Source organism: Salmo salar, chromosome ssa03 (assembly GCF_905237065.1).
Source record: "Salmo salar chromosome ssa03, Ssal_v3.1, whole genome shotgun sequence".
Classification (NCBI taxonomy): Eukaryota; Metazoa; Chordata; class Actinopteri; order Salmoniformes; family Salmonidae; genus Salmo; species Salmo salar.
In genome coordinates, this window is record NC_059444.1 from 4600170 (window position 1) to 4662745 (window position 62576).

General features: G+C 44.9%; 2 protein-coding genes across 4 annotated transcripts; one reads left to right on the forward strand and one right to left on the reverse strand.

Annotated features, from left to right (window-relative positions):
- The first annotated feature begins 5597 nt into the window (after window positions 1–5597).
- On the forward strand, window positions 5598–56346 carry ankrd12 (ankyrin repeat domain 12). 3 transcript variants are annotated; one of them, XM_045714422.1, is made up of 14 exons: window positions 5598–5770; window positions 33035–33171; window positions 34823–34979; window positions 43132–43215; window positions 45739–45885; window positions 46210–46413; window positions 46845–46987; window positions 47385–47532; window positions 47808–52372; window positions 53078–53329; window positions 53798–53896; window positions 54163–54306; window positions 55503–55601; window positions 55945–56346. In XM_045714422.1, the coding sequence occupies exons 2-14, from the start codon at window positions 33094–33096 to the stop codon at window positions 56128–56130; spliced, it is 6306 nt and encodes a 2101-aa protein (XP_045570378.1). In that variant the 5' UTR covers window positions 5598–5770; window positions 33035–33093; the 3' UTR covers window positions 56131–56346. The 3 variants fall into 3 exon arrangements, with proteins under 3 accessions (XP_045570378.1, XP_045570377.1, XP_045570379.1); XM_045714421.1 differs by having other exon boundaries at window positions 54163–54339; window positions 55945–56345; XM_045714423.1 differs by lacking the exon at window positions 43132–43215 and having other exon boundaries at window positions 54163–54339; window positions 55945–56345.
- On the reverse strand, window positions 56250–60257 carry LOC123741581 (putative uncharacterized protein ENSP00000383309). Its single transcript, XM_045714339.1, has 2 exons — window positions 60192–60257; window positions 56250–57776 (listed from the first exon to the last, which is right to left on the reverse strand). Exons 1-2 carry the CDS (start codon window positions 60255–60257, stop codon window positions 56250–56252), a joined length of 1593 nt encoding a protein of 530 aa, XP_045570295.1.
- Between the last annotated feature and the right edge of the window lie 2319 nt (window positions 60258–62576).

The window sequence follows — 62576 nt, forward strand, 5'->3', positions numbered from 1 at the left end:
ATTTGAGAAGGAGAGTGATGGAGTGCTGCATCAGATGACCTGGCCTCCACAATCACCCGACCTCAACCCAATTGAGAATGAAGGAAATGCAGCCAGCAAGTGCTCAGCATATGTGGGAACTCATTCAAGACTGTTGGAAAAGCATTCCAGGTGAAGTTGGTTGAGAGAATGCCAAGAGTGTGCGAAGCTGTCATTTTGACAAAGGATGGCTACTTTGAAGAATCTCAAATTTAAAATATATTTTGATTTGTTTAACACTATTTTTGGTTAGTACCTGATTCCTTATGTGTTATTTCATAGTTTTGATGTCTTCACTACTATTTCTACAATGTAGAAAAGAGTAAAAATAAAGAAAAATCCTTGAATGAGTAGGTGTGTCCAAACTTTTGACTGGTACTGTAGGTAAACAAATACTCCCTGCAATGAGCTGCAGAAACAGTGAATGATCCTTTGCTTCTGAAGCATAGATAGATATGATGCAATGCCCTCATGTTCAATACTATCGCAACCCCCACAAAAGGCCCTTATCTTACAACTGCTTCTGCCATTCAAGCCTTGATGGCTTGTCGCAGTGTCTAGCCACTGCCCCCCCCCCCACTCCAATTTTCCTCTTGTGATTTTAAGCTTGTTCTCTTCTCTTCTTCTGTCAGAGAGGAAGAGGCGAAGCAAGAGGTTTTATTCCGCCCAAAATAAGCCCATGATATGTTGAATTTTTGTATGGAAGCCAATGTGTGTCGATATTTGGTCAACAACAAAGAAATGTATTGCTAATTTGCTACGTGAGGCTTATTCGATCTAATAGAAATGTCATAATGGTTAGGTTGTTACGAATGCACTGATATAAGTGGATGCACGTTTGCCTGGCTACCCAGACTCCTTGCTCTGGCCAACGCTATGCCACACCTGGAAGAATTTGGTCTGAAGTCCGATTTTTTTAATATATTTTTTTATGTATTTTTGTATTTTATTTTGGAGGGGGGTTGCAAAATTTGACCTTTTCATTCAAGACAGGGTAAATATTGTTTCAGGTGATAAAACATGTTTTGTTACTTTTTCCTCAACTTGCTTCTAACTTTATAGCAAGTTAAGCTAGCTTGCACTGCAGAGCAGCTAGCGAGCTAAAAGCTAGGCTAGTTTGAAGATACCACTGTAGCTAGCGACCTCAATCTAATAATTATAATATAACGCCCCACTAAGCAGACTAGACAAATCACATTCACTCTGTCATGCTGCGTCACACAGTTGCTAAACTAACCGTCATTCAATCCCTTCTCAAAATCAGGTTGAGTCGAGAAACCTTTCCTATTTCCCTCAAGTATGTAATGTCACGATTCCAAAGATATAGGATATTACAGAGAACAAGTTAATTATGTCACATCTCAAAAAAAAAAAATTGTAAAGTTGTATTTCTTGTTCACGAATTTCATGCTAATGCTGTGTTTTTGAGCCAGCGTCCAATTGACTCCCATTCACTCCTTGAAGGAGTCCTCTCTTTGTCCTAGAATCGCCCTGAATGCACTGCGCTACCCATTACGACAAATGGGCAACGTACACAATGGGCGTTGATACGATTCCAATGGAGTTTCCTCATCTCCTCAAAAGTATCTCTGACAGACTCTGGCTGGACTGAGGACGACTCAAAGTCCCCATTGAAATGCATGACATCCGTAGTAACGGGGTAGTCGTGGGTAATGTGAACGAGGCTTTACCCACATGCACTCTGTTACGTTATGTCGGATGTCATGCATTTCAATGGGGATGTCCACAATGGAGTGGAATCGCAACGGCACCTTGAGATTGAAGACTCCGTCGCGAGACAGACACTGCATACTTAGAAATGTTACACACTTTGCATTGTCTTCCGTCCAGCCAGAGTCCGTCGAAGAGCAGGAAGTTGTCAAACCACAGAAGACGATGAAAATATGTGGTTTTCGGTGATTGCTTTATGGGATAGCAACCAACATGTAAACAATTACCCATTCCGAGTAATTGTGTGTAGTATTTTACTAGTAATGTTAAATAATACATTGGCAGCTAAGCCAATTATATTATGACTTGCCTCCCGTTTAAGTTAATCTTGATGGTAATGACGTTTGTTTTTATTAGGTTATTAGGTTGAGGTCGCTAGCTACAGTGGTATCTTCAACCTAGCCTAGCTTTTAGCTAGCTAGCTGCTCTGCAGTGCAAGCTAACTTGACTTGCTATAAAAAAAAGTTAGAGAAACAAGTTGAGGAAAAAAGTAACTAAACCAAACATGTTTTATCACTTGAAACAATATATTTATCCTGTCTTGAATGAAAAAGTCATATTTTGCACTTCGAGCGTTCCTGAATGTGGGCATTCCTGCATCACCAACTACTTCTCTGATAGAGTTCAGTGTGTCAAATCGGAGGGCCTCTTGTCTGGACCTCTGGCAGTCTCTATGGGGGTGCCACAGGGTTCAATTCTTGGGCCAACTCTTTTCTCTGTATACATCAATGATGTCGCTCTTGCTGCTGGTGAGTCTCTGATCCACCTCTACGCAGACGACACCATTCTGTATACTTCTGGCCCTTCTTTGGACACTGTATTAACTACCATCCAGACGAGCTTCAATGCCATACAACACTCCTTCCGTGGCCTCCAACTGCTCTTAAATACAAGTAAAACTAAATGCATGCTCTTCAACCGATCGCTGCCTGCACCTGCCCGCCTGTCCAGCATCACTACTCTGGACGGTTCTGACTTAGAATATGTGGACAATTACAAATACCTAGGTGTCTGGTTAGACTGTAAACTCTCCTTCCAGACTCACATCAAACATCTCCAATCCAAAGTGAAATCTCGAATTGGCTTCCTATTTCGCAGCAAAGCATCCTTCACTCATGCTGCCAAACATACCCTCGTAAAACTGACCATCCTACCGATCCTCGACTTCGGCGATGTCATTTACAAAATAGCCTCCAATACCCTACTCAACAAACTGGATGCAGTCTATCACAGTGCCATCCGTTTTGTCACCAAAGCCCCATATACTACCCACCACTGCGACCTGTACACTCTCGTTGGCTGGCCCTCGCTTCATACTCGTCGCCAAACCCACTGGCTCCAGGTCATCTACAAGACCCTGCTAGGTAAAGTCCCCCCTTATCTCCGCTCACTGGTCACCATAGCAGCACCCACCTGTAGCACGCGCTCCAGCAGGAATATCTCTCTGGTCACCCCCAAAGCCAATTCCTCCTTTGGCCGTCTCTCCTTCCAGTTCTCTGCTGCCAATGACTGGAACGAACTACAAAAATCTCTGAAACTGGAAACACTTATGTCCCTCACTAGCTTTAAGCACCAGCTGTCAGAGCAGCTCACAGATCACTGCACCTGTACATAGCCCATCTATAATTTAGCCCAAACAACTACCTCTTCCCCTACTGTATTTATTTATTTTGCTCCTTTGCACCCCATTATTTCTATTTCTATTTTGCACTTTCTTCTACTACAAATCTACCATTCCAGTGTTTTACTTGCTATATTGTATTTACTTTGCCACCATGGCCTTTTTGCCTTTACCTCCCCTATCTCACCTCATTTGCTCACATTGTATATAGACTTATTTTTCTACTGTATTATTGACTGTATGTTTGTTTTACTCCATGTGTAACTCTGTGTTGTTGTATGTTGTCGAACTGCTTTGCTTTATCTTGGCCAGGTCGCAATTGTAAATGAGAACTTGTTCTCAACTTGCCTACCTGGTTAAATAAAGGTGAAATAAATAAATAAAAAATAAATCTGCAGGAAACCCTCTTTATGCTTCTATTGGTCCATTTTTAAGCTAGGACTCCGGTACACAGGCGGGAGCAGTACAGTAGGTGGCGGTAATGCACCACTGGATGCCAACCGCCGATAAACCCACAGAAGAAGATGCAGACTGTCCTTCGCCCTCGCCTGTCGGGCACTGTTTTCCCGCAGTTCTGTAAACAAGGGCAGTTGTTCGGCAGGCATTAAGGACACTGGGTGCTAGCTAGCTAGTTAGCATGCTAGGACTCCGGGAACACTGCAAGCAGGTGGCGGGATAGGTAGCTAGCTAGCACACCGGTAGACAGTGTCCTTCGCCCTCGCCTGTCGGGCACTGTTTTCCCGCAGTTCTGTAAACAAGGGCAGTTGTTCGCCAGGCATTTAGGACACTGGCTGCTAGCTAGCTAGCTATGACTCCGGTACACTGCAAGCAAGTGGCGGGATAGGTAGCTAGCTACGACTCTGGTACATAGCAGGCAAAATAGGTAACTAACTAGAGATAGCTAGGACACAGGTGTCCTTTGCCCCCGCCTGTTGGGCTGTTTTCCCGCAGTTCTGTAACGACAGCGAGGCCACGTGTTTGGCAAGCGGGAGCGAAGGACACTGTGTGCTAGCTGGTTAGCCAGCTAAAGTACACTGTCTACTAGCTAGGACACTGGTAGCCAGTGTACTTTGCCCTTGCCTGCTAGGAGGACTTCGGTACACAGCAGGCGGGAGGCTGGGGCGACACCAGTAGAAAGTTCACTTGTCTGTTCAGTAGCGCAGCAAGACTCTGTGAAGATGACATAAGACGTCACAGTGTACCGTGAGTCTTCAGGCTAGACGCATGTGGCATTTTGGCAAGTTTGGGGAAAAACGACTTTATATCAGAGTTGTCTGTTGTCATAGAGATAGAAGCTTTTAGTATGGACATTGCAATTGAGGCCTTCCACAATTTTAAATGTGTCAAATGGATGGGGATACATATGAGTATAGAATTATCAGCCAATGAAGAAGAAAATGGAGATAGCTTTCAATGCAACAGCGTCACAGCCGCTATAATGACACAGATACAAAGATGAGTCCTATATCTATCTCTATGGCCTGTACACACGCGTATCTACCCTCTCATTGGCTAGAATGGTCCCCCCTCCCTCATGCCTTCCATCTTTGAGGACATGTATTTCCATTGTTAGAGCGGGCACTCGAATCTCTTGTCAATATAATAGACAATCTTTCATAATGTTCTCCCATCGCGCATGCGCTTTAATACCCACATAATGCAAATATCACTGCGCCACAACAATTCGACGTAGATAGAGCGACGAGAATGATGCAACACATTGACGGAACTAGAATACAGTGTCTATGCGTTCAGATAAATGACAATTGAATGCACCTAGTCAGATTACCTCTCTGTTATGTCTTCATCCGACATGTTCGAAAAATATTCCCAATCCGCAGAGTGAAGCGGAAAAAGATGACGTCAAGTCCCCAGCGTCACCCACCCACCCACCCTCTCTCTCTCTCTCTCTCTCTCTCTCTCTCCTAAATGCAGCCCAAAAGTTGACTTACAAAATACTCACTTTTTCGGTATCTATACACGCAATTAAAACACGACTTTAAATCTACATACTACCCTAACGAAGATTATTTTTATTCCGGGAAATGTTTAAAATGTGGTAAATAGCTTGACATACCTATTATCCAGCATACAGTAGACTCTCTTTTTATTTATATATATATATATATAGATTTAAAGATAGACAGGATTTATGTGATCACATGACTTTTCTCGGCCAATGGGATCGACGTGGGGGGGAGGTTCTTCTTCTTCTTCTTCTTGAAGACGAAGGATGTTTTCAAACCCAACGATAAAACTGGAACGGGACGTCATACAGCCGTAGGCATAGCTACTGTTAATGTTCAATATTATATTTTTTTGGTGGGGAAATTTACTGTTTTACAGATACGTAGATCTGAAAAACGAATGAACAGGCAGAACCTGAACGCTATTGATAAGGTAAGCAGAAAGTTATTGTTTATATTTATTTATTTAGATTTGATTGCCTATGATCATAGGTAAAAAAATAAAATAAAAAACTCAGTCTTCTGGCTAGTTGGAGAGCTAGCTAGCATGCTAACCAACTTTGACGTAGCTGTTTTCGGGAAATTTAATATTAGCTATTCCACAACGTGTTTTTGGAGTTGTATGTCACGTACTTTTTATATACGCATTTGGTAACAGGTGTTTTACTTATGTTGGTAAAGTTGCTTTTACGTCAAGAATATGAAGAATTGTAGCGTGCGTGGCTATGTGTCGAGGGCAAAAGCTGGTTGACAACTGGCTAACTAGTTAGCTTCAGCTAGCCTGTTCGTTGCAAGCTTGCTAGCACAGGGGAGGGGGGGAAACGGTGATAGGGCATTCGCCTCAGCGGGCTTTTGTCTACACGGGATGGTTTTGTTTTCCATGTAACTACACATTGAACGATACAAAATAATATCTAACTCCTTTTCGCAACAGACCATGTTGCACAGTAAAATGACCAGACGTTCGCCATGTAGCAAACTCGCCACATTGTGCAACGTAGCTGGTTCGCCACCTCAGAAGGAATAGCTAACGTTAGCTAACTACTGTAGCCCTCATTACAAGGATTTCAGCGCTGAACGTAACGTAAGCATGCTATTCTCTGAAAACTATCTACGTTAACCCTAGCTAGCTAGCAAGCTAACTGTATTCGCGTCATTTATGTCCATATACATTTAAAACGTCCAATATTTGCCACATTGGATGTGTAAAACGCACATAATAATAATAATAATAACAATGATAATTATTTGCTATTTGTAAATCTGACAACAGTACAGCCCAAGGTACCAAGCCAAGCATTTGGGGGTGTGTTGGTTGAACCGCTGTCTGTCTGTCTGGTGTGACCGTGGAAACCTTTTGTCTAAAGGACGTATCAAAACATATGTACTCCCTCAGATCCTATACAAAACCAAGCCACCCGTGCAGATGTATAGCTGAATATTACTTAACATCTCTCGTTCATGACAATGACAGAATAAATACATTGTACATTGTTACAGCCACAATGGTTGCAGAATGAACTGGCTCCATGAAGTGTGATGAAATATCAAATCAAGGGTGATGTCATTTTTACCCTCGCATGCTGTTGCAGTATTTTTTTATAGCCTAATATCAGTGCAATACAGGTTGAAATTGATATCCCGCTATTGTCTTCAGTGAGCAATGATGATGACACTGAATCTAGGAATTTAGTTGCAAGTAGGGCTCCGTTTATCTAAATAGCTTCACCTTTTTCCTACTACAAAATATAGCTATACGCCTTCAACCCTAAATAATCAAAGCATAGTAATGTGTGTGTAATAAAGAAGTTAATTACAGAATGCATAGTGACTAACCCTAGGGTTTGTCTTAAACACCTAACATGTTGAAAACAACCCCCCCCTAAAATACTAGTCCTATATATTTCCCTATATACTTTAAAAATGGGCCTTTGATACCACCCTCAATTGTTATTTAGCTCGATGACAGAATTCTGGTTTGAATGTCTGTCTAACTTGGTGGTCATCACTACATTTAAATTGTATTTTGTAGTCACATTATGTTCCTCATTTGTGTTACTGTAGTACCAAGTACTTAAAACTCACTATCACAAGTACATTATCACGAGTACATTTTACATATTGAACTTATTATGGCAGTTTATGCAATAGTCATGTAAACACCGTACTCTGCTTATCTTAAATCGGCGTAAAGTCATAATCGGAAGTAAGCATATGCCGATTTAAAAAACACCTGGTTTTCTGAGCAATCTTTCAAATTATTAGGACATGTAAATACCTTAATCGGCCATTCCAGCGGTGCGTTTGATTTGCCCATGCACCAGCCAAGCAAGCTTCCCTCTTTGCAAGTGAGTTGTACTTGGAACAGCTGAATATATGCTTCTTTTAAAAGTAGTTTTCACATGTACTTTATATGTCCAAACTCAGAATCAAATATGCTTCCCAAAAATAACATGTTTTGATTTGCTAGAATGTTTGTTTTGATTGGTGATTTTCTGCATTTATCGGTGCTGTCAGGTAGCCTGATCTCAAATATGTCCATGAAAACAGGATTATTAGGGAAATCTGTCTTCTTCCAAAGCATGTCAAAGTTTTAATCAAACTTATTTTATTTTTTAAATGTAATCTTTATTTAACTAGGCAAGTCAGTTAAGCACACATTCTTATTTACAATGACAGCCTAGGAACAGTGGGTTAACTGCCTTGTTCAGGGGCAGAACGACAGATTTTGACCTTGTCAGCTCGGTATTTCGATCTAGCAACCATTCGGTTACTGGCCAAAAGCTCTAACCACTAGGCTTCCTGCCGCTCCTAATCTCACTATCCACAATAATCACATTTTTGTATGCATGACACTCACACAAAATCCACACACATTTAGGGCTGGTATGATACCAGTATCGCAATATTCCCCCCCCCCCCAAAATGATAACACGAGGCAGATTGCACTCTGTTCCTGTATGTAAAATATTGTGTGCATGGGAAATGAATCCATGTGACTCTGGATGACATCATAATGACATTTGTTTCCAACATGAGTGCTGTTTTCCTTAAGAAGTTAAATCCCCTTTATTGTTTTTGTTTCCCTGTCACGATACAAACAAATAGTGCGATACTGGTATCGTCCCGGCCCTAATTCACATACACACTCATACCGACACAACACGCCCGCACGCTCTCGTATGCGGTTGCTACTCTGTTCTCTTATGATTATCTATCCTGATGCCTAGTCACTTTACCCTGCCGTTATGTACATATCTAGTAGGGATGTGCATCTTTCCCTTTCAAGACGATTCGATGCGTATCAAGATACAGGAATGATAACGTTTTTTTTTGTTTGAAACAATTCGGTTTGATTAGAGGAACGACTCGATGCGTTAACATTTGTGGCAGTAACACATTCATTATCCATTCTAAATTAAAATCTGCTTATGGGCTGGGCCTCTCTGATCTGGATCTGTCTGAGCTGACCTTTCTCTGTGTGTTTTTGTTTGTAAATGATGTCTTTTGTAGGCACCTGAGCTGAGCCAGAAGGGAAACTAGGCTTCTACCACCTACTATCGATAAGGGGGGGGGGGGCAGTGTTTTCCTTTTTCTCCCCTCACTTTTTATCTGAAATCATCATCACCCACTAATTCATTTGTTGTTCAGCATTCAAAACTACTTGTTGATTTTAATGACTGTCAACACAGTGTGTTCTGAAAGTATTCAGACCCCTTGACTTTTTCCACATTTTGTTACGTTACAGCCTTATTCTAAAATGGATGAAATTGTTTTTTTCCCCCTCAATCTACACACGATACCCCATAATGACAAAGCAAAAACATTTTTTTTAAAGAAATTGTTGTCAGGTCGTTGTCCTGTTGGAAGGTGAACCTTTACCCCAGTCTGATGTCCTAACCTGTTCCAGAACGCTTTTCATCAAGGATCTCTCTGTACTTTGCTCAGTTCATCTTTCCCTCGATCCTGACTAGTCTCCCAGTCCCTGCCGCTGAAAAACATCCTTACAGCATGATGCTGCCACTGCCATGCTTCGCTGTAGGGATTCATTCAGGCCAAAGAGTTCAATCTTGGTTTCATCAGACCAGAGAATCTTGTTTCTCATAGTCTGAGAGTCCTGCAGGTGCCTTTTACTGAAGTGGCTTCCAGCTGGCCACTCTACCATAAAGGCCTGATTGGTGGAGTGCTGCAGAGATGGTTGTCCTTCTGGAAGGTTCTCCCATCTCCACAGAGGAACTCTGGAGCTCTGACAGAGTGACCATTGGGTTCTTAGTCACCTCCCTGACCATGGCCCTTCTCCCCCGATTGCTCAGTGTGCCAGAGCGGCCAGTTCTAAGAGTCTCTTGGTTGGTTCCAAACTTCTTCCATTTTTAAGAATGATGGAGGCCACTGTGTTCTTGGGGATCTTCAATGCTGCAGAAATGTTTTAGTACCCTTCCCAGATCTGTGCTTCGACACAATCCTTTCTCGGAGCTCTATCGACAATTGCTTCTACCTCATGGTTTGTGTGTTTGTGTGTTTGTGTGTTTGTGTGTTTGTGTGTTTGTGTGTGTGTGTGTGTGTGTGTGTGTGTGTGTGTGTGTGTGTGTGTGTGTGTGTGTGTGTGTGTGTGTGTGTGTGTGTCTTTCCAAGTCATGTCCAATCAATTGAATTTACCACAGGTGGACTCCAATCAAGTTGTAGAAACATCTGAAGGATGATCAATCGAAACAGGATGCACCTGAGCTCAATTTCAAAAATAATATATTTCTGTTTTTTAATTTTTGACGAATTGTTGTGTGTAGATTGAGGATTTCCCCCCCCCATCAATTTTAGAATAAGGCCGTAACGTAACAAATTGTGGAAAAAGTCAAGTGGTCTGAATACTTTCCGAATGCACTGTATACTTCTTTTTTTATTTACCGGGGACCTGCAGACGAGTCTTGTAAGGCTTGTGGGTGTCCTAGAGCAAAACAACCTACATATACAGTACCAGTCAAATGTTTGGATACCTACTCATCCAAGTTTTTATTTTTATTTTTATTTTTTATACTACACTGCTCAAAAAAATAAAGGGAACACTTAAACAACACAATGAAACTCCAAGTCAATCACACTTCTGTGAAATCAAACTGTCCACTTAGGAAGCAACACTGATTGACAATACATTTCACATGCTGTTGTGCAAATGGAATAGACAGCAGGTGGAAATTATAGGCAATTAGCAAGACACCCCCAATAAAGGAGTGGTTCTGCAGGTGGTGACCACAGACCACTTCTCAGTTCCTATGCTTCCTGGCTGATGTTTTGGTCACTTTTGAATGCTGGCGGTGCTTTCACTCTAGTGGTAGCATGAGACGGAGTCTACAACCCACACAAGTGGCTCAGGTAGTGCAGCTCATCCAGGATGGCACATCCTTCTTGCCACAGCTCGCATTGTTTGCTATGTCTGTCAGCGTAGTGTCCAGAGCATGGAGGCGCTACCAGGAGACAGGCCAGTACATCAGGAGACGTGGAGGAGGCCGTAGGAGAGCAACAACCCAGCAGCAGGACCGCTACCTCCGCCTTTGTGTTTGGAGGAGCAGGAGGAGCACTGCCAGAGCCCTGCAAAATGACCTCCAGCAGGCCACAAATGTGCATGTGTCTGCTCAAACGGTCAGAAACAGACTCCATGTGGGTGGTATGAGGGCCCGATGTCCACAGGTGTGCTTACAGCCCAACCGTGCAGGGCATTTGGCATTTGCCAGAGAACACCAAGATTGGCAAATTCGCCACTGGCGCCCTGTGCTCTTCACAGATGAAAGCAGGTTCACACTGAGCACACGTGACAGAGTCTGGAGACGCCGTGGAGAACGTTCTGCTGCCTGCAACATCCTCCAGCATAACCGGTTTGGCGGTGGGTCAGTCATGGTGTGGGGTGGCATTTCTTTGGGGGGCCGCACAGCCCTCCATGTGCTCACCAGAGGTAGCCTGACTGCCATTAGGTACCGAGATGAGATCCTCAGACCCCTTGTGAGACCATATGCTGGTGCGGTTGGCCCTGGGTTCCTCCTAATGCAAGACAATGCTAGACCTCATGTGGCTGGAGTGTGTCAGCAGTTCCTGCAAGAGGAAGGCATTGATGCTATGGACTGGCCCGCCCGTTCCCCAGACCTGAATCCAATTGAGCACATCTGGGACATCATGTCTCGCTCCATCCATCAACGCCACGTTGCACCACAGACTGTCCAGGAGTTGGCGGATGCTTTAGTCTAGGTCTGGGAGGAGATCCCTCAAGAGACCATCCGCCACCTCATCAGGAGCATGCCCAGGCATTGTATGGAGGTCATACAGGCACGTGGAGGCCACACACACTACTGAGCCTCCTTTTGACTTGTTTTAAGGACATTACATCAAAGTTGGATCAGCCTGTATTGTGGTTTTCCACTTTAATTTTGAGTGTGACTCCAAATCCAGACCTCCATGGGTTGATAAATTGGATTTCCATTGATTTATTTTTGTGTGATTTTTGTTGTCAGCACATTCAACTATGTAAAGAAAAAAGTATTTAATAAGATTATTTCATTCATTCAGATCTAGGATGTGTTATTTTAGTGTTCCCTTTATTTTTTTGAGCAGTATATTTTCTACATTGTAGAATAACATTGAAGACATCAACTATTAAATAAAACAGGAAATCCTGTACTAACCAAAAAAGGAAAAGCAGCCAACAAGTGCTCAGCATATGTGGGAACTCCTTCAAGACTGTTGGAAAATGATTTCTCATGAAGCTGGTTGAGAGAATGCTGAGTGTGCAAAGCTGTCATCAAGGCAAAGGGTGGCTACTTTTGAAGAATCTCAAATAGAAAATGTATATTTTTAAGTACTTTTTTTGGTTACTACATCATTCAATATGTGTTATTTCATAGTTTTGATGTCTTCGCTATTATTCTACAATGTAGAAAATAGTAAAACTAAATTAAAACCCTCGAATGAGTAGGCGTGTCCAAACTTTAGACTGGTACTATATGTGTTTGTGAGACGCTCACTTTTCCACAGATAGGTAATTTTAGCCCGTAGCCTTAACTGTTTGGATGCTACAGACAGAAGTTGGCAGAAGACGCTTCAATGCCTTCAGACAAGTCCTGTGGTGCTTTGTGAGGGTCGTAGAGCAAAACGAAGAACAACATCGTGTTCATGAGAGTCATCTTTTGTAGGCTAAACCATTCGGGTGCTTTGCTCCTTTTCACGAGAAGACCAATTATTTTTTTATTTTATTTTTTTAAAATTGTTTGGTGTCTCATTGTCTGGTAAACGCCACTCAAGCTCAGCCACCTTTCACTGCACATGCAGAACGGTGATATTTTCAGATGTGGTGAATTGAGACGCAGTTCGTGCAACAACAGAAAACTAACTAGAAATAGATTTTTTTTTAAAATCTGTTAATCTAAATTTACGTTGGTTTCAGTAACAACCAATAAGCAATGGCAATTACTTGCAATTCATCTTGGACTCTCACAATGAGTATAATGCCCTGTTTTGCCTTATTTGGATTCATTTCTTAGTAATTTAGTATTAATGCCTCCAATATCAGTAAAACGGATTTTTTTTTTTAAAGGGGCATTTCTAAAATGTTCTACTTCATATTCATCTCAGCACCTCCCCCAACATTAACACATGTGAAATGGCATGTTTTTATGTTAAAAGAAAATGACAGAAGATGAGTGTTTCCAATGACCTCATCAACCAATTAGTAGACAATGCCTACTCATGAATAGTTAAAATCACACGACGCACACTGATGATGTCATTAAACACTTCTCTTCTCTTCTTTTATTTTTTATTTTTTTACTACAGAACATAGAAACGTGTTCACATGTTGGAGGGAGGTCACGAATATTAAGTAGAACGTTATGATTCTACCTGACGTGGGCTCAAGAGTGGCGCAGCATTCTAAAAGGCATCACTACAGACAACCTGGTTCAATTCCAGGCTGTAGCGCAACCGGCTGTGATTGGGAGTCCCATAGGGTGGCGTACTATTGGCTCAGCGTCGTTAGGGTTTGACCCGGGGTAGGCAGTCATTGTAAATAAGAATTTGTTCTTAACCGACTTGCCTAGTTAAATAAAGGTTACATTTAAAATATAATTATATATATAATATATAATATATTTGAATCCACCTGTAGCCCTTCTATTCCCTTCTATTCAAGGCCTTATAAGGAAACGATTCATAGACTAAACTCCTCTGTAGCTTAGTTGGTACAGCATGGTGCTTTGGATAAAAGGAAACATTATTATTTTAAATGGCACATTTTACCTTATACACCAGATTTCAACCCTCACTCAGCTGTGGAAATGGCGACAGGAACAAAGCGATCGTGGTTTTAAGCGTTTCAGTTTCCACTCCGTACGGGGTCTTCCACCATCGTTTTTACACACCATTATCTTCACAACCTTTTTAACTGTTTACATAGACATTAGGGATGTCCCGTCAACAACAACAAAAATCTTAGTTGACAGAGTCGTCTGTTCTTTTGACCAATCAATTGGTCAGAGATAAATATAGCCTAACCAGAAAGAAACTTGTTCCCAACCCTCCCGCTGCCGGCCTTCAGATTCTGCCTTTAAGCTCCGAGTTACACCAGGAACGCACAATCCCTCCGTCAGTGCTCAGACTGTCCGCAATAGGCTGAGAGAGGCTGGACTGAGGCCTTGTAGGCCTGTTGTAAGGCAGGTCCTCACCAGACAACAATGAAGCTTCTGCCACCTTCAGATTCTGCCTTTAAGCTCCTGAAGTTGCCGGTAACTGGCTTCACCGGAGGTCGGAAACCTTTTCCATTTGGAGGGCCAAGTTACACTAACATTTCTACTGATCTGTGTACCACTTATGATTTCCATATGCACATTTTACTGGAACAGTTTCATTTCATTTATAGTAAAGGTCTTCATATCTCAAAATATATATGTTATGTGGTTAATCAACACTATATCTAAAGGAAAATTCTACAAATCTATAAGTAACTTCTATTGCCAACTATGTAAGAAATAGCCTACATAAACAAACAAATAAAAACATTGCAGACTGCAGGTAGAATATATATATATTTATTATTTATTTATATATATATATATAAGATCCTATAAATCACATTTGCTACTCATGGCCTGTCTGCAACTAACTTGCAACATTGTATCAACTTGGTCTAGCCCAAAGCTCATGTTAGCAAACTTGCAACAATGTATTGAATATTCTGGGGCCTCAGAGTTTCCTGATTTACTTCTTATCACTTGCTCAAATAGTCTACAGCTGTGTCTGTCACTGGCTCAGGAAACTCTGAGGCCCCAGAATATTCAATACATTGTTGCAAGTTAGACTCCCCCCCTTTGTGCTCAGTGGTCATCGAAAGGGAGAGAGCTGGGAAGATTTTTTTCCTATAGGCTACGTTGATTAACGATTGTCATTCTCAAAGGATGCAGAAACAGAATTTTGTTTACTTGCTGTTTTGAGGTGAAGGAAATATTACTTTGAGAAGCTCCACATTTTTAATGGTGAGTTTTTAAGACCATCAGAAATGGTATCATATCCCCCAAAGGGACACATTTTATAGGCCTACATTTGCACGCAGGCCAGATAGACTAGGTCTACTTCTGTGTAATCAGGTGTGTGTTTCTTACTCAAAGATTTGACAGGAGCGCTCCAAACAAAATAATGAATAATTTGTCAATAATTTGTCAATTAAAATAAACCCAAACTTTTTGTGTTGTCTAGGTTGTGCGCTCTGCAAACATGTCCACTCTTACAACGACAACGTTAAGACGGTAATATAACTATATTGAATGGATTAACAGAAATACTACTGCTGATACAAGTTTGCCATTCAGACAGGCCTCAGTCAGACTGGTGTCATCGTGTGCCGTACATTCAGACAGGCCTCAGTCAGACTGGTGTCATCGTGTGCCGTACATTCAGACAGGCCTCAGTCAGACTGGTGTCATCGTGTGCCGTACATTCAGACAGGCCTCAGTCAGACTGGTGTCATCGTGTGCCGTACATTCAGACAGGCCTCAGTCAGACTGGTGTCATCGTGTGCCGTACATTCAGACAGGCCTCAGTCAGACTGGTGTCATCGTGCCGTACATTCAGACAGGCCTCAGTCAGACTGGTGTCACGCGTCATTCAGACAGGCCTCAGTCAGACTGGTGTCATCGTGTGCCGTACATTCAGACAGGCCTCAGTCAGACTGGTGTCATCGTGTGCCGTACATTCAGACAGGCCTCAGTCAGACTGGTGTCATCGTGTGCCATACATTTTGTTTTTTAAAATATATATTTGCTTCTGCTCGATTTTAAAAATATCTTTGTCCACCAAGGAATCGACCAGTTGACTAAATGGGGCCAACCCTAATAGGCATACATCCATTGGTAGTTTGATGTTGTCCGTTCCTGTGGGAAAGGAGACATAAACATGATGATCACCTACTCAGGGCCCACCCCCCCCCTTATCTGTTTATGTACGAAGGCATCTATTGGTTGTTTGATCTCAATGTAAAAACCTACCTAATGTAAACACTTGACTAAATTGTTGGTTTTGTCAAGTAAGTGCATACATTGATGGATCACTAGAGTCGTCCACTACCACGAGTCTAACACCACTTAAATGGTAGGGTCCAGTCCACTACAAGTCTAGCACCACTTAAATGGTAGGGTCCAGTCCACTACCACGAGTCTAGCACCACTTAAATGGTAGGGTCCAGTCCACTACCACGAGTCTAGCACCACTTGAATGGTAGGGTCCAGTCCACTACGAGTCTAGCACCACTTAAATGGTAGGGTCCAGTCCACTACCACGAGTCTAGCACCACTTGAATGGTAGGGTCCAGTCCACTACGAGTCTAGCACCACTTGAGTGGTAGGTTTAGTTGTTTGGTACCATGTCTTAGGCCTACCTAAAGCTTTCTGGCGAGGAACAGCAGCGTGTCCACCTTTTCTTTCCCAGAGTAGCAAACTCCTCAGGATAATAGACTAGTAAATGTTGACTGAGATTTGTTGTCTGGCCATCCTTTGCCTTAGTAATCTGTTTCCATATTCTCCAAGTGACTCTACAGGCTCACCTTGATCATTCAGCTTGAAACTGAAGAACTGCCAAACACGGCGACGACGTGCTTTTCTTCCGATTCATGTGAGATGATTTCATGTGAGATGATTTCATGTGAGATGATTCATGTGAGATGATTCATGTGAGATGATTCATGTGAGATGATTCATGTGAGATGATTCATGTGCAGATGGAACTGAGTAAATAGGCATTTTTAACGTCATAGATTTAGCCCGGTGGTAACTTGTGGAATAGACACCGGCTGGAATGCGGTTTTTAACCAATCAGCATCCAGGATTAGACCCACCCGTTGTGTAACTGTTTTTAAAAGCTATATGCTAATATAACTATTTGAGTATTTTTATGGAGAAGAAGTATAGCCCTACCAATTTGAAAATCATTCTGCGACTCGATTTAAAAATAACTAGGCATAGCAATGTGTCCTTTTTGTACTGTGTTCTTCCTGCCAATTGTCCCCTCCCAGCGCAATTCGTCTGAGGCCTTTCCTTCCCGTGGGAGAGATGTTTCTCAGCTTCCCATTTGAACTGGTTTCAGCTATTTTCACCGTCTCTGCTACTGTATTTAAAACCTTATTACGCCCACATCCTACGTTCATGACCCCTCCCCCCCACACTCAGGCTCAAGACTGTAACCATTCAGTCGCATTTTGCAACACTTTGACTTGGCTGTGCGAGTAAATTTCAATTGGGTTTGCATTGTTGTGAGCTGCACATTCTACATGGTCCTATAACATTTTAAAATCCAATTGTTGGCAAAAACCCAGCTATCGTGTTGTGGGGAGGTTCTCAGCTTTCTGTAGGTATAATGTGTATTTTTCAACTGTCAATAGCAGCTATTTTACAACCAAGATATTTGGCCTTCCCTGTGGCTCAGTTGGTAGAGCATGGTGTGTGCAACGCCAGGGTTGTGGGTTCAATTCCCACGGGGGGCCAGTACAAAAAAAAAATGCATGAAATGTATGCATTCACTACTGTAAGTCGCTCTGGATAAGAGCGTCTGCTAAATGACTAAAATGTAATATTTGATATGGCATTGAGATACTTGGCACACAAAATGATTATTCACATTGGCCGTTCCGTTTGCAGAGGTCTCATTGGACAGCAGGCTTACGTTTGACTGTTTTTAATAAATGGCTACTAACAGTGGGTATTATATTTACAGTTGGTGATCTAGCTGTGTTTTGAGTTTCCACTTACTCAGGTATATATTAGCCCCAAATATATTAGCCTAATGATATTAGTGCATATAAAGATGCAGGCAAATTCATCTCTTTTGGGGAGAGAAAAAAAACAACACTAATTCTTGAGCTCTTATTTTAACAGTAAAATATAACAATATCATAATTGTCTACCCATTATGCATGACTGGACTGGATTAGTTTGCACATAAAAAAATATATATATTTCTTCAATTGCATGAAAAGATGAAATGTATTTCTTGAATACCATCTCATTAGTCATTACACTTTAAAAAAAATAAACCGCTGTGAATGACTTTTATATGATTTTTAAAATAAATGTATATTACTTGATGCCACAGAAATAATTTTTGCGACCTAAAATCACTGACTGAATAAATGTTAAGTCTAGATCCCACTCCTCAGTGTCCCATAGCCTGGCTTGTATTTAGTTCAGGTATGTACAGAACACTCCGTACGTACTGTACACCGATGTAAAAGGCCTACCTGGTTGCCTTCGTACCACAGACTTCTCGCTTTTTGAGGAAACCGACGTCTTTTATCATTTTCTAGATCGAGTGGGAGTTCTCTTTTTTTTAAGGCCGAGGGTGACGTTGGTTTTTTACCTCACCGTGAAAGCGTGACTCTAAATGATCTCCGTTACGTATACAGTTGGCTACGAAGAATCGTGTGTGTTCCTCAATATACATCATGTATTTCTATCTGAACCGTCAAGGTTACATCGTGTATTTCTGACTATGCAAGGCTTAGTTGTTTTTCTGAACAAGCCTCCAAACATGCAAGAAGAATCATCTGTTCTACATTATATATTTCTCTGAACCTTCAGAACAATCATCTGTTCTACATGATATATTTCTATGTGAAACTCCCGGGCCAACTTTAAAAAAAAAAAAAAATTATTTTCTTCAGACCACATTCCTGTCATTTGGACTCATTTTATTACTTCATGATGTCATTGTAAGCAGCTCAGAGTAGTATAGTAATGCTGTTTGTCTCACTGTGTTGACAACACACCAAGCAGTCATTTCCTGTGATATGTACTTGTGTTGTTACTACTAGGCACGCAGGACAAGAAACTACTACTCATACTGATTCACAGACAACACAAACCTACATCTTCTTCTTCTTTAAAAAAAAAAAAGTTTTTGAACACCATGTATTTTCTCTTTAGGGGAAAGCCCCCCCCTCCCCCCTATCCGTTTTCTGTTTTTACTGTTTCACCTACACAGGTCAGTTAGCCTAATGCCTATTTTATACCTTTTGACGGCCATGTATGTGTCCTCCATATTCTAATCTAAGCCTTTTTATAAAGACAGCTATTATGCACATTTGTACAACAACAACAACCGTTAGTATGAACTAAGATGCTGAATAGCAGACAGTTTGTATGGCCTACTTCACACACTACTCGGAGCGCCGAACTAGTCGACGAACACGGACGTCTTACTCCAAATGAACTGAGAGACAAAATCACCAACGATTCAACACAACTGAACGAGAGGAATTGTCTGATCTCCAGCAGTTGTTGGGCCGGCCACCTTTTGACACACACACACACACACACACACATTGTTTTACTATCCTTGTGGGCACCAAACAATTCATTCCTATTCAAAATCATATTCCCCCCCCTAACCTTTCATTTTAAACTTAAAATTACTTTTTTTTTCTTGTGGGGAGAAATGTCCTTTCCTTGTTTTACTATCCTTGTGAGGCCTTCAGGTCCACACACACACACACACACACACACACAGAGAGAGAGATGGTGCGCGTGCTTGGCTCAATGCAGCAGGGTGTGAATGAGGTTGTGAAACCGAAAGTGTTAGTACAGACACTTCCTATCTGCCCTGCAGTTGGCTTCAGCTCCCCCATCTGACTAACTGTGAGGCTTCCAATGTGTGTTCAGAGAGCGATGTGGGGGGGGGCTACAGATTACACAGCAGTATGTTAGTCTAGCCAACAGCAGAATATGTTAGTCTTGGTTTTGTTTAACACTCTTATCTCTCATGGCTCTCTCCCTTCATCGCCGTTACTTTTTCTCTCTAGGTCTGTGTTTCTCGCTCTCGCTCTGTTCTCTCTCTCTCTGTGTGTGTGTGTGTGTGTGTGAGCAGTATCAATTCAGACTTTTTTTATTAGTCACCTGCACTGAATACAACAAGTTGAATACCTTACCGTGAAATGCTTACTGACAAGCCCTTAACCAACAGTGCAGTTCAATAAGAGTTACGATAATCTTTTCAGTAAAAGTAACACAATAACGAGGTTATATACAGGGGGGTACTGGTACCGAGTTGATGTGCAGGGAGTACAGGTTAGTGGAGGTAATTTGTACATGTAGGTAGGGTAAAGTGACTATCCATAGATAATAAACAGCGAGAAGCAGCAGTGTAAAAACAAGTCCGGTGGTCATTTGATTAATTGTTCAGCAGTCTTATGGCTTAGGGGTAGAAGCTGTTAAGGAGCCTCTTGGACCTAGACTTGGTGCATCGGTACCGCTTGTCGTGCGGTAGTAGAGAGAACAGTCTATGACTTGGGTGACTGGAGTCTCTGACAATTTTTAGGGCCTTCCTCTGACACCGGATAGTATATAGGTCCTGGATGGCAGGAAGCTTGGCCCCAGTAATGTACTGGGCCGTACGCACTACCCTCTGCCGAGCAATTGCCATACCAGGCGGTGATGCAACCGATCAGGATGCTCTCGATGGTGCAGCTGTAGAGCCTTTTGAGGATCTGAGGACCCGTGCCAAATCTTTTCAGTCTCCTGAGGGGGAAAGGGTGTTGTGCCCTCTTAACGACTGATTGGACCATGTTAGTTTGTTGGCGATGTGGACACCAAGGAACTTGAAACTCTCGACCCGCCCCACTACAGCCCCGTCGATGTTAATGGGGGCCTGTTCGGCCCGCCTTTTCCTGTAGTCCACGATCGGCTCCTTTGTCTTGATCATGTTGAGGGAGAGATTGTTGTTCTGGCACCACACTGCCAGGTCTCTGACCACCTCCCTATAGGCTGTCGCATCGTTGTCGGTGATCAGGCCTACCACTGTTGTGTCGTCAGCAAACTTAATGATGGTGATGGAGTCGTGCCTGGCCATGCAGTCGTGGGTGAACAGGAAGTACAAGCGGGGACTACGCATGCACCCTTGAGGGGCCCCAGTGTTGAGGATCAGCGTGGCAGATGTGTTGTTGCCTACTCTTACCACCTGGGGGCGGCCTGTCAGGAAGTCCAGGATCCAGTTGCAGAAGGATGTGTTTACTCCCAGGGTACTTAACTATGGGCTGTAGTCAATGAACAGCATTCTCACACAGGTGTTCCTTTTTGTCCAGGTGGGAAAGAGCAGTGTGGAGTGCGATTGCGTTGGTCTGTGGATCTGTTGGGGCGGTATGTGTATTGGAGTGGGTGTAGGGTTTCTGGCATGATGGTGTTGATGCGAGCCATGACCAGCCTTTCAAAGCACTTCATCGCTACTGACGTAAGTGCTACGGGGCGGTAATCATTTAGGCAGGTTACCTTAGTGTTCTTGGGCACAGGGACTATGGTGGTCTATTTGTAACATGTAGGTATTAGACTCGGTCAGGGAGAGGTTAAAAATGTCAGTGAAGACGCTTGACAGTTGGTCAGCGCATGCTCGGAGTACACGTCCTGGTAATCCGTCTGGCCCTGTGTGTTTGTGAATGTTGAACTGTTTTTAAGGTCCTGTTCACATCGGCTACAGAGAACATCATCATACAGTCGTCCGGAACAGTTGGTGCTCTCATGCATGCTTCAGTGTTGCTTGCCTCGAAGCGAGCGTATAAGGCATTTAGCTCGTTTGGTAAGCTCTAGTCACCGGGCAGCTCGTGGTTGAGTTTCCCTTTTGTTGTCCGTAATATTTCTCAAGCCCTGCCACATGGGGGCGGCAGGTAGCCTAGTGGTTAGAGCGTTGGGCCAGTAACTGAAAGGTTGCTAGATCGAATCCCCAAGCTGACAAGGTTAAAAATCTGAACCTAATTCTACTTTGACGTTAAGGATTATTGGGCCAGTGACACAAATTCTCAGTTTAAAATCTTTGACACAATCTTTGTGTTCGTCTTAGTTCCGCCGATGCACAGAGAAGCCAGCCAGCTCTATATTATCCGCGTCGTCGCCCAGCCACGTCTCTGTGAAACATTAGATATTACAGATTTCAAAGACCTGTTGGTAGGATAGTCTTAATCGTAGATCGTCCTGTTTGTTTTCCGTTGTCTGCACGTTGGCCAATAATACTGTAATTTACCACCCCCCCCACACTTTTTCCTCCATCTTTTCTTCACGCTGATGACAGGGATTTGGGCCTTGTCTTGACAAAGCAGTATATCCTTTGTGTCGGACTCATTGATTGTAGTCCACCTGTTGCCAATTCAATTGTTTGGACATCATTTAGAAACACGCCTCTGTACATAAGGTCTCCCACTGTTGACCGTGTATGTCAGAGTAGAAACTATACCAGGAAGTTATTGGAACTGTCCGTAGTTCTCAGAGAGATAATTATGTTGAGGTGTGTGTGTGTGTGTGTGTGTGTGTGTGTGGACAACCCTTCAAATGATTGGATTCGGTTATTTAAGCTACACCCGTTGCTGACAAGTGTATAAAATCGAGCACACAGCCATGCAATCTCCTTAGACAAACAAGTAGAATGGCTTTTACTGAAGCGCTCGGTGACTTTCAACGTGGCACCGTCATAGGATGCCACCTTTCCAACAAGTCAGTCAAAATGTCTACCCTCCTAGAGCTACCCCCCCGGTCAACTGTAAGTGCTGTTATTGTGAAATGGAAACATCTAGGAGCAACAGCGGCTAGTCCACACAAGCTCACAGAACAGGATCGCTGAAGCGCGTAGAGAGGAAAAAAAGGTCTGTCCTCGGTTGCAACACTCACTACAGAGTTCCAACCTGCCTCTGGAAGCAACTTCAGCACAAGTACTGTTCTTCAGGAGCTTCGTTAAAAGGGTTTCCACGGTCGAGCAGCCGCACACAAGCCTAAGATCACCATGCGCAATGCCAAGCGTCGGCTGGAGTGGTGTCAGGCTCGCTGCCTTTGGACTCTGGAAACACATTCTCTGGAGTGATGATTCCATTTTCACCATCTGGCAGTCCGATGGACAAATCTGGGTTTGGCAGGTGCCAGGTACCGCTACCTGCCCCCAATGCATAGTGCCAACTGTAAAGTTTGGATAATGGTATGGGACTGTTTTTCATGGTTTGGGTCCCTTAGTTCCAGTTGGGGGAAATCTTAACGCTACAGCATACAATAACATTCTAAATTATTCTGTGATTCCAACTTTGTGGCAACAGATTGAGGAAGGCCCTTTCCTGTCAGCATGACAATGCCCAGGTGCACAAAGCGAGGTCCATACAGAAATGGTTTGTCGAGATCGGTGTGGAAGTACTTGACTGGCCTGCGCAGAGCCCTGACCTCAACCCCATCGAACCCCATTGGTTTAATTAACTTTGTCACATGGTGCGGTATTATGTAGTTGTGGTGATCAGGGTCAGATATACATATGGCATTGCCCTCGGCCTGTCTGTTTGATCCCTGTCTGGCATCGACCCTCGGCCTGTCTGTTTGATCCCTGTCTGGCATCGACCCTCGGCCTGTCTGTTTGATCCCTGTCTGGCATCGGCCCTCGGCCTGTCTGTTTTGATCCCTGTCTGGCATCGGCCCTCGGCCTGTCTGTTTTGATCCCTGTCTGGCATCGGCCCTCGGCCTGTCTGTTTTGATCCCTGTCTGGCATCGGCCCTCGGCCTGTCTGTTTTGATCCCTGTCTGGCATCGGCCCTCGGCCTGTCTGTTTTGATCCCTGTCTGGCATCGGCCCTCGGCCTGTCTGTTTTGATCCCTGTCTGGCATCGACCCTCGGCCTGTCTGTTTGATCCCTGTCTGGCATCGGCCCTCGGCCTGTCTGTTTTGATCCCTGTCTGGCATCGGCCCTCGGCCTGTCTGTTTTGATCCCTGTCTGGCATCGGCCCTCGGCCTGTCTGTTTTGATCCCTGTCTGTCATCGACCCTCGGCCTGTCTAGCCTCGGCCTGTCTGTTTTGATCCCTGTCTGGCATCGGCCCTCGGCCTGTCTGTTTGATCCCTGTTAGGTGTCCCAAATGACAACTTGTTCTATATCCAGTGCACTACTTTTGACCATTGCCCATAGAGCTCTGTAAAGGAAATAGGGCGGCATTTGTGACGTAACTTCTCTCTTCCCTGGTGCTGCCTCTACATGTGTGGATTACTGGCTACATGTTCAAGTAGTGTGTGTGTGTGTGTGTGTGTGTGTGTGTGTGTGTGCACTTGTTTTTTTCTCTCTCTCGCTGTGTTTTTAAGTCCGTGTGAGGCTGCAGCATTCATTGTTGTCCCTCCTCCCTTCCCCACTTTAACCTCCACCCCCCCCACTCGTCTTCTCTCCTCCCTCTTCTCTATCCTCTCAGTAATCAGGCTTTTGCTCTTGCCTCCATCCTACCACTCTACAGGAGGTCTGACGGGGAGTGTTTGTGACAAAGACCTACCCCATTTTACTCTGACAGCCAGCGCAGGATAAAAGAGCTCGCCATGCCCTTCCAGCAGCATACAGATTTTTACCCACGTGACATGCTGTTTAGTCTAATGCAGCGTCTCATTCAGCGTATTAGTGTCACTCCGCTGTGTAGAGGATTAGAACTGAAGAGCTTTGGGGCTATACAATCTAAATGTCTAATTCTGTTGAAATCATAATTCTTGTGGATTGGTCCTCCCTTTTCTGAGGATTTTTGTTTAGAAAATTATCTTGTTTGAAACTTGGAGATTTGGGTCCCGAGGTATTGGCTTTACCTCACTGGGTTTAGTAGTCTTTAGCATGCAGGAGACCCGGGTTCAAATCCTAGTCTGTCACAAGGACCTATGAGCACCAACATGGGAAGTTCATAGGAGTATGTCTAATGAAAGCTGAGTATTATTATTATTATTATTATTATTATTATAAATTAAGACAAAAATGATGCATAAGCAACGGCTTTGATTTCTGGTCTAACATATAGAAAAGGGGTCTTTGGAAAACATCTACCTGAGTGTTTAAATCAGTTATCAAATTTCTAACGGAATTTCCAAATAATCTCTACTGGAATTTCTGCAATTGAATTGGCTACAAGGGGAAGTCGTAGTAGTCACAAAAACCCCAGTCATAACGTCAACAGTGAAGAGGCGACTCCGGGATGCTGACCTTCTAGGCAGAGTTGCAAAGAAAAAGCCATATCTCAGACTGGCCAATAAAAAGGAAAGATTAAGATGGGCAAAAGAACACAGATACTGGACTGAGGAACTCTGCCTAGAAGGCCAGCATCCCGGAGTCGCATCCTCACTGTTGATACTGGACAGAGGAACTCTGCCTAGAAGGGCAGCATCCCGGAGTCGCATCCTCACTGTTGATACTGGACAGAGGAACTCTGCCTAGAAGGCCAGCATCCCGGAGTCGCCTCCTCACTGTTGATACTGGACAGAGGAACTCTGCCTAGAAGGGCAGCATCCTGGAGTCGCCTCTTCACTGTTGATACTGGACAGAGGAACTCTGTCTAGAAGGGCGGCATCCCAGAGTCGCCTCTTCACTGTTGATACTGGACAGAGGAACTCTGCCTAGAAGGCCGGCATCCCGGAGTCGCCTCTTCACTGTTGATACTGGACAGAGGAACTCTGCCTAGAAGGCCGGCATCCCGGAGTCACCTCTTCACTGTTGATACTGGACAGAGGAACTCTGCCTAGAAGGCCGGCATCCCGGAGTCTCCTCCTCACTGTTGATACTGGACAGAGGAACTCTGCCTAGAAGGCCGGCATCCCGGAGTCACCTCTTCACTGTTGATACTGGACAGAGGAACTCTGCCTAGAAGGCCGGCATCCCGGAGTCGCCTCTTCACTGTTGATACTGGACAGAGGAACTCTGCCTAGAAGGGCAGCATCCCGGAGTCGCCTCCTCACTGTTGATACTGGACAGAGGAACTCTGTCTAGAAGGCCAGCATCCCGGAGTCGCCTCCTCACTGTTGATACTGGACAGAGGAACTCTGCCTAGAAGGGCAGCATCCCGGAGTCGCCTCCTCACTGTTGATACTGGACAGAGGAACTCTGCCTAGAAGGGCAGCATCCCGGAGTCACCTCCTCACTGTTGATGTGTAGACTGGTGTTTTGCGGGTGACGCTGCCAGTTGAGGACTTGTGATGTGTCTGTTTCTCAAACTAGACACACTAATGTACTTGTCCTCTTGCTCAGTTGTGCACCGGGGCCTCCCTCTCCTCTTTCTATTCTGGTTAGAGCCAGTTTGCGCTGTTCTGTGAAGGGAGTAGTACACAGCGTTGTTTCTGGCCATTTTGAGCCTGTAATCGGACACACGAATGCTGATGCTCCAGATACTCAACTAGTCTAAAGAAGGACAGTTTTATTGCTTCTTTAATACTCAGAACAACAGTTTTCAGCTGTGCTAACATAATTGCAAAAGGGTTTTCTAATGATCAATTAGCCTTTTTAAAATGATAAACTTGGATTAGCTAACACAACGTGCCATTGGAACACAGGAGTGATGGTTGCTGATAATGGGCCTCTGTACGCCTATGTAGATATTCCATAAAATAATCTGCCGTTTCCAGCTTCAATAGTCATTTACAACATTAACAATGTCTACACTGTATTTCTGATCAATTTGATGTTATTTTCTTTCAAAAATAAGGACATTTCTAAGTGACCCCAAACCTTTGAACGGTCGTGTAACTATAAGAAATCTAAGATGTCAAACTATATTCAGCTATGCATGTGGTTTGCTAATCTGCTAATCTGCTAGCTAAGTGGCTTGATGTCGGCTTTGCATGTGGTTTGCTAACTTGCTAGATGTCAGCTATGCATGTGGTTTGCTAATCTGCTAGCTAGGTGTCGGCTATGCATGTGGTTTGCTAGCTAAGTGGCTAGATGTCGGCTTTGCATGTGGTTTGCCAATCTGCTAGCTAGGTGGCTAGATGTCAGCTATGCATGTGGTTTGCCAATCTGCTAGCTAGGTGGCTAGATGTCAGCTATGCATGTGGTTTGCCAATCTGCTAGCTAGGTGGCTAGATGTCAGCTATGCATGTGGTTTGCTAACCTGCTAGCTAGGTGTCCAGATCAAGCTTCACGGTTACAACAGAGACATTCAATCCCCTCCTGGATCAAGATCCCTGTTGCCTAAATAGTTTTGTGATTTAAAAAAAAAACAAAAAAAATTTAAAAAATTTAATAATAAAAATAATATTTTTTTTATATTAAAAGTATTAGTGCACCTTGTGTGCACATTGGATAATACCATATGCCTCAGTATGATATAAAAACTCTGGATACTGCCCAACCCTACTCATCAGTGTAGCCTAGTGATGGGTTGTTCGTAAATGGACAGCTCTTCTGAACACGTCTTTTAGGTGAACGGAATCGCATTGGTGAAAGGGCCATTCAATTGGCTCCCTAATTTGCATACTGGTTAGGTTACTACTGCTTTTTGGCTGCGATCTGCACATAAATGATGAAAACGATCAATCAAGATGTTGAGAGAGAGAGTCCCATTCTGTTTATAGATGTTGAATCATCACTGCAGGGACAATAGGTAGTGGAGGGAGAGTCCCATTCTGTTGAAGATGTTGAATCATCACTGCAGGGACAATAGGTAGTGGAGAGAGAGCCTCGTTCTGGTCCACATATGACAAAAGAAAACAGATTGAAGAGTATGAAAGCTAATGTCATGATACTTATGTGGTAGTATTAAAGATATTGATATACTGTAGGCCTACTGATGTGTTTTAGTGTCATACGATGGAGTCGCCAACTGCTGCTTTCTGTTTAGCAAAGCCCCTGTTTAACACCTGCTTCATTCATCAATCATACCTGTTGGTCTATTTATGGTCACCTGACTTTGTGCGCACCCACTTTTTATACAGTCTGGGGGGGGGGGGGGGGTCCTCCCCCTGAAAAGTATAGTTTTTTTTTTTTTACCATTTTCCTGCTATTCTATGTTTTGTTTCTCAACAGGGAGTCCATGTTTACTTGCCACAATAAATTAAATTGAAAGAGTAGACTAGTTTGTTTTGTTTTTATTTGAAACAATACCAAAGCTACACATATGCCATGTCTTGAAATATACAGACAGACGAATCAAAAGTAAATTCACATTCTTCTGACAGCCAACTTTCTAACTCCACCCATACCTTTTGAACTTTAACATTCCCTGAAGGCATAGATTGAGTAATTGTTAGTTTTACACTTAAGATATGACTCTGCAGTGGGCTGTAGAATTTTGGAATTGTATCTCCTTGTATAATAAATTCTATACATTAGTTTATACTGGATTAAGCGTAGATTTTCGTTAACTGTAATTTCGTTAGTTATGTTCCAACAGTCCCTCCATCTTGTGCCAATATCATTTTTTTTTTAAAGTCTTGGTTGCAGTAGTTTATATTTATTTCTAAGAGATTGTCAGTTGGATAGTCTCTCTGCAAGGTTTTGTATATCTTACCTATCATATGAACATCATTTTCTGACTCAAATAGGATTCCCTCAAGATGGCTCTGATGTCCAAAAGATATCAAATCAAAATTTCGTAATATTAAACTTAAATTGCATATATTTGAAAATATCTACATTAGTCATTCCAGAATGGCTTTTTAATTCTATCATGGAAGTACATTTATTTCCTGTTACCAAGTAATTTACGGTTTCTATGTCTTTAGTTTTCCATGTGGACCCATATGTATCGGTGAATTCTGAAAAGCTATCCCAAGGATTTTTACTAGGCATGCACGATATATCGGTGAAGATATCGAACGATATTAGTTAAAAATGCCAACATCGGTATCGGCCCGATGTCTAGTTTAACACCCATGTGCAAAACCAATGTCAAAGCTGACGTGCATACCTCTATATAACGCAGGTACATGACGTAATGACGCCACGTAAAATGTTACACTATACATACAACACAGCATTCCTAACCTAGCCCACAATGTCTGCTGTGTGGATCGAGCAGTCAACAAGTCCAGCAGTCATTTGAAAGAGTAACAAAATTTCAGTGAGAGACAACTCAAAGGAGAAACCCATTAATGCAAAGATAATAGAATTCATTGACCTCGATAATCAACCGTTCTCTGTCTGTTGGCTTTCGCCGACTGGTCGAGCACCGGTACGCACTACAAAGTGCGCTATTTTTCAGATGTTGCCCTACCCGGAGTTACACAGTAATATCGTCACAACATACTATGGAACCAGTTTTGGATTTTTGCGTGTCAAAGATGCATGTCAAATAACACAGTTCTATTATAGAATGTTGTTTATTCTGAATTTGCACATGCAAGCCAAGCGCCATCACTACTATCAATAGCACTCTCAAAGCTGTACAAAAAAGTCTGAAAACACCGGCCAGGAACAATCTGTTTACAATACCGTGTTGGTAATAGAGCATTATTTGTTCCACCACAACTTCTGGGGTAGCTAGCTTTAGCTTGGTACCTAGCTAGCACCAATACAACCAGCCTGAAAACAATCACCAGTAGAAACTGCTGTCATTTTCATTATTCTTAGCAATGATTTAGGAATCCTTGTAAGTAATTAGCTAGGTAGACACTTGTTGTTCGCCTATTGAAATTGAACTTCAGTTCAGTTCATGAAAATAAATAGCTAGCTAGCTACTTAACCCTGTTGCCCAAAGCTAACGTGTTAAGCAGTCAGCTAGCTTCATCTGTCTAATGAGGCTCGACCTGACCGGGTTATGTGTTGTGAAGCTAGCCACAACAAGGATTAGGCACAATAGTGGAATTTGAGGTTTGCCTTCAAAATTAAAGTACCAATTTAAAAATGATAATCACCTCCCCAGTTAGCCTATTGTGTGTATTGACATTCATATTGCACTGTACAGCTTTACCTAAGGATTGGGGATCAATGAAAAGGGGTATCAGTCTACTCAATACCCAAGATATTCTTTCCCAACGTCCTTGTCAGTTATCAGACTCCAAAACATCCACACAGTATTGTTTTTCCTTGGGACTGGTGTTCAATACACACAGGTTGACAATAAATGTGGCTCAATTTACAGTTTGAGTCCCACAATAAGAGCTACGATGCTAATGTTCTCTGGGTGTCACTGAGTAGACTGATACCCCATGTCATTGATCCACAATCCATAGGTAAGGCTGTACAGTGCTATAATCCATAGGTAAGGCTGTACAGTGCTATAATCCATAGGTAAGGCTGTACAGTGCTATAATCCATAGGTAAGGCTGTACAGTGCTATAATCCATAGGTAAGGCTGTACAGTGATATAATCCATAGGTAAGGCTGTACAGTGAAATGGATATGCCCCCAATGTAATTCTAAAGTCTAATAAATCCAGTGTGATTTCAACAGATTTGTCAAATTGACTTTTGTTGATTTTATATAACATTCCAACCTCGTTTAGCATGATCTATTCAATTATGGCATAATTCTGCTATTTGTATGCATTTGCAGCTCTGTCAATGCAAGTCCACTACTGTGGCTAATCCTTATTGTGGCTAGCTTCACATAGATGGGTCCGACCACCATTAATCAAATAATAACTATAAATTAGGGTTATTTTAGATGATGACACCTAGCTATATAGTTAGCTAGGTAACTATAACTGGGGTGGCTGGCGTTTTGTAATAGAATAAACATAGATATTAACCCATAAGCGTGTTTGGGGCGGCAGGTAGCCTAGTGGTTAGAGCATTGGGCCAGTAACCGAAAGGTTGCAAGATCAAATCCCCGAGCTGACAAGGTACAAATCTGTTGTTCTGCCCCTGAACAAGGCAGTTAACCCACTGTTCCTAGGCAGTCATTGAACATAAGAATTTGTTCTTAACTGACTTGCCAAGTTAAAGGTTACACACACCTCACACTGACCAAAAAGTAATTTTTTTTTTGTTGCTTTTACGTATTATCCCCATTACCAGTAAAACCTAATCAAAACCTATTTCATTCACTTACTTGCTGTGCTGTTTCATTGTTCAGTCGTTTCATTCTCCACCAGGATTTCCTGGGTCTTTGCGTGTCAAAAACGATATAATTTATCACTAGTTGACGTGTCAAATAACACTATTTGATCTGTCAAATAAGCTTGTTGACCAATCAGGACCTGAATATATGACTGCACGTCACATAATCATTTAACGCTTTCATTAATTTTCTACGTAGTTATTACACATTGATTACACCATCACTCGTATTTCATATGTCACAACGATTCATCGATACGTCTGCTATGATGCTGGTGAAGTTGTCTCGCGCCACTACAGTGCTGGTCATTAACAAAAAGCTAGCTAGCTCATGGATGCAAACAATGTTCTTCTCCAAAAACATAGCAAAACGACATGTCTCAGTAGTTAATTTAAAATTTAATCATTATTTAATTAGGCAAGTCAGTTAAGAACAAATTCTTATTTACAATGACGACCCACCCCCCCCTCCGGCCAAACCCGGACAACGCTGGGCCAATTGTGCGCCGCCCTATGGGACTCCCAATCACGGCCGGATGTGATACACCCTGGATTCGAACCAGGGACTGTAGTGACGCCTCTTGCACCAAGATGCAGTGCCTTAGACTTTTAAGAATGCTTAAAAGGCCGCTAAAATATTTAATATTATTTATCGGTGTCAGTTTTTTTTGGTGGAAAATATCAGATATAGGCCAAAAAATGTGTTAGTGATTATTGGTTCTTGTATAATCTTTAATTTTCTTCCATGTAGTTAGTGTTCAGGTGAAAACTATGATCCCTTATTGATGTCACCTGTTAAATCCACTTCAATCAGTGTAAATGAAGGATTTTTAAGCTTTGAGACATGGATTGTGGTTGTGTCCCATTCAGAGGGTGAACGGGCAAGACAAAAGGTTTTAAGTGCCTTTTTGAACAGGGTATGGTAGTAGGTGCCAGGCGCAGAAGTTTGTGTCAAGGACTGCGACACTGCTGGGTTTTCAGTTTCCCGTGTGTATCAAGAACGGTCCACCAGCCAAAGGACATCCAGCCAACTTGACACAACTAATGGGAAGCATTGGAGTCATCATGGGCCAGCATCCCTGTGGAACACTTTCAATATTAGGGAAGTGTTCTTAATGTTTTGTCGCAAGTAAAAGTCTTGGGTGACGAGTTGTTTGTCTGGAAGCTTAAAACCATTATCCGACTTTATTCCATCAGTTTTATTTATTTATTATAAATTCTTATGACCGAGTATACTTTTTTAAAGAATGTCTTCGGCGGGGTAATTGGTATTATCGAGAATGAAGATAACTTTGGGAGCCATGCCATTCTGAAGAGGTTTATTCTACCTGTAAGATTTATGGGACGATTGTTCCATTTTATTATATCTGCTTTTATTTGTTTGTCACTTATTAACCTCCCTAAGTATTTATGTTTTGTGGTCTACTTAAAGGATTGCTGTAGATCATAAATTATTTCATATTTTTCCATATAAATGTTATATCCTGAGATTTTAGTGTATTCTGGGTGTTCCACGAAAATGTGCATATGAAAATCATAACTGGCACGCAGATGGGTAGAAATGGTAAGATCGGACAAGGTTGCCTGCCCTTGGTGAAGCTAGTTACTGGCAACGTCAGGAGTTTTAAATGCAGAATTTGAAGGTGAGCAGCAGCAGCTGGAGGAGAAGGGGTCAGGAAGAGGTTTATCTCTTCTGGTTAGGTTATATTGATCTCTGGCTCCCTCTTGTGTCATAATTATTTAATCACAGTGCTTAAAGCATCAGACAAGCACGGTAGCATACATATAGTTGATTTTATTAACATAGAGGGTGTCTATATAGGGGGGAAAAAACTATCGATTCGTCAAAAGATCAGACTGCTCTCGGGTGACCAAGATTTTTTTTTTTATGTTGTTGTCAGGGACAACCCTAGTACATGTTTACCTCCATTTCCTGGTGCTCATCCGAACACACACAACAGTACTGTGTGTGTGTGTGTATATATATATATGTGTATCTATATATATATATATGTGTGTGTGTGTGTGTGTGTGTGATATATGTAGATAGATCTATCTATCTCTCAAAGTTATTGTTGTTCTGTGTTATTTGTCCTGTTATGTTTTTCTCTCTGCGTTGTTGGGACCGTGGGAGTTAAAGCTATTAGTCCTGTTTACGAAGCATGTGACAAACTTTAATTCATAACTTTACAATTCAAAATGACTGAAAAAAAATATGTCTTTCTACTCCAATATCACAACTGATTTTTACCGTTCTGGGAGGTGAAGTGGAATTGAATAATTTAGATGTGTATTTTGGATCAGAGGCCTGTCCACAACTCAAGCTCGTTCCAGAAACTCCTTGACTGGCTACTTTTTCTATTTGTCTCGCTACTCTGTACGTACGGAAAACACTGTGTAGTATTATTGACATCCTTACCGTTGTTGTTGTTGTAGGTCCACGATGACTGTGCTGGGCCGTAGCTAGGCACGCGGTGGGAGGGAGGGCGGCCAAGATGGCGGCCGCACCACCAGCACAATGCACCATGGCCAAACCTGGGACAGACCGAGATGGAGCCATGGTCGCGAAGAAGGTATGCTATACAGTTCCTTTTAGAAACTATTCACACCTATCGACTTTTCCCCACATTTTGCTGTGTTACAGCTTGAATTTAAAATGTAGTCAAATGAGAGAGAGAGAAAATTCGCTGGCCTACACGCAATACCCCATAATGTCAAAGTGGAATTATGTATCTCTACATTTTTACAAATTTAATTAAAAATGAAAATGTCTTGAGTCTATTAGTGTTCAACCCCTTTGTTATGGCCTAAATAAGTTCAAGAGTACAAATGTGCTTAACAATAGTAGTGTTTAACATGATGTTTGAATGACTACCTCATCTCTGTACCCCACACATACAACTATCTGTAAGGTCCCTCAGTCGAGCAGGGAATTTTAAACACTGATTCAACCACAAAGACCAGGGAGGTTTTCCAATGCCTCGCAAAGAAGTGCACAGATTGGTGGATGGGTAAAACATTTAAAAAGCAGACATTTGAATATCACTTTGAGCATGGTGAAGTTATAAATTACACTTTGGATGGTGTATCAATACACCCAGTCACTACAAAGATACAGGCGTCCTTCCTGACTCAGTTGCCAGAGAGGAAGGAAACTGCTCAGGGATTTTACCATGATACCAATGGTGACATTAAAACAGCTACAGAGCTTAATGGCTGTGATGGGAGAACACTGAGGATGGATCAACAACATTATAGTTACTCCACAATACTAACATAATTGACAGTATTAAGAAGGAAGCCTGTACAGAATAAAAATATTGTCCTGCTGCAAGGTGAATTAATCTGACTGACCCAGATTTTCCTCTAGGATTTTGCTTGTTTCTTTTTCATCCTGAAAAACTACCCCAGTCCTTAACGATTACAAGCATACCCATAACATGATGCAGCCACCACTATGCTTCAAAATATGGAGAGTGGTACTGTGTTGTATTGGGTTTGCCCCGAACATAACACTTTTGTATTCAGGACAAAAAGTGAATTTGCTTTGCCACATTTTCTTGCAGTATTACTTTAGTGCCTTATTGCAAAGGACGGGGGGGGGAGTTGTTCAGGATAAAAAAAGAAACGAAATGGAGCTAAGCACAGGAAAAATCCTAGAGGAAAACCTGGGTCAGTCTGAGATGATGAATTCACCTTTCAGCAGGACAATAACATAAAAACACAAAACCAAATCTACACTGGAGTTACATACCAAGAAGACGGTGAATGTTCCTGAGTGGCCAAGTTAGTTTTGACTTAAATCTGCTTGAAAATCTATAGCAAGACCTGGAAAAACGGTTGTCTAGCAATGATCAACAACCAATTTGACAGAGATTGAATTAAGTGTTAAAGAACAAATGGGCAAATGTTGCGCAATCCAGGTGTGGAAAACTATTCGAGACTCACCCAGAAAGATTCACAACTGTAATCGCTGCCAAAGGTGGTTCTAACGTGTGAACATGTATACACAGCTCTTCTTCCTTAGGTACTTTTTCACTTCCTGGCCTCTACCACCCTAGGCACTTCTCCTTTTCTCAATGGGTGTAGGATTCTGAATAGGACAAATGTAAATAATTTTTAAGTTCACATTACAATGGAATAATACAATAAGTCAAAACGTTTTTTATTGGCCTAATTTGGACTTAACTCTTAATTCTTTCGTTTTTTTTTTTCCTTCTCCAGAACAAAGATAAGATTTCCCCGTTCACCAAGACTCTGAAGCTGGACCGGAGTAAGTTGTTGGGTGTTAAGGAAGGAACACCACCAAAGTCTTCCATGAAACGCAAACTGTCCTTCACCATGAGCACCCCTCGCAACGAGGAGAGACACTCAGACACAGGTACGACCCACAAGCTACTCACCTGGCTGCTACGCAACTGTGTGTGAGAAGACGATGGGGTATCTTTTATTTTCCATAAATATCCTCTTGTGCCGTCTTCATGAATAGTGTGTGTGTATATAAAATTAAGCATTAAGGCCAGAGGGATGTGGTATATGGCCAATATACCACGGCAAGGGGCTGTTCTTATGCACGACGCAACGCGGTTACAGCCCTTAGTCGTGGAATATTGGCCATATACCACACTCCCACACAGGTTATCGTATATACATGTTATCCTATGTACAGGTAGTATATACAGGTTATACTACAGTGCATTCGGAAAGTATTCAGACCCCTTCACTTTTTCCACATTTTGTTACGTTACAGCCTTTTTCTAAAATGGATTAAATAGTTTTGTTCACTCATCAATCTACACACAATACCCCTTAATGAGGTCACAATACCCCTTAATGAGGTCACAATACCCCTTAATGAGGTCACAATACCCCTTAATGACGTCACAATACCCCTTAATGAGGTCACAATACCCCATAATGACAAAAAACATTACATTTACACATTTAAATATTCAGACCCTTTACTCAGTACTTTGTTGATGCAGCTTTGGTAGCGATTACAGCCTCCAGTCTTCTTGGGTATGACGCTACAAGCTTGGCACACCTGTATTTGGGGAGTTTCTCCCATGCTCCTGCTGCAGATCATCTCAAGCTCTGTCAGGTTGGAGAGATGTTAGATCGGGTTAAATTCGGCGCCAGTGTTCATTCTCATTTTTTCCCCCCGACACTGATCAAATTTCAGGTCTACTGAGCGCAAACTTGCTGTGAACACTGAGGCTGTACCGCTTTAAGTTAGTTTGAAGTGGTCAAGTAGGCTACTGTGGCTATTTGATCATAATGTAGGGTCACCTCCTATAAGTATCTTGGGAATTAGTTAGAAGAAAAGCTGAATTTTAAAGAAACCCTCTCGAATAATTGCATCCCTGTATAATGAAGAAAAAAAACACTGAACTGATTGACAGATTTTAATAAGCAGAGACAACCTATCAGAATAGCCTACCATTAAAAACAATGGAGAAAATGCATCCCGTAACATTTTAACATGGAAATAGCTGTTCTATCATTTAATGTACAATGTACAGTAGCAGCCAATGTGTGGGTGTTCAATGTAGGTCCTACATTCCATGAGACTTTTGAGAGGGAAAAAAAACATGCAGGGCTTGACATTAACCTGTTTATCCACTTGTCCTTCAGACAAAGAGGGGACTGAAAAGGTTGTGTTTGATGCAGGAAACAACTTTTATAAAATACAGTATTGTTCCCATAGCGTTATTACAGGGAATCAGATAAATTATGCTCCTTTCTGCCTATTGGCTACTTAGGCTTGAATAAGCTGTCTTTTTTACATTTTAGTCATTTAGCAGACGCTCTTATCCAGAGCGACTTACAGTAGTGAATGCATACATTACATATATTTACAACACTGCTCCTTTAAGACACACAAAGAAAACTCTACCTGACTGGCTTTTCAAAGATGCCTAGACATGTACATGTTTTGTGCTTTTGTAGGAAACAATCATTCTCCTATTGCTGACTACAAATTAATAATAACTGGCCTACTCACTAACTAGCAAAGGATATGAACAAGATGTGCACACTTGTCTACGTGCAACTCTTGCTTTGATCTCAAAACAAGCTCGATTTTTTTTTTTTTTTTTCAAAGCCTCCCATTTGCCATTTTAAGTGCATAGGCTATAGTCAACGGTATACACGTCAGAGGCCGTACGTCTGTGAGCTGAAACACAGCCAGACCATGTTCTAAAAATTCACATGAAAATGGCTAAAAAGCAACAAATTTGAAGTTTTTTTTATTTATAAATTTTTTTGGTACAGTCTAATCAAAGTCCAGACCTAATTGCAATCGAGATGTTGTGGCAGGACTTGAAATGAGCAGTTCATGCTTTTAAAACCCACAAATGTCGCTGAGTTAAAGCAGTTCTGCATTGAAGAGTGGGCCAACATTTCCTCCACAGTGACGTGAGAGACTGATCAACAGCTACAGGAAGTGTTTGGTTGGAGTCGTTACAGCTAAAGGTGGCACAACCAGTAATTGAGTGTAAAGGGGGCAATTACTTTTTCCACACAGGGGAATTGGGTGTTGCGTAACTTTTGTTTATGAAATAAATGAAAATAGTATTTTTGTTATTTGTTCACTCAGGTGCCTTTAATCTAATATTAGGTTTTGGTTGAAGATCTGATAACCTTCAGTATCATAAATATGCAAAAGTTGGGGAAAATACTTTTTCACAGGATTGTAGGAGCTACCGAATGTTGTTTTTTTTCCCCCTTTTTTGTCAGTTTGGACATTTTACAAGCGAATTTGAACGAGAGACATTGTGCAAATGAACAAAGTTTTTCGACTGATGTTTGTCTGAAATGAAGAACCATAATGGAGGGGGGGGATGCAAAGAAAACAAGATGGTTGCAGCTATACAAATAACTCATCCAATGGGCTTTTGACTTCTCAAACATGGCAGAAAGCTAACACGTCACCTTATTAATTCAGCCACTTTAGGGAGAAGAACTGTGTGATACTTGCCTTGGTTTCTTGTTGTTGCCCAGCCAATGCACATGTACATGCGGACTAGTCAAAGCAAATAAACGTTGTCTTCGAGACATGTCACTTGCCTGTTCGGCCAGCCACATTCTACCAAATAGTTTAGTTACTGGCCCATCGATCTTAACCGCTAGGCTACCTGCTGCCCCGTCCCTACTCTTAACCGCTAGGCTGCCCCGTCCCTACTCTTAACCGCTAGGCTGCCTGCTGCCCCGTCCCTACTCTTAACCGCTAGGCTGCCTGCTGCCCCGTCCCTACTCTTAACCGCTAGGCTGCCTGCTGCCCCATCCCTACTCTTAACCGCTAGGCTGCCTGCTGCCCCGTCCCTACTCTTAACCGCTAGGCTGCCCCGTCCCTACTCTTAACCGCTAGGCTGCCCCGTCCCTACTCTTAACCGCTAGGCTGCCCCGTCCCTACTCTTAACCGCTAGGCTGCCTGCTGCCCCGTCCCTACTCTTAACCGCTAGGCTGCCTGCTGCCCCGTCCCTACTCTTAACCGCTAGGCTACCTGCTGCCCCGTCCCTACTCTTAACCGCTAGGCTGCCTGCTGCCCCGTCCCTACTCTTAACCGCTAGGCTGCCCCGTCCCTACTCTTAACCGCTAGGCTACCTCTAGCTAACATGGGAGCATTTGAATTGAACATGCTGCTATGCTAGTTGTGTTATTTTTGTGGAGCAAGATAAAGGGAAGCAACAGCCCACACCACCCTGGATCTTCACTGTCTCCATGTAGTGTACTCATGACCAGGGCTGTTGCGGTGACCATATTACCGCCACACCGGTAGTCCTGAGTCATGACCGCAGTAAAATTCCATATGACCGTTGAGTCACAGTAATCTCTCCTCTTATGCACTCTGGACTAAAGAACATTGCGTCCTAATGTCCTGGTACTCAGTCCAGAGTGCATAAGAGACGAGAGCTGAGTACCGGGCCATTAGGACCCGACGGCCGTTAGTGCTGAGTACCGGGCCATTAGGACCCGACGGCCGTTAGTGCTGAGTACCGGGCCATTAGGACCCGACAGCCGTTAGTGCTGAGTACCGGGCCATTAGGACCCGACGGTCGTTAGTGCTGAGTACCGGGCCATTAGGACCCGATGGTTGTTCGTCCAGAGTGTGTAAATAGACGATAGCTAACGGCCGTCGTGTCCTAATGGCCTGGTACTCAGCTCTCTTGTCACTCTAACCGATCTGACATCAATGTAATCGAAAATTACATCACAATTATCATAACAGTACAATTTCTTTTTAAAACTCACTAAACTGTGATCGATTAATTTTTGAAGAAAGAAGTTCAACAACAGATTTGAAACAGTGGAAAACAACATGGTTGTGGACGTTTCGAAGCGAAACGTAAAGAAATAGACAGATTTCTAAGGCGCTGATTTCATTAAAAACACTCATATGCATATTAGAACCTGTGCATATGAGCCCAAGCCCCCCCCCCAAAAATATATATATATAAAAAAAAAAATCAAACCTGAATTGAAATTATGATTGTGTCCTTTATACAATACATAAACTACCGCATATAAGGCAGAACAATGTGTTTTTTGGTACATAATTAGTCTAGCCTGTTGTAGACTGTATTATTATGCTGGATGGACTAGTTACCACCTCCATGCTACTCTCCCAAATGTTCTATCTATGAGTCTGGGAGAGAACATATAGGCCTTGTTGATTTCTCTGATTGTACCAGGGCGGGGCTTACAGAGTTAGCCAACAATTTATAGTGAATTTTATTTTTGAATAGCCTAGTAATGGGGCTTTTTTATTTTATATTTTTTAACAAATATTTTCATTATTAATAGCTACATGACCTTTTTTAGCTACAGAATCTCTCACCACCAGGAGTTTCTATTTCCTCTTCCTCTTCATTACTTTCTCGAGCGCGCAGAGAAAGAGACCGTCAACTGTTTAATGAAATATATGTTTTGTTGTGAAAACGTTGTTACTATCCATGTTCCCAAACAGATTTCACTTGGTTTCCCAATAGCATCACTAGGTAGCTACAGGAACAGGGTTGGACAGCCAATAGCATCACTAGGTAGCTACAGGAACACGGTTGGACAGCCAATAGCATCACTAGGTAGCTACAGGAACAGGGTTGGACAGCCAATAGCATCAATAGGTAGCTACAGGGTTGGAGAGCCAATAGCATCACTAGGTAGCTACAGGAACAGGGTTGGACAGCCAATAGCATCACTAGGTAGCTGCAGGAACAGGGTTGGACAGCCAATAGCATCACTAGGTAGCTACAGGAACAGGGTTGGACAGCCAATAGAATCACTAGGTAGCTACAGGAACAGGGTTGGACAGCCAATAGCATCAATAGGTAGCTACAGGGTTGGAGAGCCAATAGCATCACTAGGTAGCTACAGGAACAGGGTTGGACAGCCAATAGAATCACTAGGTAGCTACAGGAACAGGGTTGGACAGCCAATAGAATCACTAGGTAGCTACAGGAACAGGGTTGGACAGCCAATAGCATCAATAGGTAGCTACAGGGTTGGAGAGCCAATAGCATCACTAGGTAGCTACAGGAACAGGGTTGGAGAGCCAATAGCATCACTAGGTAGCTACAGGAACAGGGTTGGACAGCCAATAGAATCACTAGGTAGCTACAGGAACAGAGTTGGACAGCCAATAGCATCACTAGGTAACTACAGGAACAGGGTTGGACAGCCAATAGCATCACTAGGTAGCTACAGGAACAGGGTTGGACAGCCAATAGCATCACTAGGTAGCTACAGGAACAGGGTTGGACAGCCAATAGCATCACTAGGTAGCTACAGGAACAGGGTTGGACAGCCAATAGCATCACTAGGTAGCTACAGGAACAGGGTTGGACAGCCAATAGCATCACTAGGTAGCTACAGGAACAGGGTTGGAGAGCCAATAGAATCACTAGGTAGCTACAGGAACAGGGTTGGACAGCCAATAGAATCACTAGGTAGCTACAGGAACAGGGTTGGACAGCCAATAGCATCACTAGGTAGCTACAGGAACAGGGTTGGACAGCCAATAGAATCACTAGGTAGCTACAGGAACAGGGTTGGACAGCCAATAGCATCACTAGGTAGCTACAGCAACAGGGTTGGAGAGCCAATAGCATCAATAGGTAGCTACAGGGTTGGAGAGCCAATAGCATCACTAGGTAGCTACAGGAACACGGTTGGACAGCCAATAGCATCACTAGGTAGCTACAGGAACAGGGTTGGACAGCCAATAGCATCACTAGGTAGCTACAGGAACAGGGTTGGACAGCCAATAGCATCAATAGGTAGCTACAGGGTTGGAGAGCCAATAGCATCAATAGGTAGCTACAGGAACAGGGTTGGACAGCCAATAGAATCACTAGGTAGCTACAGGAACAGAGTTGGACAGCCAATAGCATCACTAGGTAGCTACAGGAACAGGGTTGGACAGCCAATAGCATCACTAGGTAGCTACAGGAACAGGGTTGGACAGCCAATAGCATCACTAGGTAGCTACAGGAACAGGGTTGGACAGCCAATAGCATCACTAGGTAGCTACAGGAACACGGTTGGACAGCCAATAGCATCGCTAGGTAGCTACAGGAACACGGTTGGACAGCCAATAGCATCACTAGGTATCTACAGGAACAGGGTTGGACAGCCAATAGCATCACTAGGTAGCTACAGGAACAGGGTTGGAGAGCCAATAGCATCAATAGGTAGCTACAGGGTTGGAGAGCCAATAGCATCACTAGGTAGCTACAGGAACAGGGTTGGACAGCCAATAGCATCACTAGGTAGCTACAGGAACAGGGTTGGACAGCCAATAGCATCACTAGGTAGCTACAGGAACAGGGTTGGACAGCCAATAGCATCACTAGGTAGCTACAGGAACAGGGTTGGACAGCCAATAGCATCACTAGGTAGCTACAGGAACAGGGTTGGACAGCCAATAGCATCACTAGGTAGCTACAGGAACAGGGTTGGACAGCCAATAGCATCACTAGGTAGCTACAGGAACAGGGTTGGACAGCCAATAGCATCGCTAGGTAGCTACAGGAACAGGGTTGGACAGCCAATAGCATCACTAGGTAGCTACAGGAACAGGGTTGGACAGCCAATAGCATACAGAGTTTGGGTGGAATATCACGTGTAGGTCAGCAAGAGGCCGCCGGCGGAGGGGAGAGTTTTGATGGATCCCAGCTGTTTATTTCTCAGCTGGTTTTATTAAACCCATGCTATAAAACCGGAGTCGTCTACCCGGCATGATATGGTTAACTTAATACGTTTTTATTTTAATTTCTCGACTTTCTTAAATCAATCAATAGCCGCATCGTTCAGCCCATTTGATTTCTAAGGTTTGTATCATTCACAACCAAAGTTGGCCAAATAACTCAATCTAGCGAATAGGACCTGTTTTCAAATAAACACTTTTTACGCTCAACATCGCCACTTCATATGCGCACTCGCTCCGGAATGGGAAAATGTATATTTTCTATTTTATTTAGCTAAATTCAAATATATTCTTCTTATTGTAAAATCATATGAAATAAATGCTTGGGACTTATATGCTTATATCTTGTCAGCTAAATGAACAAGCCGACAGTCTATATCATGGATAATAGCCAGACAACATACAGTATCTAGTCTGATAAATGAACAAGTCTACAGTCTATATCATAGCCAGATAACATACAGTATCTAGTCTGATAAATGAACAAGTCTACAGTCTATATCATAGCCAGATAACATACAGTATCTAGTCTGATAAATGAACAAGTCTACAGTCTATATCATAGCCAGATAACATACAGTATCTAGTCTGATAAATGAACAAGTCTACAGTCTATATCATGGATAATAGCCAGATAACATACAGTATCTAGTCTGATAAATGAACAAGTCTACAGTCTATATCATAGAGAATAGCCAGATAACATACAGTATCTAGTCTGATAAATGAACAAGTCTACAGTCTATATCATAGAGAATAGCCAGATAACATACAGTATCTAGTCTGATAAATGAACAAGTCTACAGTCTATATCATAGAGAATAGCCAGATAACATACAGTATCTAGTCTGATAAATGAATTAGTCTACAGTCTATATCATAGAGAATAGCCAGATAACATACAGTATCTAGTCTGATAAATGAATTAGTCTACAGTCTATATCATAGAGAATAGCCAGATAACATACAGTAGAGACCAACTCATATTCTGTTCTTCTGAAAAACATTTTCTTCGTATCATAACGTTTCTTTAGACCTGATCCGAAGGCGCATAGCAGCGTGGACAATAACCGACTAACATGTCATGACCTCCGCAGCCCTTCTCATCACTGATCGTCTGTGTTTTGTGTGTGAATGAGCGTTTTTGCGAGAAAGATCGGCGTGCCTTAATGCTGTGCTTTCTGCCTGCTTTCCTCTCCTTTCTCCCTCTACTCTCCCTACCTCTCCTCTACTCTCCTCTCTCTCCTCCCTCTTCCCTTCTCTTCCCCCTTACTGCTCCTCTCCTCTTCCTCCTCCAACCCTCCCGTGTCTCTGCTCTGCCCAGTAGATGAGTCAGTCCCAGACCAGTCCACTGAGTCCTGGGTAGAGTCTGAGGGGAGGTTAGTGACTCCCTGCAGGATGTACTCAGCAGGTAACTGTCACTGCAGCTTTGGCCTGGGTCCTCTAGACGTGTTGTGTGTGTATGTAGGTGTCTTGTCTCCACGTAGTGACTTCAGCAGCATGTACGCCACACTATCTGCTGTGTTGTAAACACACACACACACATACACGTGTGTTGTGTGTCTTGTCCTGGATCAGCCCGGTCCTGCAACTCGGTCACATCACGTCAGGTCTACCCCACGCTGCTGTGCTACACTGTAAACGCACATGAGCCCTGCACCTCCTACCTGCTCTCTCTGGCTTCACCCTGCCTGCCTCCCTGCTCTCTCTGGCTTCACCCTGCATCTCCTCCCTGCCTCCCTGCTCTCTCTGGCTTCACCCTGCATCTCCTCCCTGCCTACCTGCTCTCTCTGGCTTCACCCTGCATCTCCCTGCCTACCTGTTCTCTCTGGCTTCATCCTGCATCTCCCTGCCTACCTCCCTGCTCTCTCTGGCTTCATCCTGCATCGCCTCCCTGCTCTCTCTGGGTTCATCCTGCATCTCCTCCCTGCCCCCCTGCTCTCTCTGGCTTTACCCTGCCTGCCTCCCTGCTCTCTCTGGCTTCACCCTGCCTGCCTCCCTGCTCTCTCTGGCTTCACCCTGCCTGCCTACCTGCTCTCTCTGGCTTCACCCTGCCTGCCTACCTGCTCTCTCTGGCTTCATCCTGCCTACCTCCTGCCTGCCTCCCTGCTCTCTCTGGCTTCACCCTGCCTGCCTCCCTGCTCTCTCTGGCTTCACCCTGCCTGCCTCCCTGCTCTCTCTGGCTTCATCCTGCATCTCCTCCCTGCCTGCCTGCCTGCTCTCTCTGGCTTCATCCTGCATCTCCTCCCTGCCTGCCTGCCTGCTCTCTCTGGCTTCATGCTGCATCTCCTCCCTGCCTGCCTGCTCTCTCTGGCTTCATCCTGCATCTCCTCCCTGCCTCCCTGCTCTCTCTGGCTTCATGCTGCATCTCCTCCCTGCCTCCCTGCTCTCTCTGGCTTCATCCTGCACCTCCTCCCTGCCTGCCTGCTCTCTCTGGCTTCATCCTGCACCTCCTCCCTGCCTACCTGCTCTCTCTGGCTTCATCCTGCACCTCCTCCCTGCCTGCCTGCTCTCTCTGGCTTCACCCTGCATCTCCTCCCTGCCTGCTCTCTCTGGCTTCATCCTGCATCTCCTCCCTGCCTCCCTGCTCTCTCTGGCTTCATGCTGCATCTCCTCCTTGCCTCCCTGCTCTCTCTGGCTTCATCCTGCATCTCCTCCCTGCTCTCTCTGGCTTCATGCTGCATCTCCTCCCTGCCTCCCTGCTCTCTCTGGCTTCATCCTGCATCTCCTCCCTGCCTCCCTGCTCTCTCTGGCTTCATGCTGCATCTCCTCCCTGCCTCCCTGCTCTCTCTGGCTTCATCCTGCCTACCTCCTCCCTGCCTCCCTGCTCTCTCTGGCTTCATCCTGCATCGCCTCCCTGCTCTCTCTGGCTTCATGCTGCATCTCCTCCCTGCCTCCCTGCTCTCTCTGGCTTCATCCTGCATCGCCTCCCTGCTCTCTCTGGCTTCATGCTGCATCTCCTCCCTGCCTCCCTGCTCTCTCTGGCTTCATGCTGCATCTCCGCCCTGCCTCCCTGCTCTCTCTGGCTTCATACTGCATCTCCTCCCTGCCTCCCTGCTCTCTCTGGCTTCATCCTGCCTACCTCCTCCCTGCCTCCCTGCTCTCTCTGGCTTCATGCTGCATCTCCTCCCTGCCTCCCTGCTCTCGCTGGCTTCATGCTGCACCTCCTCCCTGCCTCCCTGCTCTCTCTGGCTTCATCCTGCATCGCCTCCCTGCTCTCTCTGGCTTCATCCTGCATCGCCTCCCTGCTCTCTCTGGCTTCATCCTGCATCTCCTCCCTGCCTCCCTGCTCTCTCTGGCTTCATGCTGCATCTCCTCCCTGCCTCCCTGCTCTCTCTGGCTTCATGCTGCACCTCCTCCCTGCCTCCCTGCTCTCTCTGGCTTCATCCTGCATCGCCTCCCTGCTCTCTCTGGCTTCATCCTGCATCGCCTCCCTGCTCTCTCTGGCTTCATCCTGCATCTCCTCCCTGCCTCCCTGCTCTCTCTGGCTTCATGCTGCATCTCCTCCCTGCCTCCCTGCTCTCTCTGGCTTGCTAGCCTGCTCACGTCATACGTATGTTGCTGACTTGATCGTATTATTAGTGATGAAGAGGGGATACCAAGAAGCTAAGCACTTTGCTCACTACAAAGAATGATTTTTCTTTGCTCCCCCCTACTTGCTAACAGTTTTGTTTTTGCGTGTGATGGAGCAATATTGTGCGAAAGATGAGGTTGGGGGGAGAACCACTGTGTCACCTGTTGTTGATCTTGGCTGTGTCCCAAATGGCACCCTGTCCCCCTATATAGTGCACTACTTTTGGCCAGGCTCCATAGGGCTCAGGTGCACTATATTGGGAATAGGGTGCAATTTGGGATTCAAACCTTGTTGGTTTGGAAGATAGGTGTATTTGTCTAGTTTCTAAGTCTAACCCTGTTGCCTGTCCTAACTCTGTAGATAAAGATGGCCCGGATAAGAAGAAAGTCAAGAAGGAGTCTGGGGGGAGTAAAAAGGCCCCTGTTAATCTTCTGTTTGGTTACCCGCTGTCGGAACGGAAGCAGATGGCCTTACTGATGCAGATGACCGCCAGGGACAACAGCCCAGGTTAGTCACAATACATTCATGCCCTGTCTCTCTCCCTCACCCTCCCTCCCTCTCCCTTACCCTCTCTCCCTCTCTCTTACCCTCTCTCCCTCTCTCTTACCCTCTCTCCCTCTCTCTTACCCTCTCTCTTTCCCTGTCCTGTCTCCTCGTATCAGCCTTTAGGGATGTGGATAAGGACTATAGTTATCATAAGGATGAGTCGTAATGCTAAACAACAGCCTTAAAGATAATGGACCTCCCAGCGTCAGTTTGTTTTGGTTGAGTGTTAGATCATCTCTTGTCTTTTGACTCCTTTCTCTCTCTCTCACCTCCCCTCCTCCTCAGACTCGACCCCTAGCAAACCATCCCAGGCTCCCTCGGTGCAGAAGAAGCTCCCTAGCAACTCGGCCTCCAGAGCGAGGGACAAGGTGAACAAGAGGAACGAGCGTGGAGAGACGCCGCTACACATGGCCGCCATACGGGGGGATGCCAAACAGGTCAAGGAGCTTATCAGCCTCGGGGCTGACGTCAACATTAAAGACTTTGCAGGTATAGGAACACCTGGCCACCTTTGATACAATGATAAGGGTCTTTTTTTTTTTTTTTTTTTATAGTGCAGAGATTTGCAGAAGTGTTGAGGATTCAGTTCATACTCAATGTTACGTTGTCCAGTAGTACTTGTTTAAATGTATCTCATAGAAACAATGAATTAAGTATTTCATAGGTTAGTACTGTGTAGTATGGGGCGGCAGGTAGCCTAGTGGTTGCAGCGTTGGGCCAGTAAACGAAAGGTTGCTAGATCGAATCCCTGAGCTGACAAGGTAAAAATCTGTCGTTCTGCCCCTGAACAAGGCAGTTAACCCACTGTTCCTAGGCCGTCATTGTAAAATAAGAATTTGTTCTTAACTAACTTGCCTAGTTAATAAAAAGTAATAGTTTGATCATTATGTTATTACCATTTAAAATGCATCCTCCGTCAGGCTGGACGCCCCTTCACGAGGCGTGTAACCTTGGTTTCTACGACGTGGCCAAGGTTCTGATTGCAGCCGGAGCAGAAGTCAACACTCAAGGTCTGGACGATGACACTCCGCTCCACGATGCCTCCAGCAGTGGACACACGGACGTAGGTTTACTGCTGCTGCTCATCCCTCGCTCCCTCCCTCCGTCTCGCTCTATAACCAGGATTTAAGTTACCTGACTCATTCTGTCAACTAACCAATCGACCGGTAGTAATGATGATACAACTTTGGTCTAAAGAAATCTAGCACACATCATTTTTCTAGATTTCAAATCCAAAATAAAATGTATTTATTTATAAAGTCCTTCTTACATCAGCTGATATCTCAAAGTGCTGTACAGAAACCCAGCCTAACCAACCCCCCCCCCCCCATAAAAAACCGGCAAGCAATGCAGATGTACATTTCTTGTCCTTATCCTAAACCTAGGCATTTACACAATTATCTGTTCATTCAGGACCACAACAGGTTCACTAATTACTTGTCCTATTCTCTTCCGTCTAGATTGTGAAGCTGCTGCTGACACATGGAGGAAATGCGTTCCAGGCCAACAAGCGAGGGGAGCGGCCTGTCGACGTAGCCGACTCTCAGGCCCTGGAGCTCCTCCTAAAAGGAGAGGTGCCCCTCTCAGACCCAGAGGATAGCCCCTCAGGTAGGGTGTCCTGTCGAGTTGTATCTTTGTCATTATTTTATGTTTTTAAGTTTATTCTGTTTTGTGATTTCAAAAATTAAGGGTGTGTGTGTGTGTGTGTGTGTGTTATATATCTCTCATTTTGTTATGTTTGCTTACATATGGTCAATTTACCTTTTTTAATCAAACTTGATTTAAAAACAAGGTTGTAATCATTCTGTGTTCCTCAACACTATACAAACACTGGCAATCAAACAAGATTTTAATTCCTCTGTTTTCCTATGTTCTCTCCACAGAGTCAGAAGGCTCTCCGTCGGTGAACCCCTCCAGCGTCGATGTTGATGACGACAACCTGGATGACTCGGACGCGGAAAAGGACTCAGACGGAAAGCAGAGCACCGTGAAGGCCTCATCCTCCATGTCCGGCCTGGATGAGTATGAGTTCAAAGATGAAGAGGACTTGAGTAAAGCCCTGAACGATCGACACATCCTCCGGAGAGAGCTGAGGGAGAAGGAAAGAAATAATTTGGTGAAGCAGAGCAATAAAGGGGACGGGAGCGGCTCAGTCCAGTCCTCTAAGTCTAAGAAGACGAAGACGTTGTCCCGTGTTCGCTACTGCAGCTCGGATAGTTCCAGTGATGAGATGGAGATGCCAACAGAGAGAAGGAGCTCTCCGACCTGCTCCAACAGCTCTGAGGGACACAAGGCGTCAGACACCAGCAGGACTAAGAAAGAGAACCTCAGCAGCCTCGCGACTTCCGAACAGAAAGACAAAAGCAGCAAAGTCAAGAAAAAGAACCAGAACAAGAACAAGGAGAACCAGGAGAACCAGGAGGACGAGAAGGAGAACAGCAAAGCTCTGGTGTTTTCCGTAGCCACCGTGTCCGTGTCGGAGACACACATGGACAAGAACAGCCGAGTACTATGTGGGGACGAGGACTCGTTCAAGATCTCCTTCAGTCCCAAGGACGACTCGTCCGTCCACCTTTTCCACCTGTCCGCCACCGTCAAGTCCCCCAAGCTCAACTACGGCCTGGCCGACAAGCATCCGTCCTCCAACCCGCTCAAACAGGAGAACGCCAAGATGACGTGCGTCTCGATTGCCGAAGGCCCCTGTCCGCTGGATGATGTCAACTACAACCACTACAACCCAGAGTCTGAGTTCTGCACGGAGAGCTCCAGTAGTAAAGGCTGCAAGCACAAGGAGAAGAGCAAGCACCAGCAGAAGGACGTCGCCGTGGACTGTAGTGTTGGTGGCGGGGGTGGCGGCTCCAGTCCGCATAATAAAGAACGCAGCGTTGCCCACGGTGTGAACAGCTCTGACGGTGGTGGTGCCTTACGGAAGACCGACAAAGATGGCAAAGTGGTCAAAAAACATAAACTAAAACACAAAGAGAAGAACAACCACTGCAGGGAGTATGAGGCGGACAGGGAGAGGAACCGCCACCGGCAGAAGGAGGGCGGCAGGAAGGACGGCCACAGGAACCAGGAGTTCGACAGGGAGTTCTGGAAAGAGAACTTCTTCAATGATGACGAACCTCTGCCTCCAGGGAAAACTGAGAGCGAGACCGAGAAGGAAGACGGCTCTCCTGTGAAGGAAGAGAGGGGGACGAAAGACAAATACCCCTCTAGTAGCAGCAAGGAGACGAGGCTGAGAGAGGTGCAAGAGAAGGATAAAGACAAGGTGGTGAAGAAAGAAGGGAAGGAAACCTCTGCTGTCTGTAAAGAGAAAGGAGGAAAAGATGGGAAGCCCAGTGAGCGTGAGGAGAGGACAGATTGCCTCAGCTCCAACTCCGGACGGACTACCTCTCTTCCTGAGGAGACGCAGCATAACACTACAAGCGTGAAAGATGAACCGAAGGATAAACCGGTAACGGGGAACACGTCTACGGCTGATCTAGACCGGCTGGATGCCTCTGAGAAAGACCAACGGGACAAATCTGACAGGAGGCCTTCTGTAAAGGAACGGGAGACTGAAAAGACTGATAAAAAGAATCCCGATAAGGAGAAGAAGGTTAAGATGGAGCACCTGGAGAAATCAGAGAATTCACAAAATTCTATGGATCGTTGGAGGGAGAAGGAGAGGATGGCGTCTGGCTCATCTCATTCGTCCCCTGGTGACAAGAACCACAAAGAGAGTGAAAAGCTCAGAGCCTTGTCCACGACAAAAAAACACGAAGAGAGCAAGGACAAGAAGAGCAAAGAGAAGCCGGATAAGAGGAGCGAGAGGGAGAGGCAGGAGAGGGAGTACAGAGACAAAGACAGGATAGGCTGGGATAACAAACTAAAACCACCTTCAGAGAAATACACTGATCAAAGTAAATTGGATCGTGCTAAGGAAAAGGAGAAAGACAAAGACTGCGATAAGAAGAAAAGGGAAAAATCTAAAGATGGCTCTTCATCTTCCTCCAGCTCTAACCTGAAGCTCCCCTTGGAGGAGAAGAAAGGCTATGTGTCTGAATGTGGCAAGACCACACCAGCAAAACTGCTAAAGGAGGAGGTCCCGAAAACGCCAGAGAAAGACCGAGACCGAAGAGACAGAGAATCCAGAGACTTTGACCGGCACAGAGATCGAGACAAAGATCGTCACAAGAGCGACAAGGACCGTTCCAAGGAGGGTAGCAAGGCCTGTAAGACCAAGTCCAACGAGACTGAGACTGACCGAGACAACAGGTCCAAAGCTAAAGCCTCGCCTGCCACCAGGGAAGAGAAGCGCCCCAAAGAGAAACGTCTGGTCAACGAAGACCTGAGGCAGACCAGCTTCGAACGCATGCTGAGTCTGAAGGACCAGGAGATTGAACAGTGGCACCGGAAGCATCTAGAAAAGATCAAACAGAAGGAGAGAGAGAGGATGAAACAACGACCCTCCTCTACGACAACAGACCCAGGGAAGCTCAAAAGCAAAGCCAAGATGATGTCCTTGTCGTCTGGAGAACAGTGTTCGAGCAAAGAACTGCTTCGCTCCAAGAGCTCCGAAGGCTCTAGTGACGCTCATGGCCGAGACCGAGACAAACCCATAAAGGAGATCGCCAGCTCCAGGACCATGTCCCTGGACGGGAAGACACTCTCCTCCCTCGGTGGGAAGTTGATGGCTGGTATTGAGAACAGCTTGAGCAGGTCACCCAGGCCGGAGAGCGAGCGGTCGGGTCTCATGTCCAGGTCCGTGTCCATGTTCTCCATGGCCAGTTCTGAGGACTCCTGTCAGGCAACCATGCTGACGCCGAGACCCGTAGAGTACGACTCGGATATGACCCTGGAAGCCTCTCAGGACTCTCAGCCGCTTTTCCTCCTGTCTTCCCTCCTCTCACAGTCTAGATCACCTGCCGTTCACGACAAAGACTACAACGGTCTTCCAGACTCAGCGCAAGGTAATAGGACTCCGCTGCAGAGCCGGCACACTTCCCCCTACCTTATAGCTATTCTGGACGAGGACACAAACTCTGCGACGGCAGGTAAACATTTTGAAACTCTGTCCAAGGCCGGCGTGGTGCCTGCTGCTCAACCAAATGAAGAGCCTTCAAGTGTTCAGCTTCCTTCAGAAACCTGTGCAGATCCAGAGGAGAGCCAGAGTCAAAGGGGTCCTACTCAGATGCTTCCAAATCTCCTTAATGCAAGAACAGATGCAGATCTCAACGCTGAGAGTGAAGGGAACACCGCTCCAAGTGTCCATCTCCCACCTCAAGCGTCCAACACCAGAGATCCTCTTGTAAAGGACGCCTCAACACTTCAGCAGGCTAGTGTCCAACAGCTAGCTACACCAGAACAGAGAGGGTTTTCTTCCACCTCTGATCCTCTCCTAATACGGGACGTCCAGTGTATCCCCGTGGAGACCTCCACTGCGACGCCTGAATGTAGCACGAAGTACTTGCCCTCTGAGGACACGACGCCACTGGTGACATTATCTTCTCTATCCTGTCAACTGCCGTTCTCCAGCACCGAACCCACCTCATCTCTCTCTGCTAGCCAGTCATGGGAAACCCTTCCAAACACCAGTATGGTGACCTCACAGCAGATGAAGACAGAGATTGGTGGAGATCTGGTTCTTGATCCTAAAGATACAACTCCTGTAGAGAGTGGAGCCAGCAGCGCTGACAACAGAGCAGCTGTAGAGAGCCTTGATAGTGTGTTAGGAGCGTCAAGACCAGGATGGATGGACAACCCAGTAGCCTCCACCAGCAGCACACTAACACCGCCCAGTGTTAGTACAGAGGAGTCCATGCAGAGTGCTGGTAGAACCAATGAATCTCAAGAGGACATGGACACTGACGCAAGCGTTCAGGACTGTAAGCAATCCAGATTCTCCAGTGACGTTGTCGATTCCAGCGATCTTCAGCCGGAAAAAAACGATCATTCTAGCCAGCATACACCATCTACTGTGTTGCGATGGCCGTGCCTTGAACACAAATCGGAAGAAACTTCTGATGCACCTGACAACACATTAGAGAAGAGCAGAGGTCCTGAGGTCATGTCAACAGGAAGGACTAGTTGTCGGTCTTCGTCAGAGGGCAGTAATATGATCACCATCCCTGAGGTGAAATCGGAGCCATGCCCAGAGCCAATGGAAGTGGCTTCTACCTCTGAGGGGAGATCAGAAGGACAGACACTGTCCGGTGCTTCTGGACAGTGTAGTAACCTCCAGCAAGGCTCCCAGACAGACCAGAGTGGTAGTAGTGGTAGTTACAGCAGCAGTGGAGTCTCTGCTAGCTCTTCGCCCCAGTCTGGGGACAGAGACTCTGACTCCTCCGGGGCTAAGGCCAAGGTCCGCTCCGTAACCATCGAGGACGTCCAGCAGACCCACCCCAGGAAGAGGAAAATGCCCAGAATGTCTACCTCAAACCAGGCCGGAGGCAGCACACACCAGGTGGGTTCCTCTGGAGGATAATGGCAGGGGAGAGATTGGAGGTGAGGGAGGAATAGAGGGATGGGGTGTATGGTTGAGAGGGAATGAGGTTTAGGAGGGAGACTGGGAGGAAGTGGAAAGGGAGAATGGAGGGGGATACTGGAGCGGAAGGTTTAGTAAAGGAGGGGGATACTGGAGCGGAAGGTTTAGTAAAGGAGGGGGATACTGGAGCGGTAGGTTTAGTAAAGGAGGGGGATACTGGAGCGGAAGGTTTAGTAAAGGAGGGGGATACTGGAGCGGAAGGTTTAGTAAAGGAGGGGGATACTGGAGCGGTAGGTTTAGTAAAGGAGGGGGATACTGGAGCGGAAGGTTTAGTAAAGGAGGGGGATACTGGAGCGGTAGGTTTAGTAAAGGAGGGGGATACTGGAGCGGTAGGTTTAGTAAAGGAGGGGGATACTGGAGCGGTAGGTTAGTAAAGGAGGGGGATACTGGAGCGGAAGGTTTAGTAAAGGAGGGGGATACTGGAGCGGTAGGTTTAGTAAAGGAGGGGGATACTGGAGCGGTAGGTTTAGTAAAGGAGGGGGATACTGGAGCGGTAGGTTTAGTAAAGGGTTGACATTCGGGACAAAATATCTTATCTTGGGAACAGTAAAGTTTATCTCCTCTACTTTACCGCATGTCTCCTCTACCTTATCTTACCGTATGCCTCTTCTCGTCTTTGCTCAGGGGAAGGAGAAGCCTCAGCCGTCTCTGGCGGCCATCGTTGACTCTCTGAAGCTGGAGGAGATTCAGCCGTACCAGACGGAGAGGGCCAACCCTTACTACGAGTTCCTGCACATCCGCAAGAAGATCGAGGAGAAGCGCAAAGTGCTGCTGAGCGTCATCCCCCAGCCGCCGCAGTATTACGACGAATACATGACGTTTACTGGATCGTACCTGCTAGACGGGAACCCGTTCGGCAAACTCTGTATTCCAACTGTGAGTCTGGAGTTTAATCATTAAAGGGTTCGGTGCTCCTTGACTGAAAATCTCCACTCCTGTGTTTTTTTTATTATTTTATCTCCTCTGTCCTCTCTTGTATCTCCTCTGTCCTCTCTTGTATCTCCTCTGTCCTCTCTTGTATCTCCTCTGTCCTCTCTTGTATCTCCTCTGTCCTCTCTTGTATCTCCTCTGTCCTCTCTTGTATCTCCTCTGTCCTCTCTTGTATCTCCTCTGTCCTCTCTTGTATCTCCTCTGTCCTCTCTTGTATCTCCTCTGTCCTCTGTTGTATCTCCTCTCTTGTATCTCCTCTCTTGTATCTCCTCTGTCCTCTCTTGTATGTTTCTTTATCGCTAATGTCCTCCACTCAAGACACTCCTGCATTAAAGGGTCTAATTAAACAATCTTCAGATGTTTCATGATGTTGAACTGTTTGTAATGTTTATATTTATTTGTCTTTATTAACAGATCACTCCCCCTCCGTCTCTACCGGACCAACTGAAGGAGATGTTTAAACAACAGGAAGTTGTTCGTATGAAGCTACGCTTGCAACACAGCATTGAACGGGTATGTGGAGTAAATGTAAACTCAGTCCTATTTAATTTTCCCTTTTTTTATGGCTTGATCTTATTACTTATTTCCTAACTGTTATATACGTTGAATACCGTTTTGACGTTACAAATACAAGTAGGAGACGTTTTATCTTCTCTTCTTTCTTCTGTCTCACCTATTAAACTCGACTCCACCCTGTTCAGTCCTTTATGAATTATTGCATAAACAAAGGCCCTACTTCTTATTCTAGTCTAACTCAACTCCCCTCTTCTCTCTTCCAGGAAAAGTTAATCGTTTCCAACGAACAGGAAGTGTTACGAGTTCACTACCGGGCTGCCAGAACACTAGCCAATCAGACGCTCCCGTTTAGTGCGTGCACCGTGCTATTGGACGCCGAGGTGTACAACATGCCGCAGGATGCCCAGGCAAGTGGCATGATGTCACGTACTGTAGAATCAGTAAGTTTGCATCAATCAGTCACATTTTATTTAAAATGTGGAATCAGTAAGTTTGGTATCGACCAATCGATCACATTTATTTAAACTTAAAATAATGTAGAAATTCCTAAGTTGGCATCAACTAATGAAATGTATTTATGAATCCCTTTGGTTAACAGCAGTTGTATTTTAATATTTTTGTAAGTTCTGATCCATAGTAGTTTAAAACCTCTTAGGGATTGCTTACGGCTAGAATCCCGTTACCGGGATCGATTTGACAACATCTGGTGAATTGCAGATCGCGAAATTCAAAAATACTAAATTTCGTAATATTCAACATTCATGAAGATACAAGTGTCTTACATCATTTAAAAGCTTAACTTCTTGTTAATCCAGCCGCTTTGTCAGATTTCAAAAAGGTTTTACGGCGAAAGCATACCATGCGATTATCTGAGGACAGCGCCCCGCATACAAAAGTATTACACATTTTCCAACCAAGCAGATGCATCATAAAAGTCAGAAATGGCGATAAAATAAATCGCTTACCTTTTGAAGAGCTTCATCTTTTTTGCAATCCCAAAGGTCCCAGTTACACAATGAATGGTCATTTTGTTCGATAGTCCTTCTTTATATTCCAAAAATGTCTGTTTTTATTTGGCGCGTTTGATTCAAAAATACACCTGTTCCATCTCGCCCAACATGACTACAAAGGATCTAATAAGCTACCTGTTAACTTGGTCCAAACATTTCAAACAACGTTTCTAATCCAACCTCGGGTACCCTAATATGGAAATAATCGATAAAATTTAAGACAGAATAAACTGTTTTCAATACCGGAGAAAAACAACGAGGAGCGCACTCTCATTCACGCGCACCAAAACACTAGAGTCCTTCTGAGTGACCTTGATGGATTGTCCTCGGTGTTTCGCCTGCCATATCAGTTCTGTTGTACTCAGACATTATTTTTAACAGTTTTGGAAACTTTAGAGTGTTTTCTATCCAAATCTACCAATTATATGCATATCCTAGCTTCTGGGCCTGAGTAGCAGGCAGTTTACTTTGGGCACCTCAGTCATCCAAACTTCCGAATACTGCCCCCTAGCCTTAATAAGTTTTAACAGAGCTGTAACTAACTAACGCTACCAGTTGTGGCTAACATTGTATTATCAATGTTGTGTTTCCAGGGTGACCAAGATGGCAAGACGTCTGTGAGGGATCGTTTCAACGCCCGTCAGTTTATGTCCTGGTTGCAAGACGTGGACGATAAGTTTGATAAACTCAAGGTAAGCTTGGTCTCTGTAAACGTGGCCCTGCTTGCAGCAGTAAAACTAATGTTGGAACCTATATAGCCAAAGTCATCTATGGTGGTATGTTTTGTTCATCCATTCGGTATGATGCAGTAAAGTGGCTACATATCGTTTTTTTGGAGAGAGCTTGACGTCTTTACTTCTGATAGTACTTCTCGTTTTGAAATGTATTCATTTGGCAAAACAAGCATCTCAATAATGTCAAAAATGGTCTGAATTGGGTTTTAGGGTGAAGTTCATGTCTCATACCTTTTCTCCTTCTCTCCGTAACTCTTCTTCCTTTCCTCCTCCATCTTATTAATATCCTCTCCTTCTCCAGACGTGTCTTCTGATGCGGCAGCAGCACGAGGCAGCAGCTCTTAATGCTGTCCAGCGTCTCCATTGGCAGCTGAAACTCCAGGAGCTGGATCCAGTCATGTACAAGTCCACCTCCATCTTCGAGATACCCGAGTTCTACATCCCCTTGGTAGAGGTCAACGACGACTTTGACCTCACGCCCATATGACCCACGGTAAGGGTCAGGCAGAGAGGACTGATCATCTAGTGGCCATCTACCTCTAACAGGGATGAAGTGATGGAGGGGGTCGTCACATGCTAGAAGGAATGAAGTAGAGAGAAGAAAGGTCAAGCACTGAAGTTGACAGAACTTGGATGTGTGGTAGAGAGCACAGGGCCGCTCTTGGGGGGGGTGTGGTAGAGAGCACAGGGCCGCTCTTGGGGGGGGTGTGGTAGAGAGCACAGGGCCGCTCTTGGGGGGGGTGTGGTAGAGAGCACAGCGCCGCTCTTGGGGGGTGTGGTAGAGAGCACAGCGCCGCTCTTGGGGGGGTGTGGTAGAGAGCACAGCGCCGCTCTTGGGGGGTGTGGTAGAGAGCACAGCGCCGCTCTTGGGGGGGGTGTGGTAGAGAGCACAGCGCCGCTCTTGGGGGTGTGTGGTAGAGAGCACAGCGCCGCTCTTGGGGGTGTGTGGTAGAGAGCACAGCGCCGCTCTTGGGGGTGTGTGGTAGAGAGCACAGCGCCGCTCTTGGGGGTGTGTGGTAGAGAGCACAGCGCCGCTCTTGGGGGTGTGTGGTAGAGAGCACTGCGCCGCTCTTGGGGGTGTGTGGTAGAGAGCACAGCGCCGCTCTTTGGGGGGGTGTGGTAGAGAGCACAGCGCCGCTCTTGGGGGGTGTGGTAGAGAGCACAGCGCCGCTCTTGGGGGGGTGTGGTAGAGAGCACAGCGCCGCTCTTGGGGGGTGTGGTAGAGAGCACAGCGCTGCTCTTGGGGGGGTGTGGTAGAGAGCACAGGGCTGCTCTTGGGGGGTGTGGTAGAGAGCACAGGGCCGCTCTTGGGGGGTGGTAGAGAGCACAGGGCCGCTCTTGGGGGGGTGTGGTAGAGAGCACAGCGCCGCTCTTGGGGGTGTGGTAGAGAGCACAGCGCCGCTCTTGGGGGGTGTGGTAGAGAGCACAGCGCCGCTCTTGGGGGGGTGTGGTAGAGAGCACAGCGCCGCTCTTGGGGGGTGTGGTAGAGAGCACAGCGCTGCTCTTGGGGGTGTGTGGTAGAGAGCACAGCGCCGCTCTTGGGGGTGTGTGGTAGAGAGCACAGCGCCGCTCTTGGGGGTGTGTGGTAGAGAGCACAGCGCCGCTCTTGGGGGTGTGTGGTAGAGAGCACAGCGCCGCTCTTGGGGGGTGTGGTAGAGAGCACTGCGCCGCTCTTGGGGGTGTGTGGTAGAGAGCACAGCGCTGCTCTTGGGGGGGTGTGGTAGAGAGCACAGCGCCGCTCTTGGGGGGTGTGGTAGAGAGCACAGCGCCGCTCTTGGGGGGTGGTAGAGAGCACAGCGCTGCTCTTGGGGGGGTGTTAGAGAGCACAGCGCCGCTCTTGGGGGTGTGGTAGAGAGCACAGCGCCGCTCTTGGGGGGTGTGGTAGAGAGCACAGCGCCGCTCTTGGGGGGGTTGTAGAGAGCACAGCCGCTCCGCTCTTGGGGGGGGGGTAGAGAGCACAGCGCCGCTCTTGGGGGGTGGTAGAGAGCACAGCGCCGCTCTTGGGGGGTGTGGTAGAGAGCACTGCGCCGCTCTTGGGGGTGTGTGGTAGAGAGCACAGCGCCGCTCTTGGGGGGGTGTGGTAGAGAGCACAGCGCCGCTCTTGGGGGGTGTGGTAGAGAGCACAGCGCCGCTCTTGGGGGGGGGTAGAGAGCACAGCGCCGCTCTTGGGGGGGGTAGAGAGCACAGCGCTGCTCTTGGGGTAGGGGGGTAGAGAGCACCGCCCTGTGGAGACGACCATCCCGCTGCACCTTCCTCACCAGGCAGGGTTCCGAAAAAAAAGAATTAAATTCTACTTTTGTTTTCAAGTGCGTTTTTGTTCAATACATAATGTACAGACTTGTGCTCTTAATTATAATTTTTTTTTTTAACTTATTTTCTACAGACAGATTGTGCATTTTGTAAATAACCCATGTAATTATGGTTTTAAACTTGTACAGAAAAAAAAAATCCGTCATAGATATTTTAATCGTGAAAAGTTATCTTGTTTTGTCTGGACCAAATTTTTTTTTTTAATATTGAGTCAGTGACAAGTTCCTTGTTATTATTGTTAAAGTCGATGTTATTGGCTTAACTATTCTTAAGCATGTGCTGGGTTGGATTTGGTTCCCGTTGGTTCTATCGTTTCATGTCTCCATTTTCCCTTCTGGACTAGAGTTGGATCCACGCACCACAACAAGGTGTTAATTCTAATGGAGTTGTGATTTTTTTTGGGGGGGGGGGATGCTGTGCATGCTGTTGTCGTTGCAGGCTGGTGGACTTTATTCCCTGATCCCACAAGAAGCTGGACCGTGGACTGTTCAGTTAAACCTTCAACAACAACAAGCAAAAAATCTGAAGTCATTCGTCATCATTCGCTCCCCTCGTTTGCAACAAAAGTGTGCATCTGAAATGGCACCCTATTCCCTATATAGTACACTACTTTTCATCAGGAACTTATACTTGCTCTAGTGAAAAGTAGTGCACTTTATAGGGAATAGGGTGCTATTTGGGATACTGGAACACTCCGTGTACAGCCTCTCTAACCCGTGTGTGTGTGTGTGTTGTCCGGTGGTTGTGTCATTAAAAAATACAACGTTTGTTGTGGCTTCTATAGGAGAAGAAAATAACATACTTTTCCAGTTTTAATGTGAGATCACAACAAAACCTATTTTTTCAAACGTAATGCCTTTTTGAACGAAAGTTCTAAAAATATGTCTATTTTAATATTTACTTGCTACATGACATGTACATATTTGTAATATATAATTGAATAAATTTTATTGGTTGTGAATTCAAATCTCGTTTTGGTTTCATCAACTTTTTTTTTTTGTGTGTCTATTAGCAATCTGTTATTAATGGTTTTTATTTGCCTGACGACTACTGCTGAATTGATTTATTATTTATTAATTATCAATCTCTCCAATAAACGCTTGCCGCAGAGATGTGGACGCTTGTGAGGCTAGGGTTTCATGTCTAAGGGGGGGGGGGGGGATTAGGATTTTGTAGAGTGATTGTTTTTCTTTATCAGAATCTGTCGGTGGCATAACTGTATCCTTCCAGTAGGTGGCGACATACACATCCCAGTAATGATGTCCCAAAATCAATGCTGTTAAATTGTTTGCTGTTTTTATAAATGGGTTCAACCAGATGTTAAGCGCCTGAATGGATCTGTCACTTACTGAGTTGTGTTGATTTGGCTAACTAACATCTGCCTCTACAATAGAAAAACAAGGTGTATATTACCTTGTGTGGGAAGCACGTCAGCGGCTAGTCTCTCAGTGGGGGGGATGCCTATACACTGCTACTTGATGGCTTCCCAGTTGACCTTTCACCCCTAAAGTGTACAGAATGCCCCCCATTCGCAGGTTCTCTTGAAGAGCAGACCAACCCCGCCCCGCTCATTCGTCTCACCTGCCTAACCTCCTGTCCAAACAACATTTGGAGATCGAGGACTTCAGTGACCAAAAGACTGTTCTAGTATGGGCAGCGCCATTGACCACTTTCACAATTTTTTTGAAGTAGGTAACAGGGCGGGACTTCCTATGGGTTAAGGGAAGGATCACATAATTCCATCCAGGTCATCAAGTGGGATCAGCCAATGAATTATCCTTGTGAGCGAAAACATTCCGTAACTGCAGATGGCAGTAAATCGCCAACCTTCGATCTATACCTGTTCAAACAACACAGTCCGGGTGGCGGCACCCTGACAGTTTACCGACTCGTAGTAGAAGAAGATGGACTACAAAATGGAGATCATTGGTGCTGCCCGTGCTCTCACCGACGCCATATTACTGTCCGTGCTCTCACCGACGCCATGATACTGCCCGTGCTCTCACCGACGCCATAATACTGCCCGTGCTCTCACCGACGCCATGATACTGCCCGTGCTCTCACCGACGCCATGATACTGGCCGTGCTCTCACCGACGCCATGATACTGGCCGTGCTCTCACCGACGCCATGATACTGGCCGTGCTCTCACCGACGCCATGATACTGGCCGTGCTCTCACCGACGCCATGATACTGGCCGTGCTCTCACCGACGCCATGATACTGGCCGTGCTCTCACCGACGCCATGATACTGGCCGTGCTGTCACCGACACCATAATACTGCCGTGCTCTCACCGACGCCATAATACTGCCCGTGCTGCACCGACACATGATACTGCCGTGCTCTCACCGACACCATGATACTGCCGTGCTCTCACCGACGCCATAATACTGCCCGTGCTGTCACCGACACCATGATACTGCCGTGCTGTCACCGATGCCATAATGGGACAGATACAATATCTATTGAAGTCGTTGATTCGGGTCAGTTTTATCAAATCGTTGGTCACCGCCTTTTCAACAAGAAATATCATTATGGGGTAAAAAAATTAAGAATTGTCTGACTTGCGCTTACACGTAGACTGAATGGTCTTTTAAAAAAAAAATCTTTACATTTACGTCATTTAGCAGACGCTCTTATCCAGAGCGACTTACGAATTGGTGCATTCACCTTATGATATCCAGTGGAACAACCACTTTACAATAGTGCATCTAAATCTTTTAGGGGGGGTTAGAAGGATTACTTTATCCTATCCTAGGTATTCCTTAAAGAGGTGGGGTTTCAGGTGATAATAAGGTCATGAAGTTTTGACTGCAGGTTTCTGTAGTTGCGCTTTACCCTCTTCATCCTGCAGCCATTACCTGCAGTGTGTGTGGGGGGGAGGGGTCTATTATCAACCAATCATTAGGGTGTTTCTGTTTGACCCACGTGAACGTGACTGAAACGGGAACCAACTTCTTTGCTGCATATTCATATACTGTATATGAATATGCTACAGTGAAGTAATACAAATTGAATGTGATATTTGAGGCTTTCGCTGAATGATTTGAGTGTATGATTTAAGTTTGTCGGTGTGGTATGAAGGTTGGAGATATGTTTATTTCGACATTATAAAGACCAGTGGCGATTTTAGCATGTCAATTTTGGTGGGGCAAAAATACAATTTTCTTTGGGATGCATGCCAAACTATTAGAGCCTACGTAAATCTGTCCCAACAGCAGAGCTTTCTTTTCAGCACCATGGAGTGAATCCTTACCACCGCTACACCTGGTTATCAGCGGAGCCTTGTCTGACGGCAAAACAGTTCATTAAGCCACATTTACTGCCTTTAAATAAAAAAGCATAGCTGATATGGCTGACTTGCTTAAACAAATGTGGTTTCTACTGACAATTGAGATGTACAAACTATGGCATAAGGGGACAATGAGTGGATAAGAGACAATCTGTAATTTCGGTTAAGACATTAATGAGCGAGCTAGGATGGACGTAGTCAATATAACTATTTGTTCAGCACTTTTGAAATGTAAAGTGACAGAATTCAGAACATGGGCTATTTATTACAGTATTCTCCCTGTACACCAAGTCAGAACCGTAGGATAAATAAAGGGGGCATATAAGCAGACAATGAAAACTCCTACAATATTCAATGATTACATTGATCTAAAACAGGCTATAGGCTACATGTGCACCACCAAGTTAGAACACTAGACTAAGTTTTGAGGGAGGAAAGGGACCAAATTATTAGGGTGAGGCACATGGGCTACTAACAGCTTACTACACAACATACACTTATGTATGCTATAGCCAAGGAAGTAATACTATAGCCAAGAAAGTAATACTATCTCCCTGGTATATAATTTATGCAGCAACATACAATACATTTTTGGACTCACCTTGTGCTGTGCTCACTTGAATAGGAATGTGGCACGGCGGTCCTTCTTGTGGGCTATAGAAAGAGGCTCGAAATCCCGACTTGGAATTCGCCCAGGCCCGCCACAATGAGTTGCTAGAGCACGATGTGGCGAGGACATGCCGGCCAAAACCTCCGGACCACGCTGGGCCAATTGTGCGCCGCCTCATGGGTCTCCCAGTCACAGCCGGCTGTAACACAGCCTGGGATCGAACCTGGGGCTGCAGTGGCGCCTTAGCACTCATTGTTGAATTTGCGATTTCCAACTTATGGCCAATGAGCACCGATACATTTTATCAATAATTTATCTTCATATGACAAGGATTGAAAAGATTTTGCCAGTAGACTGTCGACTTGATTCATGATGATGTCTGCTAGCTAAGATTTTGAAAGTATAATGTTGACATGATCAGTCCAATCAAAGCTAACGTGAATTGACGTCATTTTATGTGTCCAATGACCTTGAGCCTTCTTGGATGGGTACTATGGCAACACCCAAGGGGCTTGAATTTTCGAGCTCTACCCGTAGATTTTGCGGTGACGTAGTGTCCCCATGAGTGATGGAACACTGAGTCAATCACGGCGCAACTAGAGAACGCTACCAACCCCTACGCTCCGTATTTTCCCCTGGCTGCCTCACCACCACAGAAAGCACTGAGCTAGGCTGACACCTGCGTTTTGAAGCTGCCAAACAGCTTGCGTACACTAGCAG

Bases quoted from the DNA above. Each gene is read 5' to 3' on its own strand.
- ankrd12 (XM_045714421.1), top strand. From the start codon at position 33,094: ATGGCGGCCGCACCACCAGCACAATGCACCATGGCCAAACCTGGGACA. The intron at 46,414-46,844 runs GTATAGGAACAC...ATCCTCCGTCAG, and splicing joins CAACATTAAAGACTTTGCAG to GCTGGACGCCCCTTCACGAG. The intron at 54,340-55,502 runs GTAAGTTTGCAT...TTGTGTTTCCAG, and splicing joins TGTCACGTACTGTAGAATCA to GGTGACCAAGATGGCAAGAC.
- LOC123741581 (XM_045714339.1), bottom strand. From the start codon at position 60,257: ATGGCGTCGGTGAGAGCACGGCAGTATTATGGTGTCGGTGACAGCACG. The intron at 57,777-60,191 runs GTGAGAGCACGG...CCCCCCCCCAAG, and splicing joins CGGCCAGTATCATGGCGTCG to AGCGGCGCTGTGCTCTCTAC.